Genomic DNA, 72089 nt, shown 5'->3' on the forward strand with positions numbered 1-72089 from the left:
ACATATTGTCAACCTCTCTTTTTCCAGCGCCACTGTTCCAGCCTGCTGGAAACAGGCAAAACTGTTACCACTTCTCAAAAAAAATGGCCTAGACCCAAAGGCCCCTGCTAACTTCCGGCCCATATGTCTATTGCCAGCTCTAGCAAAGATATGCGAAAAAGTTGCATTGTCACAGCTGGACAGATTTGTTGAGAGCTCTCAAGCTCTTCACCCTGCGCAATCAGGCTTTAGAGCTGCTTTCAGCACAGAGACGGCTCTAGTCGAGGTTTCTGAGGCCATTCGTGAGTGTTTGGACGGAGGTGGCAGAGCAGCGCTGATTTTATTGGACCTCTCTGCCGCCTTCGATACGGTCCCACACTCCCTCCCACTTACCAGACTAGCAGCCATAGGTATAACTGGCCCAGCTCTCGGCTGGTTAACATCTTTTTTAGACAACAGGTCACAGCAAGTGTGGATGCCGCCTTTCTCCTCCTCTCCCAAAAAACTTTCTACTGGTGTACCACAGGGCTCCACCTTAAGCCCCCTGCTTTTTAATGTATATATGACCCCCCTCATTTATCTTGCGGAACAGCTAGGTGCCAAAATTATGGCTTATGCCGATGATACTCAGCTTTTGTTTACATGGCCCAAAAACAACTTGGACACATCGAGAGTTCAATTTTGCTTATCATCGGTTTTCCGCTGGCTGGCCTGTGCCCAACTTAAATGTAATGAGAGCAAATCTGAAATCCTGCTGTACGGCTCCTTTCCAGATAACTTTAGTGACTCTCTCTGGCCCACCGACTCTCCTAGCCCCAAATCCATTGGCGGACCTGCTAAAAACCTAGGAATTTGGTTTAGCAACAATCTCAGATTTGAGGACCACCTGAAAAAACTCACTGGAATCTGCTTCTCCACCCTTAAAACCTTGCGCAGATTTCTTCCTCTGCTTCCGAGAGCAGCCAAGGAGACGGTCATTCGCGCTCTGATATTATCCAGATTGGATTATGCGAATGCTCTCTACTGTGGACTCCCAGCCTATCTGATCCACCGCTTCCAAGTCATTCAAAATGCTGCGGTCCGGCTGCTGTTTAACATACCCAGAAGATCTAGTGTCCGCCAACCTCTCAGAGATCTTCACTGGCTCCCAGTTGCCCAAAGGATCTTATTTAAGATCCTTGTGCTAGCTTACCCAGCACTCCATCTAACAGGCCCAACCTATCTGAGAAAAAGATTTTCCCTCTATGCTCCCAACCGCCCTCTTAGATCAAGCAATCTTCACCAAATGACTGTGCCAAAGTTTAAATATAGCAGGCTTGGTGGCCAATCCATCTCGGTTAGAGCAGCGAGAGCTTGGAATACCCTGCCTCTGCAGTTGAGAACAGCCCCTTCCATCATGGCATTCAGGAAAGGCCTAAAAACCCACCTCTTTAACACCACTGCATAATGGCTGTCTCTCTTTTGCATTTACTGTGATCTGTTCCCCTCTCTCTCGCGCCAGGATACTATACTATTTAGTAACAGAGCGCGCTACAAAAGCCTCTATAATAATTTAATATTATTTTTTTTCTATGTGCCACATGCGCTGCAGATTTAGCATGGTGATCGTGCCTTTCATTTGTGCTGGGGCTCACTAAAATCAACTTTTAAAAATCTTTTTTTCCCCAACAACACCAAATTGCCTCACTTTGAAAATGGCGCCCGTGCGTTCATTGCCAGCAGTTCGGCGGATTCTAACATTTCTGCCCGCTTTTCCTATGTGACTGCTTTGGCTCTGGTGTGTTGCTAAGTGCTGAGCCCCTGCAGACACTATGGACAGCTGCAGCTTTGTTTACTTCAGATAGATGGCCCTTCCCCTTTCATTCAAAAATAATCTGGGTAACGTAAAGGCCAGGTGCGAATTATTAGGCAGTGGTTGCTCGGCTTGTCTGTACTTTCTTCTTCATATTGTGGCAAGGGGGGCACAGAGCAAGTGGACAATGGTGCACTTTAATTGACTTTACAGTTCGATATAGTGGAATTTTTGTGCCCTGACCTCCTGCCTTTGTTGATGGTGTGCACAACGGAGAGGGGGGGCAGGGATGAACTTCTCACTCTTTGTTCTGTTTTTCAGACAGATGCCGACTTGTAAAAGCGCGTGGAGGTAGACGAGTCACCCACAAGTTAAGCGGGTGGAAGGAGGCAACTTTTTCAGTATCACTTGATCAGGAATGTGGGTAATAAAACATCGATGTGCTCTCAGCGGGCCAGCAGGGTTTGGTAAGTTTATTTTATTTATTTATTTTATTTATTTACTGCATTTTTATAAAGCGCGGACTTTACCCGAAGGTGTCAGAGCACTGTACAATAGAACCAGTTACGCTACATGAGAGAACGGTTGCAGGAATAGAACAAACAAAAATAGCATGCCATCGAGTCGAAGCAACGCAGGCAAAAGGCACACAATCTCAAGCACAGCATGAACAGACTGTACATGCAAAAGTAAGAATAACTATGACAAATTTTACAATGCCTAAAGAACTTCCTGGCGAACAATAGCAGGCCATAGAATCACAACAACGCAGGCAAAAGGAACACAATTTCAAACGCAGCAAGCACAGGATGTACAAACAAAAATATAAACATATGTGACAAATTTACAATGACTAAAAAACTTCCTGGTGGGGTCTGAGAAGGAGGGAATTAGTTCTGAAAGTGTATTTGGAATAAAAGAGATTTGAGGTCCCCATTGAAGATCTGGATGGAGGAGATGGCACGGAGCGAAGGAGGAAGCGAGTTCCAGATTCTCACTGCATTACCTGAGAACGATTGTGCCAACAATTTTTCTTCTTTGAAGGAGGGGGTTCAAGAAGGAACGTTTCCGCATTCCAAGAAGGTCTTGAGCCTCCAGACAGTTTGAGTTTATTCGTCAGATAGTGAGGGGAGGAAGAGTGCAAAGCTTTGTGGGTGATGCACGCTATTTTGTAGATAGCTCTAGCCTCGATGGGAAGCCATCGGAGAGAAGACAGAATAGGAGTGATGTGGTCACTTCGTTTGGACCCTGAAATGAAGCGACCTGCTGAATGGAGGACGGATTTGAGGGGGGAGAGGTGAGATTTGGGAAGGCCAGTCAGAAGAGAATTACAAGAGAGAACTAGCGATTGGACTAAGGTTTTTAGGTCATTCTCCTGGAAGAACCGACGAATCCCCCATAAAAGTCGCAGTTGATAACGAGCTCTCTTGGCCATGGAGTTGATGTGTGAGATTAGGTTGAATCTTTTGTCAAGTATGACACTTAAGGATTTAGCGCAGTCCACAATGATGGGTTTACTGTTGAGTAGATTTGATTGATCCATCCAGGCTTGAACAGGAGGCGGAGAGAGAGAGCTAGATATGAGGAGGAATTCCGTTTTGGAGGGATTGATAATGAGTTGGTGAACTAGCATCCAGTTGTGAATAGTGTTGAGAGTAGAGCTGAGTAGTGAGAGATCATGAGGGGAAGACACCTTGAGGTGGATTTGGGTGTCATCCGCATAGAGATGGTAGAGGATTCCAGATTTGTTTAGAAGGTTCCCTAATGGTTCCAGATAGAGATTGAACAGAGTGGGAGCAAGGATAGAACCTTGAGGGACGCCTTGACCAACCACCAGTGGAGACGAGAGACTGTTTGCAATCTTGATAATTTGGGATCTGTCAGAGAGCCAAAGAGGCAAACCAGTACTGTGCCTTCCACGCCCATTCTCTGTTGAAGAATGTTAAGGAGGGTGTTGTGATTAACAGTGTCAAAAGCTGCAGAGAGGTCAAGAAGAATCAGAAGGCACGATTCCCCCGAATCGAGAATATGCAGCGCATCATCGATCATTTGCAGCAGGGTTGTTTCAGTGCTGCAGTTTTGAATAAAGCCCGACTGGAACATGTCGAGGAGATTATTGTCCATAATGTTTTGGGAGAGTTGTTTTGCAACACATTTTTCTGTGATCTTTGAAAGAAAAGGGAGATTGGTGATGCGGCGGAAGTTATTATTATTATTATCATTATTATGTTTCTTATATAGCGCCGGAATCGACCCCTGAAGGGGTATCTCCGTGCTTGCCTTGGGAACCCGTCCTGGCTTTTTCCCTGGGAGATAGCCCCTACAGGGCATCCCCAAGGGGAAAGCCAGGCATCCCGCCGCGGGGGGGCCGTTGTGGAGATTAAGCAAGCTTAATGCCCAGAGTTGCAGAGTGTGAACCCATGATTAGGTCAGGCACGGAAGCGAGAATTATCGAGTCCATGGACATTTGAGCTCAAGACCCTGCCGCGTCAGGAATTGAACCCTGGTCCCGGGTCTGACCTCTGCTTCAGGGTCTGCCTGCTCTAACCAGTGAGCCACACTTCTCCACAGTTATTGAGGTCATTTGCATCTGCATAGGTTTTTTTAGAAGGGAGGTAACCTGTCCTGTTTTGTGGACAATTGGGAGGGATCCTTGACTGAGGAAGGGATTGACTAGCCTGGTTCAGTAGGATAGAGTGTTAGTATAGAAATCAATGGCAATGCAACTGGGAATGGGGTCAGAGGAATGGTTGGAGGGTTTGGTTTCACGGATGCATTTGAGGAGATCAACTTCTGAGATGGCGGCAAACTTCTGTCAAGTGACTAAAGATTTTCGCTCCTCGATGGGGGTGGGGTGGGTGACCTGTTCCTCCAGAGATTTTACCTTTTGATCGAAGAATATAGCGAACTCAGATCCTTTCTTTGATACATCCTCAGGCTAGATGGTTTGGGGAGAACAGAGCATGAGGACAATGTGCGATAGAACTGTGAGTTGACGTCCTGTACAAAGACCACGAATTACAAGTGCTATTTTATAAAACATGTCAATTGTACGTTCCTGAGGTAATAATTGGTGTCATGAGTGTTTGGAGACACCTTGAAAGGTTTTCATCGGTCACAGGCGTCAACGGTGATAAGAATTGTTTCATTGTTGTCACGTTGCCACCTGCAGCCCATTGCCTTACAGCTAGAGCTGCCGACTTTGGAGCTGGAGAACCGTGTTCGAGGCTCAGCATCGGCTCAGCATCCTGTGATTCTGGGCAAATCACCTAATATCCCTGCGCCGAACAAAAAATGAATGTGTCCTTGCATAACATAACTGGTGCTCATATAAAGTGCTCCAATGCCTTTGGGTCGAGTTCACGCCATATAAATCTGCAAAAAAAAACATTGAATGGTAAGAGTAGTAGGTTAGCGCTGTGCAACTTTATAACATAAAGGGATAGGAGTTAGCAAGGCCTTGTGGCTGACAGCTGCTTTATAATTTTCTCCAGACAATGGGGCATTTGCGCAAGCCTAACATGGCATGGGTAAGGTGGTATGAAGGCTACAATATCCACAGCTGTTGTCTGTGAGTGGTCCATTGCAGTTCGATAATGGTTGTGATAAGTTGCATTGCTGATTTGCAGAGCAGTTGGTTTCTCATGCAGGAGCAAGGAATATAATTTCTTTTATGGTCCTTAGACCCGTTAGAGTTTGCAGGTATCTTAACACTGTGGGGTGAACATTGTTTTCCCATGATGACTTGGTAAAATTCTGAACAAAGCTGCTTGGTAAAAGCGGCATGGGTTTTTACAGCTCTGCCCTTAGATAGGTGAATAGCAAGCAGGTACACGTCATTCCCGCTCACAGACAAGTAGACTTTTAGTCGAGCCTGGGCTGCTCTGCAAGGCATGCTTCTTTAAGGTATGGACGTGAAGCTCTGCGCACTCTTCCCCCAGTTTTTTCATTGGCTTGTGTCATTGTCCATTTTAAACTGTGGCTTTTCATTAGTCAATAGGCTTAGTAGTCCCTCCTTAGGACCACCTTTTCCCATTTTGTAACCTCCCTGCTATGTGTGTTGTTGCTCGGTAGGCTTTAATTACAACCTTCGAGCACTATTTTCACAAAGAGTTTTGTCCTGCCTGCTCTTGCTGGCAGGAAAAGATTGCACTCTCTCCTAACAGCTTTTGTAATGTGATAGGTCTTGCATTTGCGATAGTTCAAACTATTTGCATTGTAAATGACAATGCCTTTCATTTACCTGTTTTTAAAAAAACCACATCAATAAAAGGCATTGTCATTTACAATGCCAATAGCTCAAACTCTCGTAAATGCAAGACCTATTTGCATTGCAAATGCTTGTTGTATTCGTACTCGTCTGGGATGTTAAAGGTGATGCCTCCTCATACACTGGTCACTCTGTGCATGACATAGATACTGCTTAGGTGATTACTGGCAACAGTTAGGGCTTTTCATTTCTTTATGATTAGTTGAAAGGGGAAAGCCCTGCATGAGATCAGCCATTCTGATTTATGAGCATTAGCTGATCAGCAATTGTGAAGCATTCATTTTACAATGATGTTCTGGATTTTAGTATGTTGTTCATGCTATGTGAGGAACTGAATGCAAATTTGATTATTTAGGAAGACTTCGATTCTGCATTCTGTTTTATAAGGTAATGTATTTGATGACATTACTGAGATGAGGAATGAGTTTACACTCATTTGGAAAAGATGAACGTTCATATCAATAACATTAAAGATTGGGAAGGGATGAGTTGTTCATGATCGAATGCAGATGTGCTTCAGTTCTATCTACAGGGGCAGATTTATGTTAACTGGCGCATCCCGAGGGATGCGCCAGTTAACATGCGCCACAGTGCGCCACAGCTACGCCACCCATGGTGCGCCGCATTTATGATGCGGCGCACCAAGGGGCAAAAACGGCACAGATGCGTCACGCATCTGTGCCGGAAATGTGGCGCATTGCTGGAGTTGCGTCGCAAGCGCGACGCAGCTCCAGCAATGCTCTGGGGGGGCCTATTCTTTCAATGCTGCCTCAAGCCTTACGCCTGCTTCAAGCAGGCGCAGGGTTTTGACGCAGCATTGCCCTGAAAGTGACTGAGTGAAATCTCATAGATTTGACTCAGCCACTTTCAGGAGGCGTTCCTGCGCAGGAACGCCTCCTCATGGCGCAGTGCTGTACAACGTGACGCATCTCCTAGATGCGTCACGTTGTAAATAGGGCGCAGGGATGCGCCACGTTTCCGTGCCGTTGCGTCACGCAACTGCGGCGTAAACGTGGCGCAAGCCCTTCATAAATCTGCCCCACAGTTTCTGAGTTATGGTATAGATGCAACTTGTTAGTTGTACTTAGTGTTGTTGAAGCTGTAGCGATGTCCATCCAATCTGAAATTGATAGTAAATACACAACAAAACTGTCAGATGTTGACTGCTAGTTGTATGAGAAGCTGAGAAAATTGCACCCTGTATTGGGACATTTGCATGAATTCTACCTGTGCTACCAATTCCCCTGAATATATTATTTTAGGTTTCCGAGTAAAGGAACTTTTTAGTTTTCGTGTTTAGTGCTTTACACTTGTGTGTGTGTGTTTTTGTGTGAGTGTGCGTGTGAATGTGTGTGTGTTGATTATAAAGGATAGTGTTCTTCCAGTAGTCTTGCACCCTTCCTCCTCTGTCTCAGTTTCACTGTGGCCCTTCTGGACCACTGTACACATCTTTTTCCCATACCCCATTCTCATTTTCCAGATCAGGGTGAGTGGTTCTAGTTGAGAGAAATCATTTGGAGCTCCCTAGAAAAATTCCCTTTCTTTCTGTCTGGCCTGGTTCAAAATGAAGTGACGTAATGCCAGATGTCTTTAAGGAGTGTTGGTTATGGCCAGTTTCCAATCTGTTATATTGATTTTTAGCTGTGTCTACTTGCAGCAGAGTATGTGAACTGACTGGTGGTCCGAGTCTTAGGAGAGCTTAGAAAATTGGGGGGCATATTATCAACAACTAGCTATATTTATCGCTAAATGAGCTTAGCGATATTTTTTTTATCGCAACGCATCGCCGGATTTTATCGCAGAGATAACGTGCTATTAGCAACGTTTATCTCTAAAACGATAAAATATCCGCTGATAGCGGCGAAATGCGTGAATATCACTGTGAATCCAGCGATATTCACGCATTAACGCCAATAGGGTCTTCACCTGAATATCCACCTCCCATTGGATATACAGGTTAAGAAGTGGTCAGAGCAGGCATTAGGTTTTGGTGATATTCGTGCTTAGCGTGAATTTTTTTATCGCTACGCCTGCGTTGATAATAGGCGATAGCGATGTTAGCGACTGCTTTCAGTCGCTAACAGGTTGGGTACGCCCACTTTGCATGTCATTAGCGATAAATATCGCTGACATGCAAAGTGGGCCCCAACCGGTCGCTATCGACTACAAGTTGTCGCTAACTGCAGTTAGCGTCAGCTTGCTAATAGTGCGATAAAATTATCGCCGCTTTTCGGCCGAAAATGGCTGTAAAAGCGGGGATAATCTCATATCGCCCGCCTTGATAATATGCCCTTTCATCCTTAATTTTCTATTTAGCGAAGCTGAAACAAACTAAGAGTTGACATCCGACTATCGCTTGTCTGGTTGTGATGCTGATGCATACAGTAACCAGAAAACCAAATCACCTACATCCAAGAAGTCTCAGCTGTAGTTCAGGACTCAGCAACCCAGAGAAAGACTCAAACTGCAAGTTTGTATTCCCTAAGTAAAGGCAAGTAATCGAACGAGGGGTGTATCGCCATGATTCCAGCAAGTCTATCTCTTCTTGTGTTCAACACCACCTTGAATTGTCATACTTTTGTCACTCGTTTTTTATCTGTTGTTCTTGTATTGTAGTTGTTACTTCTTGCTTGAACACTTGAGGTATTTTTTAAGCAGTGTATGTTTTTCTCTCTATGGATGGTGCCAACTTTTTTCCAATCTCCTGCTCAAGAAATGTCCTCTTTTAGACAGTATGTTTAGTTTCCCTTGCAAACGCCTTATTATAAGAGTCAGTAAGGTGGAGCCCGGAAAAGATTCCCTTTATCTTCCTGTCTGGTGCAGCTGAAGAAAGGTAAGGGTCGACCTTTGGCTGTTGCGTGTCAGGTTGTGACATTAGCAGATGCAAATGGCTCAGATCCATCATCTCTTATCTGCTTAGCTGCAGTCCAGCATTCAACTCCGGGGTTCAAAATGTGACTGACAAAACTGCAACTTTGCATCAAACATCCACACCTTTTATGTTCTGTTAGGTAATACATTTGATAGCAACCCGGAACGTTTAAAGAATACTTGTATTATTCACTCTACCTTTAGCCTCTATCTGTTTAGTACTGGCAGTGCAAAGGATGCTTAAATCATTCGTAATTTGGGAGGTATTGCTGTCACCAATAGTGATTAAATTGCAGACAATTATCAGGCCTTTTCATCAGCTTTTAAGAATATTGGGCCACATTAGAGTTTGGCAGACAGGGCACTTAGATGGAAACGTGACTGAGCACCCTGTCTGTCAAACTGTCTGTCTGCCTCCCTCATTTAAAGATGGGCAGACCATGAGCTTCCTGTCGACGGAGCTCACTTTGGCTCTGTCAAAGGAAGGCTCTCTCTCACAGCCCAACTGATTAGGAGCCGTCAGCGGAAGGGCATTACACTGCCAGTCCTATTTAGGGTAGATGGTCGGTTGCCTTCAGGAAAACATTGGGGATGAAAGACATAAAACATAATGACCCCCAACCCTAGGAGAAACTCCCACACCCTGGGAGAAACTCCTAGGCTGTGGGGGATCATTTGCTTTTTTTGTTTTTCAAAAACAAATTCCCACTTTGTGAGTGTATTTTTTGAAAAATACATTTTTTTAAAAGATTGTTAGACTCAGCAGCGGTCCGTGCAGGTAACAGCGGTAGGGAGTTGGGGCTACGTTGGGGGGGATTTCGAAGGACGATGCCGAGGGAAAATTAATTATTTATTTAATTTTCCCTCTGCATCGTCCCTCGAAATCCCCCCCGTAGCCGCCCCACCTGCACAGACCGCAGCTGGTTAGACTACAATCAAAACAGCAGCCTTCCACCAAACTTTTCTATCTTAAAGCTAACACCCATGATGGCAGTTCCTTTCATCGTGAAAAGATGACAAGTGGACTGGTGATCATATCTAAATTTAGAAGACCATAGTCCATGATGGTAGCAGAGATAATGTAATCTACCATTCTCGCGGGCTGTACTCCATCCACCCAACTCTAAGGGCCTTATTATAAGTTTGTCTGTGCGAGTTTTCTCCTGTTTGTAGGGCTGTTCTTTGATATTCCTTGGGTGTCCCAATGAAATTGGCACAGCAAAGGGAACATCAAAGGCAGTACCTTCACGGCATGGACTGCTGCAGTCTATACCATGCAGGTACTGGTGGGCATGCACACAAGGGGGCACATGTTGTGCCCCCTAGTGTGCACCCACATGGCGTAAGGCACCAGGGGGCCCTGTAGAGCCCCTTTGTTTCCTCACCGCCACATTTTTCATGGCAAAGTGTGTGGGTGAGGAAACACGGTGGGGCAGCTGGTAATATGCTTGGTGAGGCCACAGCAGCCCGGCAAAGCATATTGCGGCCTCAAGACTGCCACGCCAGGGATCCCTGGTGGTTGCGGTGGACCCAGGGTGGCCTGACTGCCTTCGCCCTAATGGAGCGATTGGAAGACTGCCACTGCCACTGCCACTGCCACTGCCGCTCCCCCACAAGTCTGGCGGTCCGTGGACCGCAAGACTCATAATGAGGCCCTTAACCGGCTCCCTCTGTTTGATCAACTTCATCAAGTGTATGCAACAAAGGAAGCTTACTGGACCTTCCACAAGGCTGAATGGACATATTGTCCTATTTTATGAAGGTTCATCATATTACCTTAGAAATGAATTGACCCAAAAGGACTCAGTGATGAGATAAAGGACAAATTAGGTAGAGTTTCTTGACTAGCTTCCTTACAAACACTGATTGATCTGTTCTTGGGGATCTTATATAATTAGATTGATAGGCGAAACTGAAAAGGAAGCTGTATCTCAACTTGCTTCCTCTTCTGCGCAGTCTATGTTTGCTAAATATGTGGCTCCTCAATCCCAGACGATCCTATACAGGTGAATGCAGTTAGAGGACCTTTATCTGCTAGAGAACAAAACAGACAGTATACTGTGGGCTGATGAATGCATTTTTAACAAAAGATATATGATACTCTCACATAATTAGGGTCCTAATACCTAAAAACCAACAGGTAAACACGTATACTATCCTCAACATTCTGGAGGAAAGAGTGGGTGTTTCATTTTGAGCTCTCCCTGTAAACAATATTGAGGTAGCCTCTTCAAAATGACTGTTGGTAATCCCAGTTCAACCTTCTTGTCCGCCTAATACTGCTGTCATAATTTATGCTAGGGTCACAGGTGTATTTATGGCCAAAAGAGTGGGTTGAAATAAATATATTCTAGTAGTTTCTAAGCAACAAGCTTGAATCAGTTCAGTCTTTTGATGGTTCATTGCTGAATTCTACTCCAATTATGAAATGTGTGCACTACTTCAACTACAGATAAACAATCATAAACATTTAGTTCTTTGCCATATTATAGTATCTCCCAATCGTTGTGTGGATTGAGCACCTGCAAGCTAAAGACAGCAGGGCACTGGGCTCAAATGATAATCCACCAGTCTTCCTGTAAGGATTTTTTGAGAGGCGGTACAGTTGGAACAAGCTCCCGCAAAAGTCCACAGTGGGTAAAGATGAGTTAGGGCTATATGGGGGCGAGAGAGGGAATACATCCTATTTGCTGTGAAACGCCAGCCTGTACTGAGTGGATGTAGAAGGTATCTTCAGGGTAGGGGTAATAAGAGACCATAACAATGCATAGCACAAAGACAATGAACACAAATGAGCAACAAACATGAAATTCTAAGTATAAAAGGCAATGCCTCACTAATTCACTGGGTACTTCAGATGAACAAATGGTAACATGAATATGTTGTAGAACCCCAAAGCACCCACCTGGTGGTAAATCGATATGCTGCCACAATGGAACGATTGAGTCCAAGAGAGTAAGGCAAAAAAGGTACAGGAAATACATGAACTGGGGACGCAATGTGATGAGGCACTGAGTAGGAACCATACAACACGCAGAAAGTTGCCAGACTCTAATTTAGTAGTTCGCAGCCCTTTCGCGGAATCAAGATATACTGTAGGAGATCTCCTACCCGTGACCTGAAGGTACTTAATCCTGATCCTTGGTGTATTTGTGTGGTGCCAAACGCCTGTCCTTCACAATCTCTAATCCTTCCCAGCCTTACATGTTTTTCAAAGACGGATCCAAAAAGACTTGCACTTGATGAAATCCTGACCTTTATCCTCTTATCTTAGATAGTCCTTGGTTGACTTGTCATAATCCCTACATAAATTGATCAACAAAATGTATATTCCTGGCTTCAGATTTTCCCTTAATCAATTGTGTAGGCCCTAAACATTACTGTAATCAAGATTTTTCAATTTCTGGATAAGCTGATAACAGGCCTTCTATTGTAGCGGCTATGACAACTTGCATATTATGGGGGTGTTTTTGATGTGTTTCGAGAATCTAGATTGTGTAGCCTTCCTCCTTCAAGAGAGGTGTTTAATTAAATTAATACCAAATACTGCCATACCCTGGAGACCGCACTAACAGGGTACCTTCAAAAGAATCTTCAAAAGAGTTTGATTGCTAATTTCAAATCACCTGAAGGAGCGTTCTACTGAATTAAGATATTGTACAGAATACAGGAGATTTTAAAAAGGTTACTTTCAAGGATAGATGCCCTATGGCCATAAGAAGGAATATTCTTTAATCCTTATGAGATGCCAACATTTTTACCAAGCATGACTTTATGGGCGCCTATCATTTATTGCAAATAAAGAAGAGTGATGAATACAAAACTGAATGGAAAACTGTTCCGAAAACACCATTTGATTATAAGCATTGATAATGCAGAGCAATGACGTTTGTATTCTGCAATGTATTAACAGTATTCCTTCATTTGATGGATTCAAAATTTGCTGATATGCTGGACTAACAGGTCATAGTTTATCTTCATGATAATCTAATATTTTCTCTAGCCTTCGAAACTCATATTGACATGCTCAACAAATCTTACCACGTTTATGAACTCACAGCCTGTTTTGTAAACCCCATATTTGTGTTTTTGATGTGAATCGTGTTGAGTATTTAGGCTACATCATCTCTTCCTATGGACTTTTTATGGGTAATAATTACGCTGTTTGACTAATAGCTTACACTCCAATTGGGTAGAATTATTATTAACAGCCGACTTTGCAAAATATAATGATCAAATTGTGCTACAAATTTTTTTCAGTTTTGCGTAGGTATCGTCCCCTGAGCAGTGCCTTTTGAAGGACCTACCTTTTGGAGAACTTCTTGATGACTCTGTACCTTTCACTTCAGAAATGTTCTCCATTCTATAGACTACCGGGAAACACTTACTAAATCATTTGAAGCCTACATGAGCTACATGGAAATGATTGCCAATCATTTAAGAAGCTTGTCCCTCTTACATTGTAGGACAAAAGTCTAGGTATTCCCTAAAGGCCCTATTACGAGTCTAGTGGTCCGAGGACTGCCAGACTCATAGTGGTACAGTGGTAGAGGATCTAGCCACCGCTGCACCAGCAGTACGACTGCCTGATTACTCCCTGGGCGGTCGGACTGCCCTGGGACGCTTGCTTAGCCAGGGAACCTCTGTTCCTTGGTGTTGGAGCAGCAGTCAGAGGCCGTAATATGCTTAGCTGGACCGACGCGGTCCCGTCAAGCATATTACGAGTTTCCTCTCTGCCAGGGTTTTCATAGCAGTTCCACCTCATTCTGAACCTCTCATGAGCACTCATTTGAGCACTTGCTTCTCATCACCTACCTTGGAGCACCAATCATGAATGTATTGTATAAATTGATTTTGTTGTGATGAATATGATGTAAACTTGTAAAATTGAATTTCAAAAAAACTTATTTGGAAAATGCCTCTATTTGGGGTGTTGTAGACTTATTAGTCTTCCTATTCCGTTCAGACAAATTCTTTTGTACCTTGTTTGAGCTGAGCAGCCCTTCTCGTGGCTCCTAAAGACTTCAAGGCACTTCAGTTACCTTTCTAAAGGAAGGGATAATACCTTCTCTAGACTATCACTTGTGGGCTATCTAGGATCACCTTGTAGATTTTAAGATCCAAGGATCAGTAGAATGTGTACATCCAATAACACCTACCAAGAAGAAAGAACTCTTATTGTATGAACAGATGTTCCATCTTGCACTCCTGTTTTATTTTCTGGATGATGTTGTGTTCTCCAAACTTCAGATGTTATATGAGTTTAGTATTTCTTCATTAGCAAATCACAAGCCACTTCTGGAATGGTGGTGCACTTCAAAGTGTCCTTCTATCACTAGTAGAGGGTGATTACTCGCCATTCATTAAGCAATGGGATAACTGATGGTTGAGTTCAGTTTAGAGTCTAATGGGGGCAAATGACAATTTACTCAGATCCCTAGTAGAGGTTACTGCTCATGCCTACACAATCAGTTCAGTCCCACAACACATATTCTTCTTCCTCCCCTTCCCTCAGAGATTCATGGCAACTTAGATAGGAGAGCTAGAATTTTTGCCTGTAGCTGTAGTAGAGAACATAAAGTCGGCTGACCCGCTCTATGTAAAATTTTTTAGTCCCCCATTATAGGTTCTTCAATTTCTCCTCTATGTATGTGGTTTTTGACTTGAATGATATATGTGGAAAAATAGAAAAATTAACCTAAGCCTCAAATCGCTTCAAACATATTACTGATATGAAGTTAGATAAACAAAAATTAATACGTTTATCTTGGCAATAATTTTTGCCTTTTATTTCTTGTTTTTTTTAGATTTATGATTTTAATCACAAAAAGAACGCATCATCTACTAAATAGGATGCCACATTAATACAAAACAGTGCAAAACAAATAAATTGTGTCTTATCATACATATAACTACAAACACATATTCAATACATTTACAAACAAAAAATGATATGTCAAAGAAACAGTTGGTATATACATGATTAATCATACATAGTTGTCATATAATGAAAGAATTTCGACAACTAAACAACCCTACATTTAGAGAATTAATAATTCTAATTCTCTAAACAATCATGGACTTAAATCCGTTTCAAGGTAGATCCAAGAACAGATTTATAGGTTTCTCAGATACTTCATCATCTGACTCTTCACCTGACTCCAGACCTGGTAACTCTAAGAAACAAGGGAGTTCCAATTCGCTTTTTTTAGTCAAAGGCGGACAACCAAGGGTTTGTTTCAAACAACCCTGGGAAATGAGAATACCCAGCACGTATTACAAGAACTAGATAATTCAACTATAGTCAATCTTTCTGATAAACAGCTGACAAAAGACGAAAAAATGATTCTTAGTTTAGGGCTCAAGTTTGTCCCTAATAGGCGGACTGATTTCACCAAATTGAAGCTAGAGGCATTGGACTTTTGCCGAAAAATTAGGTTGAAATCTTATTTGGCCGGGGTTGAACCGACATTGAGTCAAGAAACTACTGGCCTGAGGGTCAAGTCCAAGTTCACTCCTACCCAAAACATACCGAAACAAATCTATGCCTTTGAGCAGGCGGTACTATCATCCATTACCAAATTGGAAAAAACAAAGGGCTTTGTACATAACAACATAAGTAAGGGTCAACTAACAGCCATTCGGGACCTCAAGGCTGATACCTCAATTGTGATAAAACAAGCAGATAAGGGCGGGCGGTAGTCATTTGGCCCCGCTCCATGTATCTGACTGAAGGTAAACTACATGTTGAAAACCGGGAATGGTATAGACCGGTTAGAGAAGATCCCATCTATGAAATACAGGATAAAATTGGTAAAATAACTAAAGCTGACTTGGATGAAGGGTACCTGGGTCCTAAAGAATTTGAATTTTTGAACAAAAAGCAACCCGGAACCCCTGTATTGTATTTTTTACCTAAAATACATAAGAATAGCCAAACACCCCCGGGAAGACCGATTGTTTCGGGCTGTGACTCTGCTTTAGAGCCAGTCTCTAAATATATTGATTTCTTCCTTAAACCTTTTCTGCCGGGCATTAAATCATACCTAAGAGACACGACTGACTTTATCACAAAAGTGGAGGGCAGGCCATTTGATGAGGAGACACAAATAATGGTGACATTAGATGTCACATCCCTTTATACCCAGATCCCTAAAGACGAGGCACTCCAAGTGATGGAACTGTATTTGGAGCTGAGGGAAAGACCACACAGGGTACCTACATCGTTCATTATTGCACTGGCTGAAATATCTGTTCGAAGTAATTACTTCAAATTCGCGAATGACTTTTTTTTACAAATTAAGGGCACAGCAATAGGTTGTCCTTATGAGCCGGAAATGGCGGTGCTGTATAAGGCCCAATATGAATATAGATTTATATACAGCAACAACCCTTTTATAAGCAACATGCACCAATGGCTCAGGTACATCGACGATGTCTGGCTCCTGTGGCAGGGGAGCCAGGCAGAGATGAATCAATTCTTTCATTAGTTAAACACAAGACACAGCGATATTAAATTTTCCATTCAGTCTAGCAAGACGAAGATGACGTTTCTTGACGTCTCAGTTGGCCCTGACGAACAAAAACTAACAACATCTCTGCACAAAAAAGAGACAAACAGAAACACTATACTTCATTACAAAAGCTCACACCCACAGTGTCTAAAAGAGAATCTTCCGTACGGGCAACTATTAAGTATCAGAAGAAATTGTACAGAACTGGTGGACTTTGACACTCATGCAATGTCTTTTTGTAAGGAAATGGAGAAGAGGGGGTATCCAAAGAAACTGCTAAAACAAAAAGAAGCGTATTTAATTATGAAATTTGACAGCATTAATCGGGGCCTGAACTGCATGAGTGAGTTAAGTAAAGTGTAAACTACATCCGGCATTTCAATCCTATTGGGCTGCTCTAAATAGGCAAAACAGGAGGCAAGCAAGCTTGTTAATACTTGAAAATATCCTTGATGGGGTGACAAATTGCTTTTCTTTGTCCGTCCGACTAACACTTGACTGGGAAGTACATATCTGCTAATGTAAACATGAACGACACATTCTTGATGGGGAGGGCTCCCAAATAAAAGGCTTATTGCAAACATTTCTGTCACTGAAATACAACCCCCACAATCCACCACTAATGTTACGGGGAAGTCCGCCACCGTGATTGGATACAAAAACCATCACGTGACGACGCGGCTCGGCAAACTAACCGGAGAGCTGTTTCTGTGTGTTTTCCCAAACACGGAGTGAGAGCGTAATTGAAATATTTCCAGAAGTCTAATAAGGTGAGCTACTCTCGGAATGGATCAATTTCAGCCCAGTGTTCTCCATGGAGTAATTCGGGGACTAATTTTGTCCTTGTCCCCACAGTCGAACACAAATAATCCTAAACAAAGAACGACTGGCAACGAAAAATGAAAAAACCTCCTCCTTGAGTTGCAGTTCTCGCCCTTGAACGAGTAAGTATCTATTTCTGGTCATTTGGACACAATGTTTCCACACAACGTACGGACATATGGTTAAATCGTAACTACCTCGTTTTCGCAGAAATAAAGATCTGCAAGTGTCCTGACTAGAAAATTACTGAAAGAACAAGTGGGTCTGAACAAGCACACGCTAACAAGGTAAACCTTCTCCTCCTCACAAACAGCCATAAGGTGGAATTTAAAAGGTATATAGATGCAGTATCACTAAGAATTCCGCATTTTGTTGCAGAGTGGCACCCACGACGTTGAAACACATTTCTAAGGCTTACAACCTACATTGGCACCATGCAGGAACAACATCGAACCTACCAAACAGTAGCTCCCAAGTGTGAATTATCGTTACTATGACATGTATAGGCAATGCATAGCTCCCTCTCCTTCCTCCACTCAGATGGATATCCAAATGTAGCCCATTTACTGAGTGCACTCTCTATGGTGGAGCCAACACATCATCTCACGATTATTTGGGGAGTAATATTCCATTGACCAATCCTGTAGTCTAATCAGCGAATCAGAGTGACAAACATTTGGGGAGAGAATGTTGCCTTATGGCTAGAGTGGTCAACCTCGAAGCTGGGGAACCGGGCTCGAGTCTCGGCACCAATGCTTAACATTCTGTGATTCTGGGCAAATCACTTAATCTCCCTGTGCCTAACAAAAATGTATGTGTCCATCTGTAAAGAAACTGGTGCTCATGTAAAGCGCTCTGGTTCCTGATATCTCCGGGTCTAGTTCGCACTATATAAAACTCTAAAAAACAAAAACAAAATATACAAATTCTTTATCTTTTAAATAGTTCACCAAAGGGTACCACAGGCTTTCATATTTTTGGCCCATGTCATTAAGTTTCCAGGTCAATTTGTGAATGACAAGCAACATCCAACGTTTGCTGTCCCACTCTTGCATTGTAGGAATAAATGGTGATTTCCATTTGAGTGTAATCAAATGTCTCACTGCCAAAGTCATATTAGTTATGAACCTCAAATCTGGCTTGTGCAGATGCGTGATTTCCACTGGTGTGAAGTTCAGTACGATGGTCCCTGGATCTGGTCAAGGCTGGTACCCAACCACCTCCTTGATATGACTGAGAGTTTCCTTCCAAAAAAGTGTTGGATGAGTCCACCAGAATGTCTGGAACTTTGAAGACACTCTATAACACTAACTTGGAAAGATATATGACAAGGATAAGTCACCTGAACTTTTGTTCAGATCAAAGCTGTCACCATGGCCAGGTTTTTAGAATAGCCATGCTGAAGCACTCTTGTGAAAAGCTTTAAGTTCCACTGGACTGAAGAATAGAGGGTTGCCTGAGAACAAATGCAAGGCCCAGGTGCCTTAATCTGCATGGATGAGATCTTGGACAACAGGGTGTGTGTGGGGGCCTCACCAGTCTACAGACAAAGGACTGTGACTGACCCACAACTTGATACATCTAGGTTGTACTTTAGGCGGTATTATATTACCAACGGCATGGAAATGAGCCATGTTAATTTAAAGGTTTTCCCAGTCATTTATGTAAGAATATGCCACTCATAATCAATGCCTGGTGCTTGGTATTCTTAGCTGTGGTTGCCCCAACAATGCCTTTTTTCCCAGTGCCATGCTTAAAGTCCAATGGAGTTGGGCCTCCCTTGTTTTATTTAGGGGTAAGTGCTTTAAAGACTCATTGGCTTATTACGAGTAAAGCAGTCCTGGTACCGTCGTACTCATCCGACTGCCACCATCCAGTGTTCTCTCGGCCATATTATGAGTGTGGCGGTGAGACCGGCTCAAGGATCCTGCTCTGGCTGCGGTCTGTAAAGAGCTTGAACATGCTGGCGGTGCCAAAGCCGGCACCTCAGACCATATTACGACTTGCATTTCCACCAGCCATTTCATGGCGGGGCCCTGCCAGGAAAAGGGAAGTGAAAATGCAGGGAAGGGCGCACTAACAGGGCCCTTGGCCGAACCTGGACACGGGGTGCACGCAGGGGGGGTCTCAGGTTGTTCCCCCCCCCTGGAATTTCACCTTCGTTCGTGCACGGTGTGGCATGCACAACATAGCAAATGCTGCAGGCTCTCTCACAGTGGCGGTATGCTGTTTAGGCTCTCCTATGGGCCTCGCATACCGCTGTTGTGGGAGCGCCACCACACTGATTTCAACACGGTATCCGGCAGGTGGGTGCACCACGGGCTTGGCGGTCTTCCTGGGACCACCGCGGTTGCAGTCCCAGATGAAGACCACCAAACTTGTAATAAAGCCCTTTATGTCTTAGCAGTGAGTAAAATAGTAGCTTACTGGGAATAGAATCCATTTCATCCCATTTTGTGGAGTACGCGTTTGAATATTGGTGAATTTAAAGAATGTTTCAAAGAGTGCTGAGAGCGATTTGAGCTTACTGATGCTAAGTCGGTTTGGCCTTCTTGCGCGCTCATACTGCATTATCACTGTAATGCGCTAGAGCTTTGAGAGTGAACGGAAAGCCCCTGGTACATTGCCATGGCATTCTCTGCAGTTCAGGGAAGGAATTAGTTAAGCTCATTCCCTGTCGCCCTCTCCTTTGGGTAAAAGTGTGCCATGAAGCTGCAGTGTAAAGGGCTGTTTGCTTATGGGGTCTGCCTTTGGCTGTACTCCACCATGAAAGGTCCCACTGACACATTTTTGTTCTGCCTGTCAACCCATACCCTGGCAGACCCGAGTCTGGTGAAAAACGATCATGCTCCCCGCAAGAGCTGGCCAAGTCCAGCTTTTGTGAAAAGGATTTAAACAGCTGGTTAGAAATGTGGCTGGCACTGCAGGGCGTCCCAAATTCCTTTTAGGGTTGCAGAATGCTTTTCATTAATCACTGTTGAATAAACACTGTTTCCCATGCAGTATCTTAGGTCAGTCAAACAAGAATGCTCCAGTACTGCTGGGCTTGCAAATAGTCCTGAAAAGCAAGCTTTATATCCAGCAAAAGACGCACATTGGCATTGACTTGGCTCCAAAGAGATAATCGGGCTCAATGCCTCAACATGGACGGTTCAGATGGGTCCAAGGCCTGCCCTGACTGTGCGCCATCTGCTTGTTCACTAGTCTTTATGTGACTTTATTTATTTGGATTTTTCAAGATGGCTGCAAGCATACTCCTGTACCCTGGCCTTTTCCGGGACTTCATTTGTCTTGCTTATTGACAATGAATGAATTTGAGTATGGCGCTTGCAAGCACTCAATGAACTACATTTTTTCAGGCTAGTGACAAGGGGGCAGCTGTTCACATTGTGACACCCATCACCACCCCATCAGCAACAATATGAGAAGAGAGGCATTGAATGGGCAAGGAAGCTGCAGCACACATGGAAGCGCCATTTTAAGTCAGTCTGTTACTGTTAAATTGCTATTTAACAGTACAAAATTCTAGGACTCAATAGTGTTGTGGAGTCGTCCACTCTCCTCTTTACAGCCTCCTCAACAATCCTGATCTAGACAATTTTCTAAATGGTGGTTTTGAGTAATTTTCCCTCCAACATATCTGCAAAATTTTATAATAGCGTGGCTGCCTTTGAGGTTAGTGGTGCCCCTCACTGGAGTCAATGGTCAAATTTTAAACCATTTGCACCATCTAAAGGGATGCACCCCTAACATTGAATCCACTGTGCCGTCATACATCACATTTTCAAAAGTAATTAAAAGTTAAGTGAAAGGGCTAATTAATTAAAATCAGGGCAAGGTTAACTTATTTTATAAAATAAATAAGAATAATTAAATATAAGTTTATAGATCCCTCGATGTTGATGTAATAACCCAAGATGAAGTGAATCCAGTTTCTTAAGATTCACTCCTATACAAGGCATACTGGAAAAAAACAACTACTTACATAATCTGACCCACAACATACACCATTCGTATTTTATCCAAGCACAGACTTTCAAAGAACAGAAACATGAAGGCAGATCACCAAGCATCTTGCCCTCAACTCTGGGACACATTTAGACCAACATGAGAGCAGAATCTGACCACATGTGCTTCAGAAAATTCCGAATAATAGAACCTGCCACACTGGTGCTCTGCTGAACACTTGCGACAACAGTATAGGAATTAACTATCGGGTGGCACACTTTGCATTGACAATCTTAACAGATAAAGCATTAAGCAAAAAAATCGAACTATTTGCATGTTATATCGACTTTAAATCAGGCTTTGATAGAGTGCCATGAGATCGCCTTTGGAAGATATTGAAAGCATGGGGATACCACAAAAACTAATTGACATCATAATAGCCCTTTATACCGAAACCTGGGCTAGGGTGAAACTTGGAGACGGCAGCAGAATATCTTCTAAGATAAACACAAACAACAGACTAAAACAAGGCTGTGTCCTTTCACCGAGTCTATTTAATATATATCTCGCCGATCTAAGCAACCACCTGTCAAAAGTAAATAGCCACCCTCCAAATTGGCAAATGAGTCAATTCAGTTCCTGCATTACGCGAATGATATATTGGTCATGAGCCAAACCCCAATCCGGTTGCAAAGAGTTATCAACAACCTGACAGATTACTTCGAACAACAAGGGCTGGGATTAAACCAGAAGAAAATGAAGGTGGTGCGTCTAGCAGGCCACAGGCCCGGTAAATTCAAATGGCACGCAAAGGGTGCACAAATAGAGGAAATAAGTTCATATGAATACCTGGGCATTAAATTGGGCTGGTGCATGTCCTGTACAGAACAAAAAACAGAAATAAAAGCAAAAGCCCACTCATTAATTTTTGCTTATAAACAGCTGCAAAAAAACTGTGCTGCCCTTCCCATAGTCATTTTCTGAAAGTAATGGCAGGACAACTACTTCCAACACTGACATATGGCCTAGAAATATGGCACGGTCAGGAAACTGATATCCTAAATGAGCTGCAGAGAAAAGTATACAAAGCAGTCTTTAACCTTCCTAAAGCTGCGTCACCAGCACAGATACGTTTGGAATTCGGCCTTCAGAACCAGGAATACGAAAGAAAATCCACCTTCACGAAAATGTGTTGGAAATTTCGACCATCAGAATCCGGATCTCTTAACAACTTATGCTAGGCAGAAATAAAGGCCCAGTTTGATCAGAAATGTCCTATTACTTACCGGTAATCTTCATTACTCCGGGTCCCGTTGTCCTCGTCCCCTTCATTAATAACAAGTGAGATCTACTATCTCTCAGACAGAAAAAAGAAAGTAGGAATGCTGGTACGCCCCTCCCTCTCCCTATAGGGAGTACATAAGGGTACAGTACCCAGCATGCCTCCTGAACCACCAAGCCCAAGATGAGGGCCGGAAAGCCCGGGAGGGAGGGAGGGATGTAATGAAGGGGACGAGGACAACGAGACCCGGAGTAATGAAGATTACCGGTAAGTAATAGGACATTACCCCCAGGTCCCTCCTGTCCTCGTCCCCTTCATTAATAACAAGTGAGAATACCCAAGCAGCACCCGGCCATCATCAAACAAAAAACCACCAGGACACAGCAGAACAGCAACACCCAGCAATTTATTGCAAACAACAGCACAGCACAAAAAAAAAACAAGGGGATCAGGAACACACAGCCCGAAGAACCCCCAAACCAAAGTTAGTGTCATCCCCCAGAACATTCTGGATACGGTAATGCCTAACAAAGGTATTAGCAGAAGCCCAAGTAGCGGCCCTACAAATCTCCGAAAGGGACACCCCACGAACCTCTGCCCAGGAAGCAGCCATACCCCTAGTAGAACGCCCCTGAACCCCAGCCGGGGGAGGGGAACCAGAAAGGGAATAGGCCAGAACAATAACCTGCTTCAACCAACGCCCAATGGAAGAAGTAGAAGCCCGACCACCCCTGGAGACAGCACCAAAAGAAACAAACAGGGAGTCAGAAAGCCGGAAATCCCGGGTCCGATCCAAATAAACCCGCAAAGCCCGGCAAACATCCAGCAAGGACCAAGGGAGGTCGTCCCCGTCCACCGGAGCCGAAAGCAAAGCAGGGAGGACCAGCTCCTGTGAGCGATGAAATTGGGAGGAAACCTTAGGGACGAAAGAGGAATCCAAACGAAGGACCACCCCGTCAGCAGAAAAGGACAGAAAGGGTTCTCGAGCCATCAAGGCACCCAGCTCCCCCAGGCGACGAGCAGAAGTGATAGCCACCAAAAAAACAACCTTCAGCGTGACAAACTTGATATCCACCTCTTCCAAAGGTTCAAAGGGAGCATCAACCAGTACCCTCAAAACCAAGGGAAGATCCCAGAGAGGAAAAGACGGACGCACCACAGGGCGCGAGTTAGAAAAACTACGCAACAGCCGGGAAACCAGACCATCCACATCTGGCAGGTTCCCCCAAGGAGCCCGAAAAGCCCTGACAGCAGCCCACTGAGCCCGCAAAGTAGAAACGGACAAACGTTTCTCGAACCCATCCCAAAGGAACTGGAGAACATCCGGCAAAGGACAAACCAAGGGAGACAAAGCCATGCCAAGACACCAACGCTCAAAGTTGCCCCAATGCCGACCATAGGATTGAAGGGTAGAAGGCTTCCGAGATTGCTGAATAGCCAAGGCTAAATGCTCCGGGAGACCCCTACGCCTCCACCCTTGCCTCTCAACCGCCAAACCGACAGCCGAAGCCGCCGGAGGGGCAACATCGGAGACGACCGCAAGGGAGACGGAAGGAAGGGGAAGAACCATGGACCCTGAACAGCCAACAGCATCAGCGTGGGGAACCAAGACCTGCGGGGCCAGAAGGGCACCACCACCACCACCTCTCGATCCTCCCGCAACAGGCGGGACAGAAAGCGAGGTATCAGCACCAGAGGAGGAAAGGCGTACAGCAGGCGAGACGGCCAAGGAAGGGACAGAGCATCCACCCCCCAAGAACCCTCCTGAGGAATCCGGGAGAAGAAGCGGGGAAGCTGCGCATTGAGCCGGGAAGCAAAGAGGTCCAGAAAGGGCTGACCAAACCTCACGCATACCAGACGAAAGGCCCCCGGTGTCAATGCCAACTCCAGGGATGCAGGAAAAAAACGACTGAGGGCATCCGCCACCCCATTGTCCACCCCCCGAACATGTACAGCCACCAGGGACAGAAGATGGCACTCCGCCCAGCAAAACAACGGGGACACCACCGCGTTCAGGGACCGAGAACGGATACCGCCCTGGTGATTTAGGTAGGACACCGTCACTGAATTGTCCGACCGAACCAACACATGGCGGCCCACCAGAAGAAGTCGAAACCCCCTGACAGCTCGACACACAGCCGACAACTCCCGCCAGTTCGAAGACTGACGACCCTCCAGAAGGGACCAACGACCCTGAAGGCAGTCCGACCCCAAAGTCGCACCCCAACCCAGAGCGCTGGCATCCGTCGTAAGCACCACCGGAGGAGGAGACTGCAGAGGCAAGCCCTTGTCCAGACTGGAAGACAGAGACCACCAACGCAGGGCAGGAAGGATACGGAGAGACACAGGAACAAGAAGGGATAAATCCCCCGACAATGGATCCCACCGAGACAGCAGGTAGGACCACAGAGGACGAAGATGGAAACGCGCCCATGGAACCGTGAACACAGTGGCGGCCATCAAGCCCAGAAGACGCAACCACAGGCGGACCTGAAACGACCTCCCCACAAGAAACCGATGAGCCAGAGAACACAGGGTCACAGCTCGATCCACCGGCAGGAACACCCGATTCAGATCTGTGCGGAAACGGGCCCCAATGAACTGCAAGTCCTGAGTAGGGGGGAGCCGGCACTTGGGGAGATTCAACAGGAACCCATGGTCCCTCAAAGCAGCACACACCACCCGCTGATCCGACAACAACCGCTCCGCTGAGGGGGAATGCAGGAGCCAGTCGTCCAGATACGGGTAAACCATCATCCCTTGGAGATGCAAGAAGGCTACCAAGGGAGCAACCACCTTCGTAAACACCCTGGGAGCCGACCTCAGGCCAAACGGGAGAACCACAAACTGGTAATGGACCCCCCGAAGGCAAAAGCGCAGGAAGGGACTGGAGAGAGGATGGACAGGGACGTGATAATAGGCATCCTGGAGGTCCAGAGAGCACATGTAATGACCCTGCAGAACCAGGGGAATCACCCTCTGAAGAGTCTCCATTTTGAACGGGATCCGCAACACAAATTTGTTCAGGGCCTTGAGATCCAGAACAAGGCGAAACCCTCCCGTCACCTTGGGCACCAGGAAAATGATGGAGTAAAACCCCCGACCCCACTCCCCCGGAGGCACCGCCTGAATCGCTCCTTTGTCCAACAGCGACTGAATCCCCCGAGAAAGTTCCGCCCGTTTGGACGGGCAGGATGGCCAAGGAGTCGGACGGACCCCAGAGTCCGGAGGCAGGCTGGAGAACTCCACACGATACCCCAGGCGGATCACGTCCAGGACCCACAAGTCTGAACAGGAGGACATCCAGGCCGGAAGAAACAACCGAAGTCGACCACCTACCAATGGTCCGACCTCGGACCCCAGATAGTCAGGAACGAGGCTTCGCAGGAGGGGACTTCGCCTTCATGTCCCGTCCCCGACCAGGCTGAAAACGGCCACGAGCTCTGGAAAACTGCCTGCGAGAAGAGGGTCTAAAAAAAGACTTCGGCTTAGAAAAGGCAGGAGCAGCCGCGGGCATCTTGAAAGAAGAGGAATGTTTCTTCTCCTTAAAAAGACGATGAAGCTTCCCCTCCAACTCAGCTCCAAACAACATGGAACCCTGAAACGGCAGACGCAGGGCAGCAGTCTTCTGGGCAGAATCGGTCTTCCAATCCTTGAGGACCACATTCCGACGAGCCGCTATACAAGCACCCCCAGACAGAGCGGAGGCCCGAACCACGTCAAAGGAAATGTCAGACAAAAACTCAACCTGACGCTCGATGTGTGCCAGAATATCAGCGCAGTCAGTGGTATTATCCATAGAATCAAACAAATTCTGCAAGTCAGACAGAAGAGACTGTGCCACATAGGTCCCATAAATACCCGCCCTCAGGGCCAAATGGGAGCCAGAATAAACTTTACGAAGAGAGGCGTCAACCCTCTAATCCACAGGGTCACGCACCACAGCATCTTCGGCCAAGGAAGTGCGACCAACCAGACTGGCCACCACAGAATCCACAGGGACCGAGTCCGGCAAGTCCTTCGCCATATCCTGAAGAGGATACAGCTTCGCCATGAAGCGGGGCATCAGAATGCGATCGGGATCCTTCCACTCCCGATCCAAAACCTCCCGCACACTAGGATGCACCGGCATAACCGTTGGAGCAGAATACTGGAACTGGCGAAGGAGAGAACCTCCCGACGAACCAGGCACACTATCCGCCGGAAATCCCATATTTTCCTTGACATGGCTCAGCAAATCCGGCAACATGTCCTTGTCAACATACTTGCCCTTTACCAGATCAGCGTCCAAACCACCATCCTCAGAGCCAGAGGACGAAGAAGAGGAGGAAGAAGGAGGGGGCACACCTCTAGCCCGCGACCTGGACTTATCCTTAGAACCCCCAGGCCTGGAACCACCCATCTCCAGCAAGGACTCCTGGAAGAGAGCCTTCAACTTCGCATCACCCTTCGAACGACGCCTGGAGCGCCGGGGAACAGGAGAAGGGGAGGAGGAGGAAGATGAGGAGGTGGAGGACTCCTCGACATGCTTGCGCTTTCGGGAATGTTTCCCCATCAGAGAAAGCCCCAGCAAGCAGGACAGACCAGCAGGCAGGAAAACCAGCAAGAAAAATGAGGAGCCCAGGCAGCAGCAGGAGAAACAGCAACCAAACGCCTGCAGCAGCACAAATCAGCACAGCGACCGTTATCCCCAAGAACAAGGACGAAATGCAGGGAACAAAGAACATCCAGTCAATTTAAATGCCCCAAAACCGCTATGCGGTACTTACTGCAGGAACCGGCAAACAAGCCTCACACCGCCCGCAGCCGGGAACTTCAAACGCCTGACTTCCGCTTCCAAAACCAGGAAGTCAGGCAATGGCCGGAAGGAAGCGCCCCAGCAACCACGGAGCCGCCGCACCTCCCGGAGCCTCAGACGAGAATGGCCGCGTCTTGCACAGCCCGGCGGCACAGAGACGCGGCCCGACACTGCTTCCATGCCTCCAGAGCCTCACCCCGCCGGAACAGACCCAGACTCCCACGAGCAGGGACAGAGGCGGCAGACAGCGTCACAGGAGACTCCTCAAGCCCGGCAGGAGAAGTCAGCCCGGAAGAACCAGCCCCCACCCGAGGCCAAGCCCCAGGTGAGACCCCAGGAGCCCAACCGCTCCTGGACCTACAAACAGAAAACTGTCGACAGACAGAAAAAAGAACAGGAGGCATGCTGGGTACTGTACCCTTATGTACTCCCTATAGGGAGAGGGAGGGGCGTACCAGCATTCCTACTTTCTTTTTTCTGTCTGAGAGATATTAGATCTCACTTGTTATTAATGAAGGGGACGAGGACAGGAGGGACCTGGGGGTAATTACTAAATAGCTGGGGTGAATATCTGAGCACAGCCCTGGTAGCATTAGATATTCAAAAGGTTTGTGACAGTAAGGTGGAAAGAACAGCATTCAATAGAGTGTGCAATGCCACAGCAAAGAGAATATCATTTTTGGAAGATAAAACGAGATTGATTAAACGTCGACATGTCTGGTCGGTAATAACCTCATATACAAAGCTTAAACTGCAAACTTATTTAGCAGCACATTTTTGACTTACACTAAAAAAGAGGTTTATGCTGTACTGACTAGGAGATCATAACTCGAAGGGCTTGTTACCAAACTGGAAATGTAAACATCAAGACGAAAAATGTCGCTTATGTGGATACCACACAGAATCGGTATGCCATCTGATCTGCCCAACAGTAAAGACGAAAGAAGGAAGTTCTTAAAAGTGATCTTAAATTAATGAAACATCCGCTCCTGCAGGCAGGCTGTACCATGCTGGATGGGGGGCTCATCAAAAATGTGGGGTAAAGTTCTTCACACTGATTGACAATCTTCTCCTAAAAGCGGACACAAAATAAATAAAAGAGGTCGATACAGGACTGCATTTTTTTTAATAAATATTGTAAAAAAATAAATAAATACATTTTTAACAATGCATTTCACTTTGGCAAACATTATTTCTTTTAAAACTTAATTGTTTTTTTAATTATTTATTGTGTGCTTTATGGTTGTGAAATACCAAATGAAGGCCTTTTTTGACTTTGACTTTGTGGTAGACTGTCATTAGCGCTGGTGTTGACATTAAGTGCCGGTGCTGAGCACCGGAAACCACTAGTTAAGACTCAGCACTGAGGGGTGTTATTCACTGATGCGCTGTTTAGCCTCGTCATAGAGAACTGATTATTAAGACATTTTTTATTAGTCCACACAGAGAAGGTTCTGTCTTTCTGTGCAGCACACTGGCTCCTCCCCTACCAACAGCCATCAGCCACACTTGGGGCAGAGAAGACACTACACAAAAGATCTCTGGTGCCAATTTTCTTCTGATCCTCCCTTTAATTCTAGCCTCAGAACCCTGGCCCACTTGTTCTCTTTTTGCAACAAGTTCTTTTTCTCTGAATGTTACTGTTCTCATCATTGGTGAGCAGTACTTCTCAGACATACCCATTGTCTTCTGACTGGGTGTGTGCGATGTGTGGCATTCAATCTTTTTCCAGTCCACTAGCTGCAGTGGCGTAAATGGGGGGAGGGGGGGAGGGGGGCGTCCACCTGCGGGTGGCACTATTTTGGAAGCGACAGCAAGCCCAAGGAAAGTTTTCTTTCTTTCCCTTTGTTCTTCCTCGTTGTCGTTTGTCGGCTGCCCTCCAGGCCTCCACACCCCTTCCCCGGTGGTCGACGTCTGTCTCCTTCAATCCCAACCCCTTCTCTCTTACCTGTACAGACCGTCTCTGGGCGGCAGAACCTCTAGCTATGCCACTGGCTGGCTGGGGTTAAAATGGTAAGGGGCAAAAGGATCCCTGTGCATTCCCACCACCACCTCCCAGCTTCTTCTGCCATGATGAAAACAAAGTATGAAAGATGGCTGGAGAGTGGAGACGAAGCAACTCCAGAAGCAAAGCCCTCTGTTGTCGGAGGCTTGCCACACATGCAACTAATGAGTGTCAGCTCCAGAAGACATAGATGGCCTACAAAGGTGTTCAGATAAAAAAGTAATACACAATTGGTATTAATATTAGCAAACTGTGGCACAAGTGCAACTAGTTCTCAAACACTTAGACACGTAGCTGGGAAAAAGATGTTCCCAAAAGAGCAGTGACTGTCTTGGTTGGGGCACGAAGCATTTGTCATTGAAGAAAATAGCCAGAATAAACACAGTTCTCACAAAACGACCTCACTAGTATGAATTTGAGACACTAGTATTATTTTTGTTCACAAAATGTTATGAATTTGAAACATCATTTTTTTTTGGATTATAGGAAAGCAAGTGCTCGAGGGCACTACAATTGACAAGCAGCGGAACACTGAGAGCAGTGCGATTGGCTCACACACATGTTCAATAATAGCCGTTGCAGTTCCAAAGAAGTAAAGGGAGAGAGAGAGATGAGAAGGGTGGAGAGTACTAAGCAGCTGATGGTTCCTGGTCCCTACATGCTACTTTGTGATGGGGCTCACTACTAGAGCAGAGGCAATGGCAGTAAGTATTTTTAACAAGTTCCGTTCACCCATCCATCCACTCACATCAACGTACCTATTCATTCATCCTTGATGTCCCTGAATCATCTATACATATATTCATCCATTCATCCACCCAAGACCTCAATACTTAATGCAGATGTTTGTACATGCACTCACCCCTGCATCCATCCACCCAGGTACCTATCAGTCCATGCACTCACTCACTCACTCACTCACTCAGTCACTCAGCCACTCAGTCAGTCAGTCACTCACTCACTCACTCACTCACTCACTCACTCACTCACTCACTCACTCACTCACTCTCTCACTCTCTCACTCACTCACTCACTCCATGCACTCATTAGTCCGTCAATTCTTCCAGCAATTTACTTATTGCGTCATTCACCTACTGACCTATCCACACAACCACAGCCACAAACTTACCAATGCATGAAAAAGCAAGTTCACTTGTAAAAACTCTAGACATATTGGTCTCACAGGAAAGCTCACTTTTTAACTGCAGTTCGCTCTCAATTCATTTACTTCATTGTAGCTGTCTGTCACATTCCAATTAAAGCTCTCTCCCTAACATTTGAGTCACAGGTGTCTTTCATGTTCTACAGGCAGCTCTCTGGCACTTTCCACTGCAGCTGCATCTTACATATTTCAATATGCTCAGATGGCAACTAATTATCAAACAAGCCTTGGCAATGCCAGTAGTTCTGGGTTATGAAAGAAAGGACATTTGTTATTGATGTATTTATGCACTTAAAAAGACATAAATCATATATTCTTTCACTCATCTTTGCTCTCATGTACGATTCATGTATCCGTTGCCTCATTCTTGCATTTCACTCTGTGACAGAACCACAATGAAACACACACAAACTCACTCACATATGTAAGATAAATTCGAAGGATAAGAGTAGAAAAAAGGGCATGCTGCCATCTAAACATAGGTGTGGCAGGCTATGCTCAGACGTGAGTCCCTTGCTCACTTTGCCACTGGATTCAAGCAAGCCGGGCTGAAGACGGCTGGAATGCCAGAAACCGGTCCTCGGAAGCTTGTTTCCGGTCCAGGGAAGGCATGGCTTGGCAGTTCGGGCTGGACTGTTCCCATGAGGAACAGAGTCAGACTGATTTGCATATAGCCATGTCTGAACTGGGGTGGCAGAGTGGGCTAAAGAACGGTGATGGATTAAACCCAGATCTTTTGACTGGGTGTGAGTGTTTGATTGATTCAGATGCTCCGTCCATCACCACCCCCTTTTGTACCGCATGTTTTGTACTGCAGCAGATGCTGTGCTTTGCAGCACCAGCTGCAAGACAGAACAGACACCCCATACATATCCCTGCAATACATGGCAGGCACCATGCTGTGCCTAACATATGATGTAGGGATATGTAGGGGGGCACCATAGGTGCCCCCCAGGGCTCATGTCCTTGGCCCAGGGGGTCAGGGGGGCCACTACAAGAGCTCAAATCAATTTCTGCCTGACGTTTTGCTGCTGTTTGACCGCCGAAGAACAACCAGCAGAAATTGGTTGTAATTCCTAAAGCGGTGCCTGACAGGCACCGCTACCATTCTGGAACTACACGGAGGTCCAACAGGCAGTCAGATAAAGACCGCCTGTCAGGACTGTGGCGGTCCGTGTTTCCGACCGCCGCCTGTCCAGCCACCCTTGTAATATGGTGGATGGAGATCCTTGTTACATTGGCAAAGGGGTTTCCTCCAACACCCTACTGGTGACGGTCCCTTAGGCATCATAATGAGGCCCTTAAAATATAGCAGAGGGTAAGTCTTCTTTGAAAAGGACAGTATTGAACTTTCTGCAGATATTGAACCATTTACTTCTGGTCAAGGAAAGCAAGATTTACATATTGCCAATATTCTGAACCCCATTGTTTCCACTCGAGCCTCGGGGTTGCGTCCACATCCTGTGATTCTGGACAAATCACTTAATCTCCCCGTGCCTACCCAAAAAAATTAATGTCTCCTTGTGTAACGTAACCAGTGCTAATGTAAAGCGCTCCAATACCTTTGGGTCAAGTTCGCGCTTTAAAAATCTGCACACACACAAAAAAAGACTTCTTCAATGGCCCGTCGGAGTACAGGTCATTAGAGGTAGGCCAACCAAGAGACTGCCCAATTTAGAATGGATTGAGGTTGGCTTGTTTTGCTGCCTGTCACTGCCAAGTATAATCTGGCAATGAGTTACAGTAAAAATAAAGAAAAGACTGGTGTGGACCCATTAGTTTGACATATTTAAAACACAAACTCCTACTTTTAGAGTTTGTTTTTGACAAATGTAAACTTTCAAAAGTTTAATGTGAGCATCCATCACCAATAACAGATACACATCAGACATTTCAATGGCTTAGAATTAACCATAGTGATGGCGATGCATGCAAATCCATACAGCTGACTGCTAAGTCAGGAGTGAACGCTCATGGGGTGATTACAATGGCGGACGGACTTCAGTTCGTCTGCCATCGTGTTGGGGAGTGGGACTGGCCGCCTACAAGGCGGCGGTCTCACCAGGGGTATTAAGATGCCACCATCACCATGGGGGTCGCATCTACTAGCTTCTAGCTGCAGCACCCGCCGCAATGTTAAAGATGTACAGTTTACATTTCCCTGCACTACATGGCAGGCAAGACGCGGTGCCTGCCACATGGAGCAGGAAAATGTGGGGGGCACCATAGGTGCCCCCTAAATGCTACAAGGAAGTGCCCCTGCACGGGGGGCCGCAAAGGGACCCCAAAGTCAAGCTCCACCAACCTTTTAATGGCGGAGGAACCAGCATTTAAAGGCTGGCTTGAAGCAGCATCACCGCCACCATTTTGTTAATGCGGGTGGGTCCGCCTGGTTTGGACCCACGGCAGACGGACTTTCTATGCTCTCCATGCCACTGGAGTCAAGCTATCCTGGCTGATGAGGGCTGAAATCCCAAAACCGGTCCTAGGATGCTTGTTTCCAGTCCAGGGAGGAACTAAACTGGCAGTTCGGGCTGGACTGTTCCCATTGGGCGCAGGGTCAAGACTGATTTGCATATGGCTGGGTCCAAACTGGAATGGCATGGTGAGCACAAAAACAATGGATTTCGGTCCAGATCTCTGTACTGGGATGAATGTATGACATTGTTCTGCATTCTGTCCATCAATTGTTCTTTTTGCATGCACACCGCCCACTATAGTAATCTGAAGGGTGGAAAAGTGATTTGCGATGGCGGTGAATCCGCCACCAGCAGGCTGCCAGTGGTGGGTTCACCACCATCGTAATGACCCCCTCAGTTTGGCAGATGGAATAAAGTCAGGGTAGCAGACGTAAAGTCCTCTGTCACCCTAACTGCCTTTCACGCCGTCTGAGAAATTCCACATCTGGCCCATTGACAGCTTTCTCGGACTGGCAACTACATCTTCATCTCTTACAATACAGCTAGGTAGAACTGCGAGTTTGTATATTTACACCCTGCTTTAAAAGCTTTTAATGAACAATATGGTTCTCTTCATTTCTGTTTATTTAAAGTCACTTAGAAGGACAAAACAATCACTGATAGCTATACACTTGAATTGAGGCATATAGTTTCTAACTGTCAAATTTAAAATATTCTAAAGGGATTTCCTGGAGATAAATAATACCCTGTCTAGACCACCAAATCTCCCAGTGCTTCTTGTAACAATAAACTCAGAGACAAATCGAGGTGGCAGCGAAATGGGAAAGAAAAATTGCTGAGTTGTGTGGTCTTTCAGTAGTGAGAAGAAGAGTCGCCGTAAGAGTAAGGAGAGATAAAAGTAGGTGATTAATAAGAGTAGTAAGACAATTTTCTATAGTCAATATTTATACTTATACATAGGTTTGCCACGGTTTGAGCTGGAGTACTTTTGTAGATATAAACATATGTGGTCCAAGTATATGAAAAAGACAATATTTTAATTTACTTACCTGGGATGAATACATGACTTAATAGCTAAATTGGCATGATAATACACTACCTAAAGCCAGAAACAGCCTCAGAGTGGAAGGAGCAACTTAGTAATACAGAACAAACCATGCACCAGACATTCAAAGCATATGTTCTAACACAATCCTATCAATTACTTTTAAGAAATAAAGCATTTCTGTAGATTGTTACAGCACAATCCACTACTGAACATTCCTTTGTTTGAAACATTATACACTCAAGACATCCAATAATTAACTGAAGACAAGGGATACTTGGATACAGAGTTCTTGAGGTTGTAGAATAAATTCTTCTGTGAGAGATTGGGAAGTAAAGACAAGATGTTGGGCACTTCTTTATATATTTCCTTATATACCAAATGCTATGGACGTCGCTTAGGAAGTCTCATAAAATATCCATAAATAGTGAGATTTCAGCTGCCGTCTTTGAGAATAAGACCTCTTAATGACAAAAGGTTTATAAAAGAATGTCATCCATGCTGGTACACGAAACAAACACTGATGAATTCACAGGTATTTCCTGGTCTTAGATGCTGATAGCTGCTATCAACAAGTAAAGGAAAAAGAGAAGGACAACAGATACTGTCCTGCAAATTCTAATGTAATGTCATCTGGCCATGTGAGCCCCCAGTAACATTCCCTCTGCACTGGTTGAAGTCTTTACAGGGTGCTGGTGGCTGACACTAACAGAGAGAAGGCAAAATAGAGAGCACAAAATGTGGCCTAAGCAAATTAATACTTATCATTGAAGGAGGAAACAACCTACATCAATTGAACCCTTGGAAGACTTAAAAGGGGATCACCCTGAACCTCACAGATTTGCAGCCACTTCTCTCTATTTGCAAGGTGAATACATCCTAGACCAGTACAGATGGCTCTGTAAGTGCTGTGCAAAACACAGAGAGTGGGGACTTGCACAAAAATAATCATACCAAAGAAAGTAGCCCTTCTTTATGTAAATTCGAAAGTGCTCCTACCTCCTCATGTGGCAAAGCATTCCCCCCAAAATACATGACTTCATAGGTGCGGTTGCTTGTATTATTTCCACCTCTTGAGGGAGTTGGATGTACACGCCGGGTCAAAGTTTGAAGACGCAAAGGAATTTCTATGATCTGAAAATCATAAGAAGTGCTGCTCATATACAAATCCACGGTTGAACACATTCCCTAGTGAATATTGAGTCAACAGAACCTCCTGCCCAACTTGTACCTGTGAGAAGTAGAACAGAAAAGCCGGCACATTGCAATACTTCTCCAAGATAACATCTTCCTTTCAGACTATGACCACTGGAGCTGTACTTGAGGACATTGTCCGGGAAAAGTACCATTCATGAAATACTGCCAAGGTGCATTGAATAATATTCAAATAATATGTATGGGGAATACTTATTAGTCTACATATGTATTGCAACATCAAAGCACTATCCCAGGAGGTGCACTGCCATTACACATAGGTGCAACATCAAAGGATTACACCAGAAGACATACTTCCCACGACACATACGTGCGACATCAAAGCATTACTTCAAGAGACGCACTGCCCACGACACATAAGTATAACATCAAAGAGTTAACCCAGGAGACGCACTGTCCACGACATGTACGTGCCAAATCATAGCGTTACCCTAGAAGACGCACTGCCCACAACACATACATGCAACATTAAAGCATTACTCGAGGAGAAGTACTGTCCACAACACATATGTGCGCTCACAAGTAATGTCCATCTATACACGTGCAAGGAAAATCATCACCATGTAGAATTCTATGGTCTGTAGGTACTGTTTATCAGATAAATACCCAACAGCAATCACCCCCCATTCGAGTAGTGCCCAGGGGACAGTAATGCTCATCAAAATACTGCAGTACAAGATATAGAATAAAAATAGAAGCACTGCAGAAGTAGTACACCTCCTCGGAATGCAGGCCCAGGGAAGACCTAATCACAAAAATAGCATTCTATACAAAGAAGTGCATGTCAGTGCTCTGTCCTTGAAGGAGTACCATCCATTAGAACATGGAAATACTGCACTGTGATGCCTACAGGAACATTGCCCTGGAAGATTCACTGTCTACTAGTTGACTGCCAGGGCACTATCTCAAGGATATAAATGGTTTGCCTGAGTATTGTAGGCCAAAGAGGGGCACTGCCAACAAAATGCTCTCCCAGAGGTTCTTGTGCAAGAATCAAACTTTGTGGGTTTGCAAGCAAAACACCAGAAATTCTGGTACCCATTTCAAGAAACAGCCATGCTTGTAAATAGAGATTAAAATGATTTTGAAGGAAGGGAGAGAGAGCGAGAAAAAGAAGCTTGGGGTCAGCTGTGTGACGCCTTCTTGTGGTCACAAATGGCCCAATTCACAGAATATGGCCGTTTGCAACTCCACAACAGCTTTACCTGATGTGTTTAGGGGGTCCCTTCCAATTACAGAATCACAGTGGTATGTACTTATGTTTTGCGACCCAATTCCTCAAAGTTGGTGTTATGTAAGGTTATGTTATGTTAATAACAACTTATAGAACGCGCGGACACCCGCAGGCTTCATGGCGCTAAGTCTGAGGGGAGTTGACAAAAGTACCTAAGCATAGGCTTGCTCAAACAGCCAGGTCTTCAGGGCTTTCCTGAAGACCATAAGATTATTGCAGCTCCTAAGTGTCAAAGGAAGAAAGTTAAAAAAACTGGGGGCTAGGTACGAGAAACAGCATCCTCCTTGCCGTTTCCGTATGAATAGAGGAATTGTTACCAGCTGGAGGTGGGCTGAGCATAAATTGCGCGGAGGTTCATATTTAGTGATCATGTCTTTAATGAATCTAGGGGATACAAAAGGGGATGATGGACGGAGCGTTTGAGTAAATCAAACACTCACCCCCAGTCAACTGATCTGGGTTTAATTCATCAGCATTCTTTAGCTCATTCAGCCACCCCAGTTCAGACACGGCCATATGCAAATCAGTCTGACCCTGTGCCTCATGGGAACAGTCCAGCCCGAACTGCAAATGAATCTAGGGCCATTGCCGTGCAGGGCCTTGAAGACTAGACATCCCGTCTTAAAGGCTGCCCATTGGGCCATCGGTAGCCAGTGCAGTTTCATCAGTCCCGATCTGGCTGACTGCCATTAAGGCTGTTTAAAAATGAGTCTAGGTGGTAAACCATTTGCAAATGTGAAGGGCTCCCCATTAGACCACTTCCTGTTTGAGAATGTCAAATATTTTCTAAGAGCATGCAGTGGTCCCTGAGACCTACTCGTAAACAATTAAACTTTTCTTTTTTTTTCAAATGCATACAGTATTATTTAAGGAAAACCACTTGTGATTCAACTAAAGAAAGATTGTTTTATTTAAAAGCAGTCACAGTCATGGTGGTCTACCGACCCCAGAAGGCCGCTAATTCTATGATGGCTATTATTCTGAATGGATCACAAACTGCAATCTACCTCATTAATATTCATGAGGTAGGTCGATTTATGATCCACTAGGAATTCAAAAATAAAACTTAAATACATTAAGAATAGGAATTTCCTAATTGCAATTCAGAGAAATCACTGTTCTAAGTGTTTGTACATCTGGCCCTTAAGGGAGTTCTTTTAATGACTGAAGTCAGCAGAAAGTATGATGTGACATGAAAGCCAGTCCTCTGTGTGCAGAATGTTATCACAGCAAGAGGTTAACTGGCTCAGAATGATGTTGGTGAATCCACAGGAAGTAGCATAGGGTGGATTTCTTGGGAAGTGTGCATGGCACTAGCAGTAAGCCAGTGGCGGGAAGACAGAAACGTACGCTAGCGTGAGTCACAGCCGGACTGGGATCTCAAACCAGCCCTGGCAATGGGAGGGGAGGAATGTTGGTGGAAAACACTGCAGCTGCTGTTATAGTTATTTTGTTACAGGGGTCCGATATTGCAGCACTGCTGTAAAACCAGCTTCAAGTAACAAAAAAATGGCCCCCACCACTCGCCCTTTTCGGCCCACCGGGAAAACACCCGGTGTTCGCTACGGCCCTGGGCAGAGGGAGTAGGTCCTGTTCCCTTCATAGATTTGTCTGCCAGAAATGGGACATGCACGTGACAATAAACACTTGCCTAATGCTTGCACACAACACAAACAAACTCGTATTTTATTTTTAGCCTTAATAGGGGAACGCAGTGAGTACGAGGCTGGAATGTAAGCAAGGGTGTGAATTCCCTTCAGGACAGCCTGCTGATGTTATACTCGTGTTGTACACATGCCCTCAGATGTACAGCATGGCTCTTTAGAAGGAAGAGGATATGTGCTGCAGGCATGCTGGCAGGGTGCTCTTCAAAGCAGCACTGTGCTGCTGTTAATCCATTCCCTTCCCCATAAAAGACATGCAGTTTGGAAGGCAGGGTGGCTCAGTGAGCTGAACGCTCGCAGCTGACAAAAGGCGGGGTTCTGGATGTGCATGAGAGTGAATCCTGGGAAGGCAGACTCCGCCTTTTATCAGTCAATTGAGTATCATAAATTAGGCAATAGTAATTTCTAGAAATTACAGCAATTAGCAACGGCATAATTGCGGTGTATAGCCACATTTTAAATACAGGTAGCTATAACTATCTTTATTGTCTATGAGGTAGCTGAAAAAATACTACTGGAAATCAGTGTCCCATAGGGATAAAGAAACAAAAGATACTGTAGTGGCAACCAATGGTATCCCAGAGACCTGTGTTGTATGAGGAACAGAGCCACGGGCATCCCTGCATACCCATAATTATAAAGTAGCAGGGAAGTGATTGCTCCCACATATAGTAGGATGTGAATGATCATCCAGCTCACAAACATTTTGAGCTAAAATGGAGAAAAAAACCGAAAGCTGGCTTTTCAAGTAGGTCACACATGTCAGAAACGATGGCAAAAAGAGGGGGATAAATCACGAATTCAACTCGTCATCACTTAAATAGGTTTGAAGGACAAATCAATGTAGTTACTCCCACCGTGGAACATGCATCGTAGGCATGTATTCAGGGTCCCCTTGAAATGCACAGACATAGCAGACAACCACGAATGAAGGGTCATGCTGTCAAATGCAGCACTGTGTGACCATAATACGCGTGGGCCTCCCTCCCACCAGCAAAGCGCAGTGGAAACACAGAAGTAAACATGTCTGTGTCAATCACATGGCAAAATACGGGAATTGGTTTGTTCACGTCATAACAGAAGTTCACCAATACATATTTCATCTAAAATGTCGAGTCTCTTCAAAGCTAGTTGTAACTGGTGTAAACACACCTGGATAACGTACAACTTGTCTCGTGCCACAAAAAAATAAAACTAAATAAGCAGGACACTCTGGGGAAGGCGATGCTGCTGCAGTACACACAATCATTTCAAACTTTTAATCCGATTAAGCATGTATTTTGCACAAAAAAATAGTGCTGAATGCGGCCGAACACGAATAGTGAGTGCAAGGGGCCGCTCGTGCACGCTAAATCAAATTTTACTTTCGCGGTAGGATTTGTTTCCCCAAATTCCTCTCAATTATGCAAGCAGGAGTATTTGCGTTGTTATCAGTAAGTCGACATCAAAGAGTCGACACCCAGCCAGTATTGTGAGTTGCGAAACAGAAACAACACTTTGATAATACCTCAAAACATATAAACATATTTATAGTGAAAACAAAAACTCAATAGGTGGAATGCATACCTTGAGAATACACAATAAAACCATAATGCAATAGCAAAACAGTGAGGGATTAGGGTCCCCAGATACAAGCATTATATGCCATTTGCAATCTATAGAAAACACCTGAAACCAAGATCACATAAGCAACAAAAAACAGTTTATAGTAAAACCTACAATGTTTGCTAATATGAAATGTTTGCAGACACCCTACCTAATATCAAACACCATACCGTAAAATGAAGGTCCACAATCTTCCTGAGCAAACCTGCTCCCAGCTTTGAGAAACCTAACCTTATCTCCTGCTGTACGATTAGTGGTGGATTGTACCTACAAATGAGGAGATGTAGCGACCGGGGGACCCTAGAAACTCCAGGTCAGTTGTTCCACATTCTGGGATGGCCAACCCCAGGGATGAGGAGAGGGCAGACCATAGTCTGGCCAACAGCAGCCTGGTGTGTGAGCCCACATGACACAAAGGGCACACATTGGGACCACTCAAGTCCTTAATACAGCTATCTCACAAACAAATCATCTGTTAGACCTCGGCTCAGAAAGGCAAGATCAGGGGCATTGCAATACAAGGCAATGCAAGGTGGGAGTGCTCTCACCTGACAGTCACCACTCAGCTAGTCTGTACTTCATGACAGATTTCTGCTGGCAGCACTCTTCTGTTTACTGTTGAGGAGGGATGACTTCTAGCTGCAGTTGCTACCTTGTTGGACTCCTTGGGCTGGCTTATGTATCTACAGAGGAAGGTTGTCAGCAGCAGCATTGCAGGCTTGCACAGTTTTAGCAGGGAATTTATGCATATTCGCGGGGAGGAGAAAATAGGCAGCATTCAGCTCCACATTCTAGAACTGGGTTCTCCAAAGTCAGTCCTGGGGAGCCGGATCCATGCAAGACTAGATTTACCTAAATGGGGATATGCTAAAAATATGGTATGAATGCGGCCCAAAGGACCGACTTTGGAGAATTCTGTTCTAGAAGCATCAAAGCAGGGTCCACTATAATTGATATCAACCTGATTCTACCAGGAGTGGGACTCCAGCTTTCATTAGCTAACAGTCCACTGCCAATATAGGTCCGTGTATTCTTTGCAGTTTAAAAATCCAACCAATCAAGTTGGAGAAGAGCTTTTCTACTCATGATAGTGTCTGGGAAATGTCCCTCTTGCTCTCTTCCAAGAATATATTTCGGTGGCCATTGTCTACAAATGCATGACCATGACATCCCCCAGGGGTATGCTGTAGCAGGAAACATTCCTCTCACGAAGATCCTGGAGACTAAACAAAAAGAAAGGAAGAACCGTGGGCCACATTTTCCTTTGAGCAGCAAACATCCTCCATCCTGAAAATGCTGGTAGCATAAATATGAAGATGATCGCGGTCATCTATGACTAACCCTGAAAAATGTGCACCACCAGTGCTTACAAAGTATTCCCCAGGTTACATTGTTCTGATGCTCATGACCATTGTAGCCAAACCTATGCACTTAATGATTGCAAACATTCTCATCACAACTTAATTAAAATGGGAGGACAGTAATTGCCACCTTGGCTACAGCCATTGCACCACAAAATTAATAATGCTTTCTTAATGCCAGGGAATGTGTGAGCTGGGTTAAGAAGGGCTATCTGCTTGAGACTCCAGGGTGGGATGACCAATCGAATGTCTTCTTATTTCAGGCTATATCAAAGAAGTCCCCAAGAAGAATCAGACCACAGTTTGAGAGGCCACTCAGGATCACAGACTGATTGTTACCAAAATAAAAATTTATAGGGGTACTTCGGGATAAGCGGAACCGCTCTAGATAGCTGCAGAGATAGGAAATATCTATGGGTGGCACATGATTGCAGCAAAAAGTAGAAAAGAATCATTAGCTAAAACATGTCAACAGGAGGAGATAGCTGATAGGGGTCCATACAGCAAAACTGTAGTGCACTTCCTCATGACGCAGAATTGATATACACAGCAAAATTGTTAAATTGTCACTGACTAAGACAGGCCTGCCACCTACTATTGGAATCTAAGCAGACAAACTACAGCTTGTGAAGCTTCACTTTTAAACTAAACTCTACAGCTATCAGCATACATGATCTTACAGCCTGCATTCTGTTGGATATCACATCAACATTCTCATACACAAGGTATAAAATTGGGTTTTTTTTTAGGGGGTGAGTGCTTACTTAAAGTAATCACCTTGTCAGTGTGAACTCTTAATATTGTGAATGTTTTGCCAATGTGCAACATTCCGTCCATCATCTTGTGTGTTTTGCTGAACTCTGAACGCGATCGAACGCCATAAGGGCGGCAGTCCCGTGGGGGCAATTAGGATGCGCCCGCCACACTGGCGGGCGCATCCCGCATTTGTAACATTGCGGCAGGCGGTGCTAAAAGCACCGCCCGCCGCAATGCTAAAAATGCACGTCGCGCACTTCAATGCACAACGTGACAGGCACCGTGCAGTGCCTGCCACGTTGTACATTGAAGTGCAGGGGGGTACCATAGGTACCCCTCATGTGTCCCCCCCACCTCCCAGAATCCCTGGGGGCCCGCAACGGGCCCCCGCAGGTGATTCCCGCATGCCTTTCCGTGACGGCAATGCAGCCACGGAAAAGCATGTTCCCGCCCACATCCTAATATGGATTGCGGTGTCTAACAGACACCGCCACCATATAGAACCCTTTTCCGCCCGGTCAACATGTTGACCGGGCGGAAAAGCGGCGGACGATCTTTCCGTCCAGAGCGGTCCCCCCGCCATAGTAATATGGCGGGGGAAATGGGTGGCGGGTGGGGAAGGATGTCGGGCGGATCGCCACCGCCCGCCTGGCGGTGGCGATCCGCCCGACATCCTAATGGGGCCCTTGATGTCACAAAATTAACCAGAGCTCTATCTCCTAGTGGTTATGGCATAGAGCAGACAGGCTTAATTCAAAGGAAATGTGTATAAATTATTTATGCAACAACAACAACATGGTAATAAAGTCAAAGCACAACACAAGGAAAGTCACAATCAAATTTGGAGAATAGCGTGATTTTTATTAAGTACAATGACACCAAAACCACAACAAATCAATAGGGCAAAACAGAGTTATGATTTTCTGAAGTTTAAAGTTCAAATTAGCGCCCAAAAAAGTTACCCGCCAACCGCAGTCATCTGGTTGCACTTGTTAAGGCTGACCTCAATGGAGCGCAGGTCAATTACAAAAAACAGATTTGATTAGAGATGCCTCTTAAATATTTGGGAGCCCACTGACCTCAGCAGTAGGGATAACCTCTGGGCTACCCTGGGCCAAATGATAGCCAAACAGAACATTGTGCAGCTGTGGGGAGCGGGGAACCACCCAGGGTGACTCCTGGAAAAACGACATGGACTTGTGCATGTTCAGGGAAAAAACTTTCTATGTCTCCAGAGGATGTCCAAGGAAATGGTCCTCTATGTGGAACAAAAGAAATAACTATTGTGGAAGTGTCTGTACTCCCCCCCTTGATCCTGTTTCAGATGACCAACTTACACCATAGTCATTGTTGTTAGTCACAAATACATGTATACTTATACCTATGAATTCTCTAGACTTTAAATATGTATACATTTTCAGTGCCCTGTAACGTCAACTTTTGATGGCTAATTAAAAGAAAACAAAACCTAAAAAAAAAACTGATTTGACCCAGTCGAAGTTTTACCATCAAACTTTGAAAACCCTCAACTGGTAAGAAAGCATGCTGTGGCTGCCACATCGTCGAATAGCCACTAGAAGAGGTCTTGGTGAAGCTGTTGACTTTTCGGTGAAAACTTCAGAGTGAAGAAATTAGAATTTCACATCCAGCGAAGGTCTCTCAACAGCCAGATACTTTTTACACCTTCGTGCAGTGATGATTTCTATCATCTGACTTGGATTCTTCCAGCAGGGTGAGAATGCAGGCTGTAGCCGTTGAGGGCTCCAAGATACTGGATACCTTTTTTGCGATGACCTGTTGAATGGGATTTTCTGCTGCGGAAAAGTTCAAAGCAGGAGCAACCTGAATCTTTGTCTCAGCAACAACACACCTTCATTAGATAGGCTTGGCAAATTGATCACAGTCCTTCAGAGGTCTTTGAAGTCAAAAGGCTAATAAGATTCAGGAATAATTAGGATGAGTACACTTTGACACCAGCCAAGGGTCCAGGACCTTGGTGAAAGCACTTGGGGGTCAAGACTCACTCCAGCAGATGCCAGCAACATGGTCCATTGCAGGTCCAGTTGGATTAGACCAGCTGGACTGATCATGAAAATGGCTTCTAGCAGCTTGTTAAGTTCCTGTAACTTTACAGGAGGCCAGTAAATAATCCTTGGAGTTCCCTTCTTTGTCCTGGGTACAACAGGGATTGGGTTAAGCCTTTCAGGCCTTCTCAGGGGTTTCAACAGGAGGTGCAGTTCTTCTTCTGTTTTCCACAGGTCTAGTAGTGTTCTGAAGAGGGTATCTAGGGATGATACAATTATGCCTGACACTATTATGTGGGTGGGGTAACTCCTGCCCCCTCCCTAACCAATATAGGAAACATTTTGAGGGATAACCCTACCCACTTTTGCAGTATTCCCTGTGTGCCCTACTGCAATCAATCTCACAGTGCCCCTCTAGACCTAACTATAACATGGCAGAGCCTTCCTTTCACTGTGCAGAACTCCTCTGCCCATCTTAGAGGTGTGGTTAGGGAAATTAGCAACCCCATCTCTGTGATCACTCAAAACCCCATCTGAGGGTAGCTTTTCTTCCACTGGGGATGGTCCCTGACAGACTAGAGGGAAACAGGAGGGGGTGGGCCATGGTGTTAGGTGCATCTGCCTGTGCCAGGGTTGGCTTGCTAAAGTTAAACGAGTCACTGGCACAGCCCAAATAGTCATCCTGTCAGATGAACAGAACACCTCCCACACCCTTGACCTTTGTCTCAGCTCTAGGAGCAAATTCACACCTCATCAAAGGGGCTATTCAGTTCCTGGGTGACTGTGAAAGTTCATGCAAATGGACCCATAGAGGCTTTAGGAAGAGAAAAGGTAACTTTCTACAAGTATCGGTATCAATAGGAGACTAGCTCTAGAATGGATTAATCTGACACGGTTATGGTAGATTAATATTAGTTATGTAGCGACTCAGTATTTTGCCGGGTGGCAATGGCACCTCTTGGGTGTCTTTTGAAAGCCCTCACCCACCAACCTAGTTGGTGGCATGCTTCATCATCGGGCCCACCCAGTGACACCTAGCGTGTCCCGGGTGTGCTTCGACGCCTGATTACAGCGGAGCAGGTATGTCACTGTGTGTGCGGTGTGAGGTGCTAAGGTAAGTGAAATTAAAACGGCTTGGCAGATGGTCCCTGGGGTGAGGATACTTTATTAAAAGGGCCTCTGCCAGCGGTTAAAAATAAGGCTGTGGGACGTTAGAGGCGGGTTACGACCTCCTACGTCCTTGAGTAGTCAACATGTTTCAGCCAGTGCCTTATATTAATCTGGCTTTCATCAGGACAATAAATATGTGTGGGTTAAAATTAGGGGTTGTGTAGTGTAGTCTATGTGTCTACACGCCCTAAAGTGTATCTAGCTGTGAGAGGGGGGATTCCCTTCTCAAGATCACGCTTTCAATGCTTGTTGATAGCTCCAAGGTTATTGAAGTGGCAGGGTGAAGCCAGGATTTCTGGCCAGCACCAGCGTGGAACCTGTTGTGCCTCCTTCGCAGAACTGCGAAGGAGGCACAACAGGTCCCACGCTGGTGCTGGCCAGAAATCCTGGCTTCACCCTGCCACTTCAATAACCTTGGAGCTATCAACAAGCATTGAAAGCGTGATCTTGAGAAGGGAATCCCCCCTCTCACAGCTAGATACACTTTAGGGCGTGTAGACACATAGACTACACTACACAACCCCTAATTTTAACCCACACATATTTATTGTCCTGATGAAAGCCAGATTAATATAAGGCACTGGCTGAAACATGTTGACTACTCAAGGACGTAGGAGGTCGTAACCCGCCTCTAACGTCCCACAGCCTTATTTTTAACCGCTGGCAGAGGCCCTTTTAATAAAGTATCCTCACCCCAGGGACCATCTGCCAAGCCGTTTTAATTTCACTTACCTTAGCACCTCACACCGCACACACAGTGACATACCTGCTCCGCTGTAATCAGGCGTCGAAGCACACCCGGGACACGCTAGGTGTCACTGGGTGGGCCCGATGATGAAGCATGCCACCAACTAGGTTGGTGGGTGAGGGCTTTCAAAAGACACCCAAGAGGTGCCATTGCCACCCGGCAAAATACTGAGTCGCTACATAACTAATATTAATCTACCATAACCGTGTCAGATTAATCCATTCTAGAGCTAGTCTCCTATTGATACCGATACATATAAACCGGGGATCTGGACTAGCTTTCTGGTCCTCTCTCTCCCTCTTGATTCTCGCCAACTTTCTACAAGTACCTTTTCCAAAAAGTTTATTACAAATCGGACTCCGCCATTGAATCGGGCTTCTATTAAATGTTTGTAAAAGTGCAAAAAGGAAATTTGCAGTTGCTTCCTAGCCAGAGGTAACAATACTAAATTTAATATTGTATCCCAATGCTTTTCTTTTGAGAAACCCTGCTACTGTAAAAATAGCTTTTCGGACCTTTTCACTGTACGAGCATGTTTAACATTAAGCATTTACACATCCTACTTTTAAATAACATACATCCTATTTTTGGGCAGTAAGGAATGCCTTATTAATATTTAAAATAAAGGTTTAAACTTGTGAAAAGGGGTTATTTTGACTGCTCAAATTTGTATTTTTAAAACTGCACAGCCAGGCTACAGAGGGTAGGCCTGCAGTCATGTTTGCATTGTCAGTGCATTTGATGGCACAATGGGTGCTGCAGTCCACTGGGGACATTAAACTCACCAGCCCTGGGTACACATTCTACCATATACTAGAGATGTATAGGTAAATTACCTATGCCAATTAGGGATATGCAAATTTCATCATGTTTGAAAGGGGAGCTCAAACAGTTTACCATTGGTTAGCAGGGCTAAAGCGCACAGAGTTCTACAGCCAGCAGAAAAAAACATTAAAGGCATAAACATTGGGTACACCCTGCAAAAGATGGTGATTTCCAACACACAACATTACTGTGAATGCAATGAGTGTCAACTTTTATATCAAAGCAATCTTCCCAAATTCCCAAATGTGGAGGTAAAACTGACTACTCTAAAATTCAAATGGTGCACCATTAGGCCTGGGAGATGGTATAACACAATTAGAAAATTGTGCTGTCAATCTCTGTTGAGAAGAGCAGTGATGTTGATTAATAGTCACCCATGTGTATGCATGATCTCTAGGCTCTGCACATGACCAAAATGTCCTCCACAATAGTTGAATAGCTGTCATCATTAGGACACACCATGCCCAGACTTATAAGTATTTAAATCAGATATCCCAGATACAAACACTTAAAGAAATAATGACATCCATTCATTTGATCACTCATACAGAAAAGCCATGTGACAGAAAATCAAACATACAACAACAAGGCCACATGAAGAGCAGTGCCACCCAATTAGAATAGCGCTCATTCAATCATCTGTCCCCATACATGTGTGTACTTAGTCATGTAGGCCCTGAAGTCTGATAGAGACATTGATTGTCTTTGTCATTGATATTTCTCATTCAGTTTGTCCTAGTAATTGCCCTTTAACCCTCATATGATATCCAATAACACCACAAGAAGACAAGATACAACAATTCTCACATACTCACCACAAACACAATTCCAACTGCATTTGCACTGATCCTGTGGTCAGCACAGTACTTTCCAGAAAAACTGTACTGGATTATGCCATTGTGTTGCATCATGGAAAATCGACCAATCAGGAGTAATGTTCAACTGTAGGATGACCTATGAAACGTGAAGTGAACAAAAATATGAACCCACAAACCACCACACCATAATTGGGAGGTTGAACTCCTCATCCACATATCCTACCTCGCTCTCAGACCAAACTGATACCATAAAAAATTCCTTAACCCACCCCTTGCTAATCCCATAAAAATACTGTTCATCATACCCCTTCCCTCAATCCAACTGACCCTACGTATCCCACCTGATCCTTCTTCATCATGCTCTTTTGCTAACCCACATTAATTGTAGGAAAATTTAACTTCCTTTAGTCCCTTCTATGAACATTGTCTTCACCTTACTCTTCCCCTAATCCCAACAGCTAGATACATCATGGGTGAGATGATTTGTTTCTTTATTGGAGCCAAAGAACATCTGGTTTACTGTCAAGCCAAACTTGTGTGCCAAACATCGAAGAACATTGAATGATGACTAACAACGACTCTGGAAACGCTGATGAGGAGTATGGTTCCACCACTGACGTTATACATCTCAGATGGCCACACCATTGAGAGTTGATTGTCAAATTAGATCTCACAAGATATGTTGGGGGGGTACTTGTCATATGAAGCAACTCACCATGACCATGACCCTGCTGCCTAGCTGCTAATGAGCATATTACTTGTGGGTCTTGTCCATCTGTTTATAACAGTGCCAACTTTCCGCATGGTGTGTGAGAGCCTGTATCAACTGGAAAGAGAGCAAGGTATGAACTCTCACAAAGGTATTAAACCAGGTCCATGTAGGGCAAGTTCAGTTTCATTGTTAGATATGACTCATAGCAACTGTATTTTCCTCAGATTAATGCGTCTAAAGTATTTAGATAGCACCAAAAGAACCATGGAGTCAAGACACTAGCACTAGCAAATGACATAAATCGCATAAGGAGAGCCATAGATATTAATTTTGAATTTGAAATGTCTCAAAAATGACAAGAAATGTCAATACGGCAATGTTACTTAAGGGCTCCGGTTACCAGAAATGGTCCAATTATTCACTCCAAGCAACAGTTTTACCATCTAACTTAAAATAAATTATGGTAGTCAAAATGTTTTTCCAGGGCATGGTAGAATGTTGAGAAAGTGAGGGTTCCACCTGGTCACATATGATGAATTTGTGGTCCCATTTAAACTCAGGTGAGGGCACATTTGTCACAGCCAAAAGCTCCAAACGGGACAAACGTCTCCTTTTGTCTCATGACTCTCCTGACAAAAGTGAAAGCTTTTCTCCAACTAGAAGACTTCAGAGTGACAGTTGAAGCCATAATCATCTCCCACCCACCAAAATGATGTTCAACGTCATTTGAGAGACCCTCCTCCCTTCCCTGAATGGCATCCTTCAAACACCAGCACAGCTCATCAAGGGGTTGAATAAATATGACCACATCACTCATGTGCTAAAGTATCTACTCTGGCTCTCCTTAGAAGCCTGAATAATCTTCAAGATCAACATCACGTACAAAGCCATGTACAGCAAGACCACTGCCTATCTAACTAACAATATCAGGAATTCAACAGCAGATGAAGAACTGACAACACAGGGTAGACACTAAACACTGCAGGAAGGAGAAATAAACTCTCACACTCTGCCCCTGGAATCTGAAACAACATATACATGACATCAGAATAGCAACAGCCCTGTGACAATTCAGAAAAAACAGAAAAATCACATCTTTATGGAACACTACCTCTTACACTTACTATTATGGAACACTACCTCTTACACTTACTATCTGATCACCCCTTGCGGGTCCCCACCTAAGCATATCCCTGTACAACACAGGTTTACATAGAGATCCAGTCAGGCAGACACTTTAGATATAACAAAACGGATGTATGACGTTACAACGCATACTTTTACAACGCCTACCTTTACAACGCAATTTTTACACCGCAACATCCATTACAACGCATACCATTACAACGCATGCCATTACAACGAATTCTTTGAAACTACCTTTACAACGCATTCCACTACAACGCATACTACCTTTACAACGCATACCATTACAACGCATAACATTACATTGCATGTAAGGTAAGTGTCAGATAGTGTAGGGGTAAAAATTACTATTCTAACTCCAGGGGGTGCAACAGTAGGGTAAGTGTTGGATAGTGTAGGGGTAAAAAATACTATTCTAACTCCAGGGGGAGCAACAGTAGGGTAAGTGTTGGATGGTGTAAGGGTACTATGTGTTGTAATGCTATGCGTTGCAATGGTATGCGTTGTAATGACTGCGTTGTAATGGCATGCGTTGTAGTGGTGTGTGTTGTAGTGTCATGCGTTGTAATGGTTGCGTTGTAAATGCATGCGTTGTAATGGATGTTGCGTTGTAAAAGTTTTGTTGTAATGGTAGTGCGGTGTAAAAGCTGCGTTGTAAAGGTTGTTTCCCTACCAAAACATACATACAAACTATGGGTAGATATGCTGCAATTAATTGTCATTGTAAAAGCATTTATATATCCCATACTACCCCTGATGAGGTGTCAACGCTCTTTTCGGTGAGTAGCACGCTATTCCAGAACCCAAAAAGGATTAATGGTGAATTTGTAGAGGGAAATATAAAATGGATTTGAACGGTGGACATGTGAGCCTGTTATTTGGATTGAAAAAGGATAGTGAGGGGATAGAAGAGGGAAGGGTCTAGAAAGTGTTTGTAGATCACTGCAGTAGGAGGATGTTTGGGATGAGTAAAGGGGAGGTGGAGAGGGGCAGAGTCAGAGGAAAGGGTTTAGAAAGTCTTGTTTGTGAGATCTGAATAGTAACAGAGGTTTGAGATGATGCAAGGGAGGGGTAGAGGAGAGACGAGTCCAGAAAGGGTTATTTTGGGGATCAGAGTAGGAGAATGGGGGTTGGGATGAGTCAGAGAGTGGAGGTAGAGTATATATTCAGGGAGGTATAGGTGAGATATGGGGTACAGCACTGGAGATGCTGAATTAGGAATACAGTATTAAATATAAAGATACATAAGTACATTGAAGCTATGTATATATATATATATATATATATATATATATATATATATGGAAGGTAATATATCTAGATTTAGGTGGTATTTATTAAACTCAGACTTTTCAAGTGTTGCTGTACTTCAAGCTAATTTTTTTGTTTTTATGATGTATATATATTTTAATTCAATAGTGGAGCAATTGTATATAAATAGTTATGATGAAAATGTACTTAGTTATGAAGTGACCTATATGCATGTTAAACATAGAATAATATAATCATAAGTAAAATGTACATTTGTTAAGCAGCACTAGCAAATATCTATATAGTTATAAACATAATTATTATACACATTTATACAAAGAAATACACATATCTAGGTACACATCTATATTCCAAATAAATGCTTATATACACAGGGATATGCTGTATATTTATGTTTGAGTTTGGGGTTATGTGGGGAAGAGCGAACTCTTGAGTAGTATTCTGAAGATAAGATAGTTATCCGTGGATCTTATATTTGGGGGTAAAGATTTCCATATTTTAGCTGCTTGAACAGCAAAGGATGTGCCACATATGCTTTTTTTCTTGAATGGTGGGATTTTTAGGTGAGGTTCCAATCTAGAGTGGAGGCTCCTTTGTTGAATGTATTTAGTGATTTTATTCCTGATGAAGAGGGGCCTTGTTCCATCTATTGCTTTGAGGGTGATACAAAGCAGAATGTATGTGGATCTTCTGGTAATCATACCTTCCATGACTTCCTTTCATATTTCTGCCAGTAGACAATCTACTTTCAGAGATCGTTTTTTCTTCCTTTCCAGTCATTTCACACTCAAACAACAGAACTAGGGAATTTAAATCATGTTTAGAACAACCTGAGCAAAATTCCTTGTTCGCTAATGACTTGCATTTTTGCTAAACATTATAACTAAGCATGGGTGAATTTTGCAAATCTGGCATTCGCGAATTTTGCGAATTTGCGAACTCGCGATCCGCAAAATCCACGAATTCTCGCGAATTTGCGGATTTCTTTTTTTTTGTGGTCGCAAGGGTTTCTGCCAGTTCGCAAGGGTTTGGTACCAGTTCGCAATTGCGAACTTACTTGTCGGCTCGCAACGGTCGCGACTATGTTGTTTCTACGTCTAGTTCATCATCACAGGTTCCCAGCACCCTCTGTTTCACCACTGCCACCCTCTGTTTCACCCATGCCACCCTCTGTTACATCAATGCCACCCTCTGGTTCATCATCACTGTAGATTATGGGGGGAAAAGCAAGCACACCTGCCCTCCTTTAACTGGCATGAATTAATTTGGGGTTAGTTTATTAATGTGTCACTGTTTTAAAATTCCAGGTCTGGCACCTGCTTCCTTATCAGTAATTTGCTTTCTGTTGCAGTGCAATTTTTTTTTCCAGGACCTTTGTGGCCTACTTGTAGCTATTCTATGAGCCTGCTGTGAGGGTCAGAGCAGGGTCATACAATTGTTGCAACTAGCAACTGAACTCTGGAGGGGCCCCAGTCAGGAAGCACTACAGGGAATGGTTACTAATGATGAGTTTGAACTCTTGCACCTGCTGAGTGCTTTCAGTTTTGCAAAACTCGTTTTTCTGCAATTTTGCGGGATTCGCGGGGCGCGAACACGCGCGAGATCGGATTCGGAAGCCGCGAATTCGTGCGTATATGCGATTTGTTTTTTTGAGGCGTGTTAGTTCGCAAGGTTTTGTGCGTTTTCGAGAGCCGCTTGTAGCGCAAGGCGCGAAGTTACCCTCGCGGTCGTTCAAGGGCATGGCCATCTTGTTTGCATGACGTATTTCCGTTTCCGGGCACGAAGTGTAATCTCGCAAAGTGTGCGGCTCGCCAGTACAATTTCGCGGGTGTTCGCGAGGAAAATCCCGCGCGAACTTACCCGGGCGGTCATGAACGGGCGCGGCCATCTTGTTTCTCATTCATTGCTATGGTTCTGGGCATGCTTTTGGTATCCTCTCTGTATCTCTGCCATCCTTTGCTTGTTTGAAGTTTTTTTTAATCTATTTTACTTATTATCTATCTCTCTATTTTTCTTGCTCTATATTTTTGTGTTTTCTGCTACTTTTGGTTAATTTTAAACTACTTTTTTCAACTCTTTACTTTTCTTCTCTTCCCTATTCCATTTTCTTTATCCTTTCTGCCCAGACCATGGTGAAGGGAGCCGGGAAGCATCCCGAGAAGGGGAAGGGTCCCGCACCCCACGCCCGGCTCCCGTGCGGGCGTTTTAGGGGGAAGCAGGTCGTACCCCGGGAGATCTTTAGCCCGGAGGAGGTGGCCGCACTCATTTTTTATGTTCAGCGCCGCCTCCCCAGGACCATCATGGCAGGCGGCAGGGTTGGTGTCGGGTACGGGATCCGGGAGCGCCGGAAGCGGTGGGAGAAGGTGTGCCGGGCCATGTACCACTACTCTCGGGTCCGGCGCACCTACAACCAGGCCACCCACCGTTGGACGGATGTCCTGGACCGTGAACGAGATCTGCTCGACCTGCTTGGCCTTGAGATCCCCGGGCTTGGTGAGTAGTAGTAGCTATTTCTTTACTACTCTGTTTTCTCCTGCTCTGTGTGTTATGATCTTGCAAATTTTTGTTTTTTACCAAGAGCAATAATGCTGCTCATTACATTGTAGGTAAATTATATTTCAAAATCTTCTGTGCATTTCAGGTGCACTGCTCTCCTTCTCAGTAGTGTTGCTACTATGCTTCTTTGTTTTCGATTTTGTGTTCATTTCATTGGCCTGTGAAATTATGTATGAGTGTAGTTTAAAGAACTGCGTAATGCTAGACACTAAGGTTCAGATTTTTAATTACCGGCGCATCCCTGCAAAGTAGCAGGGATGCGCCAGTAATTGTGCCCCACGCCACCACCACCCATGGTGCGCCGTACTTACAATGCGGCGCACCATGGGCCCAAAACGTCACCAAAGCGTTACGCATCTGTGCCGTAAAGGCGGCGCATTGCTGGAGTTGCGTCGCAACGATGGCGCAGCTCCATCAATGCTCTGGGGTGCCCTATCTCCCCAATGCTGCGTCAAGCCGTACGTCTGCTTCAAGCATGCGCAGGGTTTGAGTCACGCATCATTGTCGTTAAAGTGAGTGATTGAAATCTTGTAGATTTCCCTCAGCCACTTTTAGGATGCGTTCCTGCGCAGGAACGCCCTCCCTTGCGCTGGAACGCCCCCTGATGGCACAGGGCTTTACAACGTGATGCATCTCCCATATGCGTCACGTTGTTAATATACGCCGCAGCATTGCGCCTCTTTTGTTCTGCCGCTGCGTCACAAAAGTCACGCAACAATGGAGCAAAAGAGCCGCAAGGGGCTTCTAAATCAGCCCCTACAGACTCAATTCGAGTCCTTACTTTGTACACATGGCGATAAGAAGAAATAGTGGGGGTGGATTGATAGTTTGAGTATTTTAATGACTGGTTAATGTAGTAGGAAACTTTAGTGTTGTCACTGATCTGCAATCACGATGGACTTTGTCTGTCACTTCGCGTGCTGCGGACTGCTGCCTGCCAATCCTAGGCAAACCTTTTTAGTACTTTGTTTAGTGAGTTACATAAGAAGTTTCCAATTCGACGGTCCGCAAATCAAGCAATACTAATAACGTAGTAGACCACATGAGATCGGTCAATAATATATCCCGTGGAATAGTTGTCTATTTGCTATTTCGCCAAAATATTTTGTTATTGTTCTTTTGAAATGTTTGATTTGGTTGACAAATATCATCCATGTTTTCTGGTCTTTCTTTCTTTCATGTTGTACATCAGCTCCCCCCAGGGGCAAGAGGAGGACACAGGAGGAGGAGCAGGGTGCTGTTCAGGATGCAGGCCAGGATCGGGCAGGCGAGGGCTCCTTTGCTGGCCCCAGTAAGTTTTAATTTTAATATAGAGTACTTATTTTTTCCTAGCGTTCCTCATTCGATTTTTTCTAAATCGTCTTTGATCTTCTTGTAGACTGGATCTAAATTCTTATCCTGCCTCGACTATGACTCCCTGTGGTATTACTAGGTTATTCTTATTAATCTGTCTGTGTAGCTAACTAAGATTGCACATTTGGCAATTCCATTGGACTTCCATTCTAGTCAGCAATAGCTCTATGCACTGAGTGCAGTCCTCTGGGATTGTCCATAATGTCTTTTCAAGTCTCCTAAATGTTTATGCTTTGACAATTGCCAACAATAAAAAGGTGAATGACCACCAAGAAAGAATAAGATACTACTTTACTTTTGGTTTGGATAGTAGGACAATCCATTCTACTACTGTTGCAGGGACAAATCTGCACAAACAGAACTATGGACACTAAATAATGCATTGCTTAGCTTATCAATTATAATAGGTGCTGTTAGACTTTCCACATACCTCAGTGATAACAGACTTTGTAGTTGAACCCCCAATCTCCTTACTGACTAGATAGTGTGGCAAAGTCATTTAGATTAGCTCCCAAAGTCACCGTTGATTGATCCCCAATGATGTCAGAGGCACGGACTCATGCTTGCAAAAATTCCAAAACCTTTAGCTCATCCACTCTAGTCTTGAGGACCAAAAACCACAGAGTCTATTTAAGTTTAAAAGCTTTATTAAAAGTAAACACATTTATTAAAATCAAGTTTGTCATAAAAGTAAACGTTTAACTGAAAATGGAAAAGTGCTTAGTGCTGACGATTAATTGAACACATTTCTTGTGGTCGAGCCGAGCTCTCACCTGGTTTGAACTTGATCCTGCTCGTGTTCTTAGAAGTCAAGCTTCTGTCTGTTAGGAGAAAAAGTGGTGCGTGTTAAAAATAAAAAGCAAGCATTCATCAGTTGTGCCAAAATGTGCAGCAAGACAACAGCCTTCCCTGGAAAAAGGGACATTTTTACTTTAGAGTAGACAGTCACAAATTATTACATTGTATTTTTTTTCACATTTCTTTCTTTCTCCTAGACCAAATATTATATAGTAGTGAGTGGTGTATTCTAACATTATTAAATGTACTTTGCAGGTGGAACATCTGGAGGCGGGGTCAGCACGGAGGTGGTGGCATTGGACGAGGGGAACAACTCTGGGGAGGAGGCGGTGGAAGTGCCAGACAATCTTGTGGGGGATAACACGGTGGTGGCGGGCACAGGTAAGCTATATATTCCTTACTTATTGAGATTGAAGACTGCAGAGTGTGCTTTCTGCACGGGTGTATTATAAATCAACCAGGTAGTAGCCTCCTCTAAATGTACTTCGACTTAGCTGTGAAGTTTTTGGCGAGAAGAATCCCAATCAGATCTGAGATGAACTTGATGGATGGGATGAACGAAAAGCGAAAGAATGGTGTAAGTAAGTGTGGAAGGACAAGAAATGTAATGATGACTGGCAAAGAAGAATGATATGTGTTTGCTTGGTCCCCGAGGTGGCTGGGAAGGAAAGAATATGGTATGGTGCATGGCTGGGTGAATGATGAAGCAAGGATGGGTGGAAGGAGAACAGCCTGGGTGGGTGAAACAGAAACTGTATGTGTGCATATACTTTGAATGGATGGATGCCTGGATCATGGTACTATCTTACTCTTAGATAGCATATGTGTATCTAGAGAGAGTAGACGGTCACTGGATGAACTAATTGTTACTTTGAAGAGCATGTAACACCGCACCCGCACGTCCGTTCCAGTGTAGGAAAGGCAAGGAAAAGAAGTTGTAATTTTGTCTAAATACTACCATGAATAGTAGCAGTAGTTTGTATTGCAACTGCAAGCACAGCATATATACGGTTATTACGGTGGACACTCCCTACCTCTCTTAATAACTTTAGTTTAGTAGTAGTACGTCATTCGTGTGTGGGTGTATCACTGTTCACTCAATAATAAGCAAAGCACCTAAAGTCATCCCATATGTCATCAAATACATCCCATGTGAAGTGATAGATAATCAGATTATTTAGCTTCTTCATTTTCCTTTTCTAATACTCATTTGCACTATAGGGTGAAAGCTAAATTAATTAAGCAGTAGCCCTTTTAACAGAGTATTCTCAGTGCCACCCGTAATAGAAAAGTAAGAGCTTCACCACCTGCATGTACTGAACCGGTACAGTAACGCAAGTCTGTCTCACTCATCATGATGTGCGTCTGTTTTTCTCGGGTGCAAGTTTACTGCGCTGGCATTATGCCGGCTTGCATAAGATAACGTACCAATTTTCCTAAACAAGAGAGAAGAAGAAGAATAAGACTGGTGTACTGTCATAGTCGACTGTAATGGAAGTCCATAGTGCTCGTAGAATTTGTTCCTTAAACTCCCACTAATGTTAGAGCAAGGATGAAGAAGTCGGAGGTTACATAGATACTGTCCTCAATAGTTATGTACTGTGCTTTCAATTTGCTACTTGTACTGTGACACAACTTTCTCCTCAATCATTTTGTGTTAATCTTAAGGAGCATTGGTTACAGACTACGTCTTTCTTTCTTCATATAGTTGCTCCTTCCAAATCAAAGATACCATCAAGGAGGAAGGAGCTGGCTCAAATGGCCCGGCAACGGAGGCTGGATGCCACTGTCGCCGAATATCGGCGGCTGGTGGCCCTGGAGGAGGAGGAGACGCAGTCTACTGGTACCACCACAACAACATCCACTGAGACAGCTGCATCCTCCTCCGTGCCCCGACGGGCTGCCAGCCAGCGCAGTGCTCCAGCGGTACGGAGCCGGGCTACCAAAGCCAAACGCCACCGCCGAGCAGCAAAGACAGCAGCTGCCCCCCACAGGATTTGCAAGGCACGCCAGCGCCGCTTATGCCTCAGAGTGTCCTACCTGGAGCAGGAGGTCCTAAGCTATAAGAACTTGGTGGAGGGCCTCCGCTTCGACCATGCCACCCTCCGCAAGGAGCATGATGCCCTGGCCGCTAAAGTCCACAGCACCCTGCCGTAGTGTCCCTTGCCCCTTTTTTAGAGACTTTTGGGGGGTGGGAATTGGGAGTTGGGTTTTTTTGGGACTTTTGAAGGACAATCGTTGGGGTTAGGGAGGGTCTTGCGGGAGATTATTTTGTTAGGGCTATAAAAGTATACTTTTTGAAACCTTATCTGACCATACCTGTTTTTTACTGCTTTTGAGTCTGGTGGGTGGGGGTTTAACAGTAAGTTTGTTTTCCTGAATAGTCCTAGGACTTTAGTAGTACTACCGTCAATCTCTCTTCTCTCCTAATACTCCATTATACTACCTCCAACCAAACGCTTATCTTACCTGTAATTTGTGTTTGAAAGTAGGGCTAGGCCCACGGCTGGCTCCACGGGAAATGGCGATGAAGGTTGGCAATCCAGGGCGGATGAAATTTCCTCCTCATTGTGGTGGTACTAGTGGTGTGACACAGTGGCAGTTGCATGCCTATGGAAAAAAAGAAAATGAAACCTGGTTTGTCCTTACTGTAGCATTACAACGGTACGATAGAGAATATAGCAGGTGACAGTACACTAGAACAGTGCCACAATGTAGCCTAACAAATGGTAAAGTATTGATAATATAACTTGTACTTGAGTTGGATTTTTGACATTGGCTACTACTACAAGAAATAGCACTGAAGCTGAGTAAGTCTAGAATATATCCTCGGATTCCTTCACCAGCCTGTTGCTATGACCTTATCCTCCCCAGCAAGTGTGTGGAATTATTGATGTCATTTAGTCACACATCAAGCAAAACCACACAGCCCGGGGGAAGAGGATTAGGGTTTGTAAAATGGATGGGAATGGGGGTTTCTTTTTGGGTAGGTTTTGTTGAGAGAAAAAAAAAACACAGCATGGACAAACAATAATTGGACATAAAGAAATTTTTGGGTACAAAGCTAACCATAAATCTTTTACGCGACATAAAGGAAGTGCATGCACTACTGAATGCATTGTTACTGAAAAGTAAGTAGTACTTTCGACAACCGTGAATGACAGAATGCGACAGTACAGGGCTACATTAAATTAGGTTTAAAAAATAGCCGAAGTAAAACCTATAGAATGGCTGTAGGGATCAATTTAGAAGCAGAGAGAGATCCAAGAAATGCAGTCACACACAGTCATAGAACAAAAGAATGGATACTGTATCTGTATTGTTGTAGTTGTCCTGTTGAATTTGGTAAGTAAGTTGCATGCAGCAAACAATTCCTCTTATTAGCGGCACTCCTCCATTCCAGCTGACGCTTCGTCCATCAATGTTGGTGACCAGAAGACACCCTGTCCACTGCCTGCCTGGCGGATGCTGCATTGCGGCTCGCTAATGTGAAGCCTGACTCCATCCTTTTTTCCCCATTGCACAGACTGAAACCCAGCCTGTAATTATTGAACGAAAAACAGGAAGTGATATAATATTACAACACCACTGATAAATAAATATAAGGTATGTACGCTGTGTAGTGCAAAAAGTCACACTTTGATTTTGCTAATAGACAGTACAATATTTTTGAAAGTGTGTACTCTGTCTGAGTCACCTTTTGAAGGATAAATAAGTATTGGCAAATTAATTTAGTGGATCTTTCCCCTCAAGCTAGGTGTACTGTAAACTGTGTTTTATAACAAAATTAGACCTTCCCAGCAGTGCTCCCACCCAGACCCTTACTAAAGCCAGTCGCAAAAATGTAGAAGACCCCCAATCAGATCTCAAAAAACGAGGCCTAGCAGAAAACTGGTGACAAAATGTACTTTGAAAGTAAAAGTAGGCCCAAATACCCCCTTACCCACCGTGGATTGTATTCAAACCACTTGCAAGCAAGCAAAAGTATCCATAGCCAGCATCGCTCCAAGACTCGAAAACCCCCCCACCCAAACACATGCAATAGAAATACTGCTAACCCTAACGAGCCCTAAGTTAAGAATAGTGGCAAAGGCTTTCTTTAACTATGCCAAATCCCCCCTTTCCCACCATGGATTTTCTTCAAATGACTTGCAACCAAAATTACACATTCTCACGAGTGCTCTAAGACCCCAGAACTCAGTTGCAAAAATCTAGAACACCCCGAAACACATGCAATCCTGCTGCTAGGGCTAACCCTAACGAACCCTAAGTTACAAAAAGTGCCAAAAGGCATATCCTTATGGATTTTGTCCCAACCACTTCTATCCGGTATTAGACCTTCCCAGGAATGCCCCAAGACCCGCCAACCCACCCGGCAAAAAGCACAACACCCCCAAACAGCCAAAAAGGAAAATCTCATACTTACAATATTTCTCGGCCTTCGGTCCAAACGCGCTGTGCAGCTACGCCATAACTCCCGTTTTCCACCACGGATTTGCTGAAAAGCAAATGCAATCAAGATTAGACTGTCCCAGCAGTGCTCCCAGACCCCAAAACTCACCCACAAACACCAGGAACCCCCCCAAAGAGCACCTCAAAGGCAAGCAAGTCAGAAAAAACACAAAAAAAATTCCGCCGCCGATTTGGTCCAAACCACTTTTATCCGGTATTAGAGCTTCCCAGCAATGGCCCCAGAGCCGTCAACCCAGGAGAAAACTAGTAGAAGACCCCCAAACAGCCAAAAAGCAAAAGTACAAAAATGGGGACTTAGTCATTTTTTTGCCAATTTCCCAAATCACTCCGCGCGCGCTCTGCAGCTAGGCCCTAACTCCCCTCTGCCACCATGGATTTGCTTCAAACCTCTTGCAAACTAAAGTATCCATAGCCAGCAGTGCTCCCAGACCCCGAAACCCACCCACAAACACCAGGAAGCCCCCCAAACAGGCCCCCAAAAACGCTACATTGAGCAAAATGTCAGAAATAGCAACAGAAAAATCAGCGTGGATTTTGTCCCAACCACTTCTATCCGGTATTAGACCTTCCCAGGAATGCCCCAAGACCCGCCAACCCACCCGCCAAAAAGCACAACACCCCCAAACAGCCAAAAAGGAAAATCTCATACTTACAATATTTCTCGGCCTTCGGTCCAAACGCGCTGTGCAGCTAGGCCATAACTCCCGTTTTCCACCACGGATTTGCTGAAAAGCAAATGCAATCAAGATTAGACTGTCCCAGCAGTGCTCCCAGACCCCAAAACTCACCCACAAACACCCGGAACCCCCCAAAGAGCACCTCAAAGGCAAGCAAGTCAGCAAAAACACAAAACAAAAAAAAATCCGCCTCCGATTTGGTCCAAACCACTTTTATCCGGTATTAGAGCTTCCCAGCAATGGCCCCAGAGCCGTCAACCCAGGAGAAAACTAGTAGAAGACCCCCAAACAGCCAAAAAGCAAAAGTACAAAAATGGGGACTTAGTCATTTTTTTGCCAATTTCCCAAATCACTCCGCGCGCGCTCTGCAGCTAGGCCCTAACTCCCCTCTGCCACCATGGATTTTCTTCAAACCTCTTGCAAACTAAAGTATCCATAGCCAGCAGTGCTCCCAGACCCCGAAACCCACCCACAAACACCAGGAAGCCCCCCAAACAGGCCCCCGAAAACGCTACATTGAGCAAAATGTCAGAAATAGCAACAACAAAAAATCAGCGTGGATTTTGTCCCAACCACTTCTATCCGGTATTAGACCTTCCCAGGAATGCCCCAAGACCCGCCAACTCACCCGCCAAAAAGCACAACAATCCCAAACAGCCAAAAAGGAAAATCTCATACTTACAATATTTCTCGGCCTTCGGTCCAAACGCGCTGTGCAGCTAGGCCATAACTCCCGTTTTCCACCACGGATTTGCTAAAAAGCAAATGCAATCAAGATTAGACTGTCCCAGCAGTGCTCCCAGACCCCAAAACTCACCCACAAACACTCGGAACCCCCCCAAAGAGCACCTCAAAGGCAAGCAAGTCAGCAAAAACACAAAAAAAACTCCGCCTCCGATTTGGTCCAAACCACTTTTATCCGGTATTAGAGCTTCCCAGCAATGGCCCCAGAGCCGTCAACTCACCCGCAAAGCAGTAGAACACCCCCACAAGTGCTGAGTCTTTCTTCATTGGGCATAATCCAGCCCTCTGCTTTGATGGAAATAGGAGTCTGGAGGAGGAGGATAGAGGAGCATGTTCTTCTGAACTTGTGAACCTGAGGAATGCAGACTGCGGCACCTTCAAATCAATAAGCAAACAAGTGAAGACAGTTCTGCTGATGGGCTTGTTTTTGTGATTAGGTGATTAGAGTTTGAATTATATTAACTGTGCACAACAAAGAAAGACAGACACACAGGAATAAAAGTGAATAAGGACGAAAAAGAAAGTTATTGATTCATTGTCTCATTTTCAGGGCTCGGTGTCAGGGTCCAGGAATAAGAATAAGGCTTCGTCATCATACTCTGCGAATTCAGGCAGGGTGAGCTCAGTGTCACCTAACAGAGAAGAAATTCCCTCATCTACGTTGCTGTCCACCTCGTCTTCATCCGGCGTGCTTTCTCGTACTTTGTAATCTGGTGGTATGAGGTGCTGATTCATCTTGATCATTGTTAACCTCTCCACATTTTTGGGCGAGAGGCGGCTCCGTTTGGGAGTTACAATGCCACCAGCAGCACTGAAAACACGTTCAGAAGACACGCTTGCGAGTGGGCAAGACAAGTAGTTTAAAGCCAGGTTGGAGAGCTGTGGCCACAATTCTTTTTTCCCATGCCAATACGCCAATGGGTCAGCATTAACATAGACCTCTGTTGAGTCATTCAGATAGTCCTTCACCATCGACTCAAGGTCCTCCTCCAAGGTTCCTCCACTTTGCTTAGCTGTTGCTGTGACCTTTTGAGAACCAAACCCAAGCTGAGCTAGCCAATCCTCTTCAGCCTCCAATGTTACTGTTGTGTCTGGTGCAGATGATCCGGTTGCCGGTGTCTTTAACGGCTGAGAGGTCACTTGTGCCACAGCCACAGGTGCAGAAGTGGATTGTTTTGACTGGGGATGGCCTGCTGATGCTGATGTACTGCCTTTTCCTTCAATGAGATGCCGTTCTGTTTCAAATCTCTTGGCTGACAAGACTAGCCAACGTTTGTACTTTGCAACATCTTCATCATCAAAAGGAAAGAATGCTCGGCCTGCCAGAGCCTTTTTGTAGCGTGGATCCAGAATAGTAGCACAAATGTAATGCTGTTCTGAGTGGATCATTTTAAGACGTTCATCACCTTGTAGGCACTCTAACAATTTCTCCGCCAAAACAAAAGAATCTTAGTTTTTTTCATTTTTTTGAAACACAGAAGACACCACCTTCAGTTGCTGCTCCAGCATGTACAACAATTGGATAGCTTTTCCCAAATTACAGTCCTCCTTGCTGACTGCACGCGTGAAGAACTCAAAAGGACGAAGCATGTCTGTCAGGCTTTTAACTATTTCCCATTGCGCCGCATCCATCCTCAGGTCCTTGTTAGCTGTACCCTGTTTTAAGAAATAGTGATCGAGTACTGTATACTGCTCATACAGACGCTCAAGCATGTAGAAGGTTGAGTTCCAACGTGTTGCCACCTCCTGGATGAGTGCTTTCACTGGCATTCGACGTTCATGTAGCAGGCTCCTCAGATGCTTCCGGGCCTTAAAAGAATGGCTGAAATGGTTGCACATTTTTCGGCAGGTGTCCACTACCTCGTACGCTGGACTGTCTTTATCACTCAAGAATTTTTTAACAACCAGGTTTATACAGTGCGCCAAACACGGCACTCTGAAATAGTGACCCAGCTCCATGGCCTTAACTACATTGGCGCCATTATTCGTGGAAACATAACCAATCTGGCGTTTTTTTGGGGACAGCCAGTCAAGGACCTTTGTGTTAAACTCATCCAAAATGTTTTGTGCTGTGTGACGTTTCTCCACACCAAACATGGCTAGTGTTGCATGTTTCCGAGCAGCTTTAAAAACTTGGTCCGGGTCAACTCCTGCATTTAGCTTTGCTTTAACCCCTGAAAAAGAGACCCAGTGTGCAGTGATGCACATGTAATCAGCGCCTGCGCCACTGGTCCACATGTCTGTTGTCAGATGTATAGTGTGAACAGCACTTTTCTGCAAAGCTGCCCCAATCACCTCCAGCACATCTTCATGTAGTGCTGGAACCGCAACTCTGGCAAAATAGAACCGGCTAGGAACCTTCCATTTAGGGCAGAGGCTGCCACTAATTCTAGAAAACCAACCCCTTCTACAAAAGAAAAAGGGAGAAGGTCCAGAGCTAGCATTTTAACCAGCTTAGTGTTATACAGACGCGTCAGTGGGTGGTTGCGTTCATATTGTGCTTCCGTAAACAACATCGTTTTAATGTTGCCCTGGACCAAGCATTTACGGGATGATGATGATGATATCTTCGACCCAGTTACGCTCGCTGATGAACTTTTTCGCATTGGTGTCTCACTCTCTCCCACACTCTTAGTGTGGCTCACATGGGGTGTGCTGCTGACAGGGGTACTGGGTGTAAGTGAAGTGTTTGACACGTCTTCTTCCTCCTCGTCATCATCAGATGAAACAGCATTACGTGCAATTCGGGCTTCCTTGATCGCCTGTAGGTGCGCAAACCATTTGACATCGTGCTTTCTTTCAAGATGACCTCTCTGGCCTCCGGTACCATAGTTGGAACCAAACTTACCACGACTAACTGCCAACTTACAAATGGCGAGGTTTTCCTTTTTTGGGCAAACACTAAAGAAGTCCCAACCTGCGGACTTGAAATGTCTTTGGGGGCCGGAGGAGGCGGCAATACTGGTGCTGGTGGTCCTGCTGCTAATGCCAGATGAAGTGAAGGATGTGGATTGCCGAACTTCAGTACGTTTTGCACTTTCACCACCACTAATTGAGGTCGAGGTGGATGGAGGTCCCTTCTGGCGAGTAAGAAATATGGAAGCGGTAGGTGTTGGTGTACTAGTTAACTCCAATGATTGTGGTGTTTCTTCCATTGCCTCCTCGTCGACAACATCATCACGCTCAGCAGCTTCTCGGGCTAGGGTCAAAATGTCTTTTTGCTGAATGCCTGCTGGGGCTGCAGTGACCTTTATGATGACTGCGTCGTCGTCATGAGAGTCTTCATCAGCAGGAGTATCCGCCACTTCTTGTTGAGCCTCATCACACTCCATAACTATGAGTCTTTCGACCACCTTCCTTTTACTCTTAACTACCTTTGTCAGATCATGGTGTGCCTCACTCTCAGACGGCAGTGATGGTGGTTCCCAATTTAGATCCGTATCATCAAAAGGAGGTGGGCTTGAAGAAGATGTAGACCTCACCCTTGATCTCTTCCTTGCTAGGGGTGTGGAAGACAATGAATGATCATCAGGAGGAGTGGCTTCCTCAAATGATACCTCGCCTTGATTGTCGATTTCCTGATGTGCCCCTACTTCGGGAGGAACAACTATTGTGGGCACTTGTGACCCTCCATGCACCTCTGCTTGCGCATCTCCTTGCGCTGCCTCTCCTTCCACATGTACTTGGGCTTGTACTTGCACATGTGGTTGTTGTTGCCGTTGTGGTTGTTCAACACTCGTCAGATGAGTTACAACAACCTGTGTTGATTCAGGGACATTGCTGCTACTTTCTTGCGATGAGCCAACATCACTGGTCGATGGTGATTGAACAACTAGACTAAGGGCCTCTGCAGCACTCAAGGGCTTGGACTTAAGTTGGCGTGGTGGTGGTGGTGGCACTGAGCCCAATGGAGCGGGGGTGCTGCTCCCAGCTTGGTCCCCAGCAGATCCCGCTGCTGCTGCAGGCGTACTTTTTTTTTTACTCCCAAAAAACGTGGCGGGCGACACACCAGTCTCCTTGGTAACTTGCTTCTTCTGCTCCTTACTGGCAACTTTCTTGCTAGAGGAGCTACGGGGAACTTTTTTTGGGGCCATCTTCTTCAGAGCAGGTCAGAACAGCAGGCCGCAGTTGCACGAGTTGCAGAGTTGTCTGTGGCCAGACGTGACGTCGCGTGACGTTATGCTGCACACACACACCGCTGCAGGACTTCTTCCTGGCACTGGTGGTTCTCATGAGTCTTGTGCACCTAAAAGCAATGGAAGACAGAGGAACATCAGTTCAGTTATACACCCCAAAATAATCGAAAAAACACAGAAAAATCAGCACAATCCCATGCCCTCCATGATGTTTAAATTCAAGACACCCCACAGAAAGACTAGGCACATGCACCACTCACTACCCCTGGTGAAAAGGCCACAACAACAGCCCAAAAAAACGAAAATCACAGAAAAATCAGCACAATCCCAAGCCCTCCATGATGTTTAAATTCAAGACACCCCACGGAAAGACTAGGCCTATGCACCACTCAGTACCCCTAGGCATAAAGGTTGAAAGCTAGGCAAAATGGTTGCAGACCTAACAACACTGCCTGCATTCAAAATGGCCCCCTCCCTCCCAGCACATGGCCAGGGCCTGTAGCAGCACTCAAAATGGCCCCCAGCCACATGGCCTGTCCCCATGAACACCCCAAAAAATCGAAAAACACTGAGAAATCAGCACAATCCCATGCCATCCAGGCCCTCCAGGATGTTTAAATTCAAGACACCCCACAGAAAGACTAGGCACATGCACCACTCACTACCCCTGGTGAAAATGCCACAACAACAGCCCAAAAAAACGAAAATCACAGAAAAATCAGCACAATCACAAGCCCTCCATGATGTTTAAATTCAAGACACCCCACAGAAAGACTAGGCACATGCACCACTCACTAGCCCTGGTGAAAAGGCCACAACAACAGCCCAAAAAAATGAAAATCACAGAAAAATCAGCACAATCCCAAGCCCTCCATGATGTTTACATTCAAGACACCCCACAGAAAGACTAGGCCTATGCACCACTCAGTACCCCTGGGCATAAAGGTTGAAAGCTAGGCAAAATGGTTGCAGACCTAACAACACTGCCTGCAATCAAAATGGCCCCCTCCCTCCCATTACATGGCCAGGGCCTGTAGCAGCACTCAAAATGGCCCCCAGCCACATGGCCTGTCCCCATGAACACCCCAAAAAATCGAAAAACACAGAAAAATCAACACAATCCCATGCCATCCAGGCCCTCCATGATGTTTAAATTCAAGACACCCCACAGAAAGACTAGGCACATGCACCACTCACTAGCCCTGGTGAAAAGGCCACAACAACAGCCCAAAAAAACGAAAATCACAGAAAAATCAGCACAATCCCAAGCCCTCCATGATGTTTAAATTCAAGACACCCCACAGAAAGACTAAGCCTATGCACCACTCAGTACCCCTGGGCATAAAGGATGAAAGCTAGGTAAATGGTTGCAGACCTAACAACACTGCCTGCATTCAAAATGGCCCCCTCCCTCCCAGCACATGGCCAGGACCTGTAGCAGCACTCAAAATGGCCCCCAGCCACATGGCCTGTCCCCATGAACACCCCAAAAAATCGAAGAACACAGAAAAATCAACACAATCCCATGCCATCCAGGCCCTCCATGATGTTTAAATTCAAGACACCCCACAGAAAGACTAGGCACATGCACCACTCACTATCCCTGGTGAAAAGGCCACAACAACAGCCCAAAAAACGAAAATCACAGAAAAATCAGCACAATCCCAAGCCCTCCATGATGTTTAAATTCAAGACACCCCACAGAAAGACTAGGCCTATGCACCACTCAGTACCCCTGGGCATAAAGGTTGAAAGCTAGGCAAAATGGTTGCAGACCTAACAACACTGCCTGCATTCAAAATGGCCCCCTCCCTCCCAGCACATGGGCAGGGCCTGTCGCAGCACTCAAAATGGCCACCACCCACATGGCCTGTCCCCATGAACACCCCAAAAAACCGAAAAACACAGAAAAATCAGCACAATCCCATGCCATCCAGGCCCTCCATGATGTTTAAATTCAAGACACCCCACAGAAAGACTAGGCACATGCACCACTCACTAGCCCTGGTGAAAAGGCCACAACAACAGCCCAAAAAAACGAAAATCACAGAAAAATCAGCACAATCCCAAGCCATCCAGGCCCTCCATGATGTTTTTATTAAAGAGACCCCACAGAAAGACTCAGTCTACCCACCACTGTGTACCCCTGCGCAAAAGGCCCCAACAACAGCCCAAAAATCGAAAATTACAAAATTGTAGTTGCAGCAACTGTAATGCCCCAAACAAACTTACTTGTGAAATTTCAAATCAAAAAGTGATCCAAAGAAAGTCAAAAAGGCCTCAAATCCAAATATCCAGCAGCATCCACAAAAAGTAATCCTTCCAGCTCCAGATCCAAATGAAAAGTGACCAGGAGATGGACAAAGCACTGGGAGGAGCCTGCTGGACAGGAACAGGAAGTTGGAGACTGTGGGGCACTTCCTTCCTCCAACCCCCCCACCCCAAAATGGACTCCTTGCAAAAAAAGTGCAGGCAAATGTCAACCTGAGGAGTTATTCAGATAAAAATCATCATTTTCAGGTTTATGCTGCTTGCTGGTGGATTTCTTGTGCAGAATTGCAAATTTTTTATTTTCGTGAGTGCGAGATTGTTGCTGCTCGCCGCATGTACGAGTTCGCAATTGCGAACTCCCGCGATACGTGATCACGGCGTACTCGCGTTGACAAACTCTCGCTGTGCAAGGTGGCGAGCGCGATGACGTAATCGCGGTCGCCAAACTCCCGCGGTATCTCGCAGCAAGATCCAAAATGGCGCAGCACTCGCAAAATATCGAGAAAAACAACTCGGCAAACGCTGAATGACGGTAAGTGAACGCCGCGCGCCGCAAAATTGTATCACCAAGAAAAAAAAATCCGCTGCGAGCGAATTTGCGAATTTTCGGTAAATTCGCGAGCGTTCGCGGATTGCGAATTTACCGAAAATCCGCAAAATTCATCGAGCGTAACGGATTTTCCGCCCACCCTTAATTATAACAGTGCACAAATGGTTTTCCTAATACGTCTCAAAGCCAATTTAAGGAACATAGTACTTTTAGCCATAAGCAGGCCTTTAAAATGTGAAAATGCTACTACAGCCTATTTAATGAAAGATCATTTTGAATCTTCTAATTCCATATTTATTTAGCATGGTAGGTATTGCACGTTATGTATTTAGGGTTCCTTACTGATTACGTATAGGTTACTTAGTTGAATCAAAAAATTAGGCCTTTGGCTGCAGATTTTATCTGCAGCTTTTCAGGCCTAAAATGGCAATTTTGAAGCCATGCTTTTAAAATGACACTTGTGGATGGTGTAAGAGCTCACTGCAGCCCATATGTGGCCTCTGGCCTTTGCGATTCTGATACCCATCACACCCCATCAGGCTTGCTGCCGCCCAACTCATTTTACTGAGATAGTCATTCTTGTTGTAGATGACATGAGAAGAGAAGCTGAAGAGGCATCACTCAGGCACTGGTCCTACTAGATCTATCAGCAGCCTTTGACACAGTTGACCATACTATTCTGATCAACCGTGTCAGGACCACTGGCCTGCAAGGTATTTTTCTTGATTGGATGGAATCCTTCCTTAAAGACCGTTCCCAATCAGTCCATCTGTTTCCCTCTCGTTCACGTAGGTTCAATTACACCGTGGAGTACCTCAGGGCTCCTCCCTTTCCTCTCATCTTTTTAATCTCTATATTCGCCCACTGATATACTCTCGCCAGCAGCGGAATTTGAAAATATACAACTCTGCTGATGATATGCAGCTGATCTTCATCATTGAAAATACCATGGAATTCAAAGAATTATTTCAAGATACAATGTTATATATTCGGGACTGGATGAACAGTCATCAGTTGAAGTTGAACTCCGATAAAATGGAGATTGTTGTTACCACAAATAAACTCCACCAATGGAATACCTTCTTCTGGCCTTCCGAAAAGGGGTCGCCCCCTACACCCAAAAAAAGTATAAGGATCCTCATTGATGATGATCTCTCTATTTATGATCCCTTATAGGTACTCTATCAGGGCAATTTGATGTATCCTCCTTCTCAAAAGAAGGATCGATCAGATAAGACTAGGACACACACGCCGAAAGGCTGCTTGAAAGGAGTCCAGACATTTAAATGGGGAATGAATGGAAAAGAAGAATTTTGAGAAGGAGGCTAAATCAAATTGCCCTGATGAAGTCCCTATATGGGGTAAAACGTGTTAGCTGGGTCTGTTTTAAGTGTGATGGAATTGAATACTTAACCCCTTTGATGCTCATGACGAGCTCAGCTCGTCATGAGGCACAGTGGAGCTGTGCTGATGACGAGCTGAGCTCGTCATGAACAATGGGAGTGATGAAATATCAGCACAGGAGGAAAATATCACTAGCAGCGATGGTGTTAATAAAAAAAGAACTTTATAGAAAAATACACAAACGTCTGGAAATTAATTGAAAAACGAGATATGGAAAGTAATTTAAAACAAAAGAGTGATTACAGATACATGCAATTCGAAATGGAAAGTTAAATGTGAACAAGGAAATCAGGTTGTCCTAATATTGTGAAAGAATTTACCAATTATTGAATTTTGTGGGCAGTCAGAACTCCAGGAGTGGGCATAAGAGACTATAAGATTGGGATATTTGACCAGAAACGTCCAGCAACATCGCTGCTGCCTGTCATTTTGAAATTCTTCTAAAAGCATGCCTTCTGACAATATGGCATTGTTACTTTTTCCAATAAACTACAAATGCTTTGTTTCTTAGCCAGGGAATGCTCAGCCACTCCCTCGCCCCCTATTCTTTCTATGATGATCATCTGAAGCTGATGCTGGAGAACAGAGTAATTTGTTGTGTGCTGGTTCCCCACCTAGAACTACTTAGCCTGTTTTAATTCGCTGTGACCAAGATTAGGCATATCCGAAAGCTGTCATGAAGGTACATCATGACTCAAATATGATTTCATCACTGGTCATTTCAGCCCAGGTTACCTGCGAACTTAAATGTGTGTTTGATCACATTTGCAAATCCAAGGTTTCGAATGTCACTTTACATTTATTAGGGAGGGATTATGCTTTTTACAGCATTAGCAGGCAGCTCTAAAGAGACATGTTATGTTTTAAAAGCCATTTGTATAAAGTTGTCCTTCACTTTAGCTTTTCATAACTGTGCTTTTTGCGGTTGCATTGGGAACCTGCACAGACAAATCAAACATACAAGAGGGCTATTTATAGATGATTGACTCTGGCCAAATATATGAAAATGGTCTCCAGGGATTTCTGTAGCTGCCTCGTAAACATGTTTCAGGAACCCTGCTGACAACATCTAGATTAGCTGTTAGGAGTACAAGGGTCTTCTGGGAGTAGCAATATTGTTAACAGATCTGATTACGGGCCACAGTACCAAACCCTCTTGAGGAAGACATTGATAATGATTTACATTCTTGAGAAAAGGGCTGGAAATGTTGTCAGAAGCCAGGCCTAGTCTTAACTGAAGCCTTTTTTTAGCCGTAATAGATTGAATTAGCCATATTGTGTCTTGGTGTAAAGAGGGAGAAAGACCAAAAGATGACTAGATGGAGTGTCCACCGTGGGATGAAAGTGCAACTCATGTAGAATAACTTTCTGTTCATCAATAACCTTAAAGATTTTTCTAGTATAGAAAAATGATTCAATGCAACATATTATCACGAAGAAATTTGATGCGTTTCTGAGGACCATCACTCCAATGAGCAATTTGTGCACAAACCTATTCCGCAACTTGAGTAGGGTGAATCGCAAGGAAATCACTAATACCCTCTGAGAAACCTGCCCAGTCCCCAACACCCTGTGTTGAACAGTCTGTTGTTGGGGGTTTTAACTGGCTGCAGCATGTCCATGATTTACATTTCCCAGAACGTACTTGCATGAGGCAGCCGCCGTCTAAACAGGCTCTGTGGTTCAATGATCAATTGAAAGCAACCAAGCTCATGCAATGCCTGTTTGAGAAGCAGTGGCGTAAGAGCTATGGCACTTTAGAGAGCGTTTAGTGAGGGTTTGAGGAAGTATAAAATCTTGCTCTCACAACCAAATCCTCTTTTTGTTTTAACCGCTGCGTAACCGGGGCCCGCCGTCATGCCCCGAAGACGGGCCCCAATTAACCTTGTGCGACCCCCCCCCCTCTTTTCTTCACAGCCTCCACAATCCCCCGGATGGTCGGAACAGGAGAAATACAGTTGTGATGAAGAGGACAAAGAGGACTGGGGGCCCTTTAAATGGACCGAAACTCTGATGGAGGAGGAGGAGCCACGCACTCTGATTAAAGGCGGCGTCGACGGTCCACAGGGGTGTTACTACACCGGAGGAGCTGCCAGTGTGAAGGAGAGCGGAGAGGCGGGGAGCAGCGAGGAAGAGTGGAGCAGAGGAGTGAGGTGGATTAGCGAGGAAAGCGTAGCGGAGACGGAGAGACCGGAGAGCAGAGAACCGAGAGCGGCACCATCACCCCGAGAACCAGCGGTACCAGAGGAGCCGGCGGGAGAAAGAGACGAGAACAGTTCGGAGGAGCTAGAGAAGCCCGGAGGCCAACACCACGAGCCGCCTAGCCGTACACCAGGAGGGGTACGGCTAGCAGAGGTGCCTAATCGCTTCCTGGGGTGGTGGAGGAAGAAAGGCAGACGCCTGACTTAGTGTAAATAGTATCCCTGATTCGCCTGGGTTCCCCGCACCAACACCCCCCTTGCCCTGCCACGTTTTGTTAAAAAGTGCACCGGGTGCTTCCCTCACATTACTCACTAACCCCGACCCCCTCTGTACACCGCGGCTCAACAGCCTGAATACTTACTCGCCCTCTCTTCTGTTTGTTCCCTCAGTGTTCGGCGAGAGCGGACATAACGGAGCCTCTGGAGCCCAGCAGAAGGAGGAGCCCCGTCCGGAGGAGGGAGGAGGGA

This window comes from Lissotriton vulgaris, chromosome 3_2 (assembly GCF_964263255.1).
Source record: "Lissotriton vulgaris chromosome 3_2, aLisVul1.2, whole genome shotgun sequence".
Classification (NCBI taxonomy): domain Eukaryota; kingdom Metazoa; phylum Chordata; class Amphibia; order Caudata; family Salamandridae; genus Lissotriton; species Lissotriton vulgaris.